The 72,089-nt window shown below is 41.1% G+C and overlaps 1 protein-coding gene and 1 long non-coding RNA gene across 3 annotated transcripts; one reads left to right on the top strand and one right to left on the bottom strand.

Moving 5' to 3' along the window:
• Positions 1-32,936: 32,936 nt before the first annotated feature.
• Positions 32,937-34,425, bottom strand: LOC141594340 (uncharacterized). Its single transcript, XR_012522136.1, has 3 exons — positions 34,184-34,425; positions 33,699-33,768; positions 32,937-33,299 (listed from the first exon to the last, which is right to left on the bottom strand). It is a non-coding gene; the product is annotated as an uncharacterized LOC141594340 (long non-coding RNA).
• Positions 34,426-36,419: 1,994 nt separating this feature from the next.
• On the top strand, positions 36,420-68,018 carry LOC141596819 (BEACH domain-containing protein C2-like). Of its 2 annotated transcripts, XR_012522594.1 has the most exons (33): positions 36,420-36,601; positions 37,310-39,383; positions 40,016-40,803; positions 44,767-45,480; positions 46,584-46,718; positions 47,749-47,853; positions 48,062-48,175; positions 48,754-48,830; positions 50,199-50,280; positions 50,625-50,912; positions 51,554-52,173; positions 53,423-53,507; positions 54,007-54,201; positions 54,512-55,057; positions 55,173-55,316; positions 55,828-56,292; positions 57,456-57,598; positions 57,818-57,887; positions 58,003-58,086; positions 58,231-58,287; positions 58,391-58,459; positions 58,561-58,647; positions 58,723-58,839; positions 59,156-59,305; positions 59,396-59,480; positions 59,572-59,692; positions 59,812-59,908; positions 60,043-60,156; positions 63,826-64,192; positions 64,741-65,525; positions 66,082-66,204; positions 67,309-67,468; positions 67,632-68,018. XR_012522594.1 is itself a non-coding variant. In XM_074417072.1 (32 exons), the coding sequence occupies exons 2-32, from the start codon at positions 37,364-37,366 to the stop codon at positions 67,695-67,697; spliced, it is 8,913 nt and encodes a 2,970-aa protein (XP_074273173.1). In that variant the 5' UTR covers positions 36,420-36,601; positions 37,310-37,363; the 3' UTR covers positions 67,698-68,018. The 2 variants fall into 2 exon arrangements, 1 of the variants encoding a protein (XP_074273173.1); XM_074417072.1 differs by lacking the exon at positions 67,309-67,468.
• Positions 68,019-72,089: the final 4,071 nt, after the last annotated feature.

The raw sequence follows: 72,089 nt of genomic DNA, 5'->3' as shown, positions 1-72,089 counted from the left end.
AGGGAACGGATGAGAGCAACTCAGGATAGGCAAAAGAGTTATGCAGATCTACATCGCCGGGATATAGAGTTTCAGGTTGGGGATAAGGTTCTTCTGAAAGTGTCTCCTATGCGTGGGGTTATGAGATTTGGGAAGAAAGGCAAGCTGAGTCAGAAGTTCATCGGTCCTTATGAGATCTTAGAGCGAGTTGGGGAAGTTGCTTATCGTCTGGCTTTACCTGCTGCGTTAGAGAGAGTGCATAATGTGTTTCATGTATCGCAGTTGCGGAAGTATGTGAGTGACCCGTCACATGTGTTAGAGGCAGAGAGCTTAGAGCTAGATGAGTCTTTATCATATCTTGAGGTACCTAAGCAAATTCTTGACCGGAAGGTTAGGAAGACTAGGAGTGGTGAGACAGTTTTGCTTAAGATCCTTTGGTCTAACCACGAGACTGAGGAAGCTACATGGGAGGCATAGGATATCATGAGAGAGCGCTACCCTTTCCTTTTTGATCAGGTATGTATGGTTACAGGGACGTAACCTTGTTTCTTTTAGAGGGGTAGGAGATGATCGCAAAGAGTTTTTATGAGTTTTATACCCTTTTTATGTTGTGTCGGCATGGTTGTTGTCGTTGAGTCGGGTTGAGTTTGGGTTAGTAACATGTTTTTATGTTGAGTTTTGTTTTTGTTGTTGAGTCGGGAATGCGTAGTGTGTGTCTTTGTTTTGTTGTGGTTTGAACTTCGGGGACGAAGTTCTTTTTACGGAGGGAAAACTGTAATACTACATATTTATGAGTCTTGGGGTACTCTATCGAGTAGGCCTTACTCTGTCGAGTAAGGGCGTGTTGCGGAATAAAATAGTTTCTGACCTGTTGGATACTCGATCGAGTAACGTGGGTACTCGATCGAGTAAGGGGGCACTCGATCGAGTACCTTAGCTACTCGATCGAGTAGCCGGTTTACGGGGGTTGTTTTCTCGGGTTTTGTTAATAATGCTGATGGGGCATATTCTGCACCCGCTGACCAGTCAACATATTGAGCAAGGTCAAAGATATCCACAGCAAGTCAACGGCTTAGACAGCCTAACCGACGCCACCTGTCGGCCTGTCTCTTGTGCCTCGGCGGGGACAACTAGCCCGCCGAGGCACGCATCCGCGAACTCATATCCAAGACCCCTCGGCGGTGAGTCAACAGGGCCCGTCGGCCTGCCATGGGTCCCTCGGCCGAGGGGTAGATCAGTCTTTCCACCTGCTAGCCACTTGGCCACTTGGCCACTACGTGAGAAAAGGTGAAAGTCTATAAATACTCCTCAACTCTCATTGAGGAGGAGATCCACAATTTAACCTAAGAATCACTATTTATCTGGTAATATCTTCCTTATCTCTCTACAATATATACTTGACCAAGTAACAACAGCTTATCTTTCTAAGTTTACTGACTTGAGCGTCGGAGTGAGTTCGCTCGGCCCGAAGCCGAGCCCTCAGTTTGCTCATTGTTTCAGGAGACCGCAAGGAGGAGTCAACCAAAGACGTCATTCTACAAGCACGGGTGGTAACGTATAACTGCTCTGGAATTACACCCGGAACAATTGGCGCCGTCTGTGGGAAAAAAGATACTAGAAGCTAGTCACATTCATTCCCAAACAAAACAAAAACCCACCCAAAAAGCTAAGAAGATGTCAAAACAACAAGAGGTATTCGTAACTGACGAAACCGAGTTCTGCCAAGATAATACCGTATACGATTCGGAGTTGCGCGAGCCCTCCACCGGCCGGGTAATTCAACCGAGTACGGGATGCCAATAATACCAGATACGCCACGTGCTAACAGGTCACCATCATGGGACATGTGGTCGATGCAGCGAAACTAAAGCTACTCCTGGACCTAATTGGTAGTACGTCGGCTCACACTGTCACACCGACAAGAGCGGCGGAACCCGTCCAGGAGACCAGGGCCCAGAATGTGACTTCAAGAGACCTGAATGGAGCACTGGAAGAAGCTGGCCCCGTCAAGACGCCGGAGGAGCCCAAAGTGCTAGTGGTAGACCTAAGTCCTTACCGGACCCGCGGGAGGACGGCGTCGCCACAAAGACCGACGAGGCCTCGCCTCGAGAGAAGTGAGAGAAGTCCGACTCGCCGAGTCGGAGAAGAAGCCCGACTCACCAGAGTCGAAGAAGAAGCCCGACTCACCAGAGTCGGAGAAGAAGCCCTTCCCGCCACGGGGAGAGGAGCCGGACTAGGAATGCGAGGAGCCGATCGCCGCGTGTCGTTCGACACGTGGTCAGACAGCCCCTCAATGCCTACGTCCTTGAAACCGCCGTGCCAACCAAGCTAAAATTACCGGCGTTCACATACAAAGGGGATAGCGACCCCACCGATCATGCCGAGGCCTTTGAGTCGTACATGTCGGTGTGGGAGCAACCCGACGAGGTCTGGTGCCGAGTCTTCCCAAAAACCTTGCATGGGATGGCTCAGAGTTGGTACAAGGGGCTGCCCGACGGCTCGGTATACTGTTACGCCGACCTAAGGGACGCCTTCTTAGCCCAGTACTCTTGCAATAAAAGGAGGGTCGTGGAGACATCGGACCTCCTGACTATCAAGCAGGAGGGAGGCGAGTCTCTCCGAAGCTATGTAAAGAGGTCGACGCCGCAGCAGTCACTCCAAGAGGTAGACGCCACGGCAGTCACCATCAAGATATAGGCACCGTCGCAGTCACCCCAAGAAGTAGACGCTACGGCAGTCACCCCAAGAGGTAGACGCCGCAGCAGTCACTCCAAGAGGTAGACGCCACGGCAGTCACCATCAAGATATAGGCACCGTCGCAGTCACCCCAAGAAGTAGACGTTACGGCAGTCACCCCAAGAGGTGGACGCCGCAGCAGTCACTCCAAGAGGTAGACACCACGGCGATCACTATAAGGAAGCAGATTTCATGACAGTCACTACGGTAGCGGTTGATACTGCGAAAGCGATCAAAGACGCCCTAGGAACGTTAAACACAGTTGAGATACGCATTCTAACTGCCTCGGCCAGGCCGAGGTAGAAACAAAAGAAGCGCTCAATTAATGACGTAAGAAGACAACGCAGACGAAGACAAGAAAAGACCTCGGCCAAGCCGGAGGCAGAATAAGCAAACTCTTATTAAAAATGATCAGGTTACAAAGTGAGGAAAGTACAGACGACGGCCGTCCCCATAAGGATAAGCCAAAACACAACCTACCAAAGTTGTAAAAAATACAAGGAAAAGAAAGGCAAAAGGTTACAGACATATCATTTAAGCGCCAAAAGATGGCAGGGAGGAAAGGCTTAATAATTGGCCCCGAACACTAAAGCTATCCGAGACGCCGGTGAGCTCGGTGACGACCGCCCGTCTCCCTATGCTGTTGCGCTTGCCATCGCGGCGTTAAGCGAGCATCGTCCTTAATGGGCGACCCAGAGGTGTCTCGGCAGTCTCGATTTTTCTCGCGACCACGGCCTCAAAGCGGCCTCGGCTGCCTTCATCCTCTCGGCTTCCTCCTCCTTGGCCGCCCTAGCCTCCTCAAAGAAGGGCCGCCTTCTCCGCGGCCGCCTCTTCCCCCTTCTTCACCCTTACCTCCTCCTTGGCCTTTTCCTTTGCGGCTTCCTCCTTAGCTTCGAGCTTGTCATCGAACAGCTCGTCAAATCATCCCACGGAAAGGAGCCATCAAGAGGGAAGAGCTCCTCAATCACTTCCCTGGCGGCTTCTTCGGCCAGTCCCGTGATTGGGCGCACATGTTAGGGAGAAGAACGGTTTGGAGTCTCTCAATGTCCTCCTCCCTTTGGGCGATGATAGCATCCTTGTTCCGGACCACCTTCCCCGGGCCCGGAACAAGCCCCTAAATCGTTCCTCTGCGTAAGGTAAAGGTCGGCGTGCTTCCGAACGAGGTCACGCATCTCCGCGCCTTAGCGCTTCAGCGCTGCAGCCTCCGCCTTGGCTCTCTCAAGAAGGACTTCCTTCTCGGCGTCCTCCCCGAGTTTTCTCTCAAGACGGACGCCTCTTCACCTCGGCCTTGGCCCTCTTAGCCTCCTTGTTCGCCGCGTCAAGTTCCGGCCTTAGCCGCTCGAGTGGGGGCGCCTTCACCATGGTCCTCTCTTGCTCCATAATGTGGGAGCCGGCTAGCTGAGTCCATTTCGCTAGCCTCTTGCCTATTCTCATCCCCTCTGCCACAAGCTCGGTGGGGGAAACCTTCTGAAGTAGGGGATCGACGGTGACATTTCTATCACCCGCCTTCTCAGGCTGCTTCTCCAATTGCCGCACAGTGAGAACGGCGGCTGCCGACGGTTGATCTACAAAAAAAATCAATTAAAACATCCGTGTCAGTATACATGGACGTATCGGAGACCCTGTCATCAGGAACGCCTAATGAACCGGCTAAGTCTGAGCCACAGGATATATCTGTACCATGCTTGGCCTTCTTGCTCGGAGGACGCATCTCCTCGCCGGCAGCAGTTGCAGCGGTAGCAGTAGGCGATCAAATATCGGCAGCGGTGGGCTCTTTCCTTTTACGGATAAGGGGAGATCCCTCCGCATCGGAGTCCCCCCCATCGGTAATGTCAACGATCTCCACCGTCTCCTTCTGGACTGAAGGGATGGAAGGTGGAACGGATGTCGACGCCGTCGCCGCCGAAGATTTTGTCTTCCGCGTTCGGCGCGGCATGTTACTAGCAACCCTCGCCTGGGCCGCCTCCACATTCAGGCCTTTCAGCTGCTGATCCATCAGATCATTCGGCGACATCCTGCGATCACGGGCCAGAGCCTTAGGGTGCAAATCAGCAACGGTCTTATCCTTGTGCAGCCCCATCCTCCGAAGGATATCCTCAGACAGGTCCGGTCCAAAGTGGTCTGCAAAGGAAGCAAAGCAAGAGTTAAGTAGAAATAAATCGAAATTCAAGAAACAGAAACATTGAGAGCAGAGATGGGCCCCACACCGACCCCACTCACCCTGCGCTAGGGCCGGTATGAGGCCGACATGGCAGAGCGGTTCATCCTGAAGAATGATCTGCGTCGGGGGAATCCATCTTTTCGACACCCCACTCTTGTCCGTCTCAAAGAGCCTCATCGCCAGCTTCTCATCCTCATTGAGAGGGACCTTGCTGGCGTCCATCTTAAGCTTTTTCCGGGTGACCCATCTGTCATGCTCCGCCTCAGTCTCGCACCGCAAATTAACTTGGTGCTGGAAGGACCGGGGCAGCGGATAGTCATCCGGCACCTCAACGTACACCCACCGATCTTTCCAGTCCTTGCAGGAGGAAAGCTTATCAACGGAGATGTAACCCAGCTCTACTTGCACGCTGTACCATCCGACACGACCGGGAAACGACGGCCGAAGGTGGTGAAGCCGACGGAATAAATTAACCGTTGGGACCTCCCCCTTGAAGAGACAGAGCCAGACAAAGCCGACTATGGTCCTAATAGCCAACGGGTGCAGTTGGGCCACGGCGACGTTCATGGCTCTAATGATAGCCATGACGTAATCATTCAGCGGAAATCGGAGCCCGTACTCAAGTCTGCAGGATATATACGCGGGTGCAACCGGTGGAGGACAACAGATGGCCTGGCCCTCCTCGGGATAACAATTTTGTACCCCCGCCAAAGTAGAAATGGCCCTCGAAAAATGTCTCGCCGGAGCAACTGGCGAACTTATGGGTCCAGACACGGTCAAGGCGGACCTTACAGGCCTCGCCGTGATCCATAACGTACTGCCTCCCCTCATCAGGATGAGCCCTTTCAGCATCATCACCGTCGTCATCATCATCATCATCGTCCTCCCAATCCTCCAAAGCTTTTGGATCGACTTCGGGAGATGGAGACCTAGGGCCCCGGACCTTCTCGGGATGGCATCTAAGCATCTCCTCCTCATCAAGACGGCGGGGAACCCCGGCGCACGGTTACTAGGACCGAGCATCGCAGAAGACATGATTCACAACGAAAACTTAATGAAAAAAATTGAAAATTTGATTGTTTACCTTGAAGAAAAATGCTACGCCGGAGTAACAAGTCTGAAAGCTAGAGAGAAGTTTCGTCAAAAAAAGGCTAGAAAGAAGAAAATTTTACAGAAAATGAAATTGGTGGCCAATTTCAGGGACTAACTGCCCTATTTATAGGGAAAAGCCCATGAAGAAGGACAATCGGGTTTTGACCATGAAACGCCATGACCAATCAAGCAAAAGACACGTGTCGGACATGCAACCACGGAATGTCAATCGTTGCAACAGTTGAACGTCAATCAATGCAACAGTGACCAAGCGTCTTCAACACGCCCCTTCAAATCTCTCTGCCTATTCATCTTCCTCAACAAATTCCTAAGTATCCGTTTCTCCACCGGCCATATGATCAACCAAGCCGAAAGCACCGGCCGAGGGGGCAATCGAAACAACCTGGCACTCTCCACCCCGGTCTCGGCCGGCGTCATTGCCTTTTCCACATCGGATGTCCATTACACAACCATGTGGAGGGGGATATGGTACGGCTTAAGCGAGCCACGCCGAGGTAGAAGAAGCGGGGCGGATAATTTTGTCTTGCGCGAGAATATACGCTCAAAGATACATCGGAGCCCATACCACGGCATAGACTACACTTTGGGGGCAAATTGATGGGGCATATTCGCACCCTGACGATCAACATATTGAGCAAGGTCAAAGATATCCACAAAGAAGTCAACGGCTTAGACGGCCTAACCGACGCCACTGCCGGCTGTCTCTTGTGCCTCGGCGGGGACAACTAGCCCGCCGAGGCACGCATCCGCGAACTCATATCCAAGACCCCTCGGCGGTGAGTCAACAGGGCCCGCCGGCCTGCCATGGGTCCCTCGGCCGAGGGGTAGATCAGTCTTTCCACCTGCTAGCCACTTGGCCACTTGGCCACTACGTGACAAAAGGTGAAAGTCTATAAATACTCCTCAACTCTCATTGAGGAGGAGATCCACAATTTAACCTAAGAATCACTATTCATCTGGTAATATCTTCCTTATTTCTCTACAATATATACTTGACCAAGTAACAACAGCTTATCTTTCTAAGTTTACTGACTTGAGCGTCGGAGTGAGTTCGCTCGGCCCGAAGCCGAGCCCTCAGTTTGCTCATTGTTTCAGGAGACCGCAAGGAGGAGTCAACCAAAGACGTCATTCTACAAGCACGGGTGGTAACGTATAACTGCTCTGGAATTACACCCGGAACAAATGCGATTAGAGTATATATTACTTCCGTCATTTTTCCTAAATCACTTTTCAAAACCTAATCACTGTGAGAAGAGAAAGCAAACTACGTTATTAGCTTTAATCGCATTGTTGGCAAATCCCGGAGCTTGAAAGGTCGGATTTCACCTTTCTTTACACCGTTGTGATCCTTGCGTCGAGGGTAAGACCTATATACCGTTTTTATGATGTTTCTTTAAAGTTTGTTAAACCCTAATTTGGGGATTGGGGATTTTTGTTGTTTGTATGCTTGGTAGTGATTATGTGTTTGTATATTAGGAGGAGGATTCGTAGAGGAAGCTTTTGATATCGGTTTGTGAGATCGTCCGATTGTTGTGCTTTCGGGTAGGGTTTCCCTACTCGGTATTACTTACATAATTTGTGGTGATTGTCTTGTAGTTAGTGTGGTTGATTGATTCAGACGGTTGTGATTATACATTGTTGATAGATTCAGACGGTTGTTGATATTGTGATTGTGATTGTTTGTCTATGGTTCTCGAGATGCGTTCTCGGCTGAGTGGAGTCACTTGCGGGAGTAGCTTCACGCCCTAGTTTCGCCCTTCGTGGAACCCGCCACGGAAGGGGATGTGCACATTAATGGGACAGGGTTATCGCTCGGTATGATGAGCGGGGATTTGGTGGGTACGGCTGCGGTCCCCCACTTGGCGGTGGCTGGTCCGGTGGACGGTCGGTGACGGAGATGGAGTGGAGTGGATGATTGTGTATGATTGTATGAGTTTGCATTGTTTATCGTTCATTGGTTATATAATTTATGTAAATAATCGACCCCGATTATTGTTTTAAAACCTGCGGTGATCCATTCGGGGATGGTGAGCAGATATTGAGCAGGTATGAGTTGAGTACTGGGATAGCTGGGATGTGCCACGATATGATGATAGAAGTCTTCCGCTGTAGCTTAGTAGTTTTCACAAACATTTCAGTTAAATCAGTAGACAGTCAGTTTGAGAACATGTATTTGTACTTTTGGTTTTGGTTTCGAGATTGTAACCTTTCACTAAGTATTTCTATTTAAACGTTGTTTCATTATTGTTTATTTGATTATCATTGCCTCGGGTAACCGAGATGGTAACATCCTTATACCTGGGTGGTCCTGGTAAGGCACTTGGAGTATGGGGGTGTTACAACTATATCTCTCAACCTCATGATTCACGTAGCTAACTTATAATTTGAGACAAAATTAGTATTCAATCCTTGATCTCCTTGTGGTTCGACCTCGACTACCCTACTACATTAGTTGAGTTATTTGTTTGATCGGGGGAGTGCGACAAACCCCGCTATCAATAACACAAGAAATAAGGATACCTTAGCGATACAATTGAGCCCACATGCTTTACATATCACACTTTGATCTCATAACCGCGAAAACCAAGCTTGGTAATACTAAGTCCACCATCCTATATCTCAATTATTAAAATTAAAACTCATCCCTCGTATGTCGTGGCCATCAACGCGACCTCTTAACAAGTGTTCCCTTAAAACTTGTAACAATTCCTTATCGAATGCTGGATTACAAAATTTGCAAAAACCTCTAACTCATAACTCGTTCTAGTATTCACTACTACAGATACAGGCTATAACAACGGTAAAAAACCGTTATTATATAAAAAAGCGGACGTTGTTAAAGCGTCCGTTGTTAAAGGTTGTAACAACGGTTGGTTTATCTAAGAAACCCGTTGTGAAAACTATTAACAACGGTTAAAAACCGTTGTCGTTACGAGACATTCGTTGGAAAGTGTGACTAATTTTTGGAGGGAAAGTTATAACAACGGTTACAATAGAAAAACCATTGTTATAACTAAAGACAACGGGTTTTTTTTTAATAACCGTTGTTGATTTAAAAAAATATATATATATATATATATATATATATATATATATATATATATTTATATATATATATATATATATATATATTACTAGGTGCATGCATTATTACTGCCTCTTTATGCTTCCGATGCATAATGCATTATTACTGCCAAATCCCTGCATATGAAAGAACACAATAATATATGGAATGAAAAGGGTTATAAGATTTGGCACAACTTCCTAAACATATTAATTAAAAAACAATTCAAACGACACATTACTAAGTATAAATTCATGCATTAACGGACACTTTTCGTCACAAGCTGAAGACGGGTCAAATGTCGCCATTTTAACGACAAAATGTGACCATTTTAATGACAAATTATTATAGCTTAGGATTTTGTCTTGGTAACTTTTTAGGTAAAATGATTACATGACGGACACTTTTCGTCACAAGCTGAAGACGGGTCAAATGTCGCCATTTTAACGACAAAATGTGACCATTTTAATGACAAATTATTATAGCTTAGGAAATTGTCTTGGTAACTTTTTAGGTAAAATGATTACATTTCCGCCTTAAATGGGTCACATTTTACCCCGTCTTCAGCTTGTGACGAAATGTACCCGTCACAAGCAAGACGCTTTGTATCTCAATAACCAATCCATTATATCACTATCTCCACCCTAAACTCCAAACCCTAAATCCTAATAACTCCAAACTTCCTTCAACAATGAATGATACCGTTCGTAATACATGCATTATGACCGAGTACAACAAGAGTTTCATACGCCGGTTGCTGGAAATCGAGAGGAGGTACAGGAGCTACCTTGAGGACGCTCGGATCGCACTCAAGGACGCCAAAAAAAATGGCTTGTTAGAGCCGTAGATAATGCAGCTATATGACGATATAGCATCTGTGGAACGAAACTCCAAATAGCAAAGGAGGAGAGGATGAATATCATAGAAGAGAATGCATCCCTATATGAATATCTAAGAATTGTATTTTTAGCAATGCATTAAGTTTGTGTATATATATCAATTAATTAAGTTTATGCATTCCTCTCCATCGTCTTCTTTGTTTTATTTTATTTAATTTGTTTTACTAATAAACGCAGAAAAACTAATTAAGCGAATAATAATTAGAGAAAGAACAATGACGGAGAAAAACACATGCAAATAAAAAAATTAGAGAAAGAACAATAATGACGGAGATGACAAAACCTAAAACCATAAAGCGATAGATATTTACCTGATAATTAGAGAAATAAAGAGACGATGACAACAACAGTGACGGAGATGATAAAGCGACGATGAGAAAGAGATGATGAGAAGAGTGTGGTTGTGTGTTTGTGTTTGTGTTTGTGTTTGTGTTTGTGTTTGTGGTTGTAGCTGATCTGTGTTTGTGTGGTATATAATGTGGTATAAGTATTGATAACGGTTATTACATATAAACCTGTTGTCATTAGATAATATATTAACAACGGGTCCTTAGAAAACCGTTGTTAAAAAGTATTAACAACGGGTTTTAATATAACCGTTGTAATTACTTTTCACTAATTTTGCGCCAAATTATTAACAATGGTTATAATGTATTACATAGTAAACTATTGTTATTAGTTGTTATATTAACAACGGTTGTGCAAGTTTGACCCGTTGTTAAAACCAATAACAACGGTTAACAACACATAACCGTTGTAATTAAGTTTAGTAAAATTCGCGCCATCCATTCTACAACGTCTTATGGTGATTTTCGTGAATAAGCGTTGTTAAAGGACCGTTGTGGTTGCCTGGATTTGTAGTAGTGATTCCCTCTCATTTTCCTGTTTCATAAACCTTTGTCACTATTTATTCGATTCATACCATTTCTCATGTCGAATCTCACACCCTCCAAAACTTTTATCAACTTGTCTCATCATTCTCTTTTCACTCTTGATACCTCACTATTCTCTCACCATTCTATAAATCTTAACTCAAACCTATGCTATCCCAAGATACCCGAGTCATACTCAATATGGTCACTCTCACTTGTCCTTTAAATTCCGTTCCCTAACTATGAGTCCGAACAACCGCTAAATATTCAACCTTGGTCGCACTCCAGTCATTATTTATAGGTTGTCTCTCATGATCAACTCACTCAACTCAAAAAATTTCATAGGCTAGCATACCTTCCTAGGTTTCCCAAATTCTTAAACTCGATGATTATATCCCATTTCACACATCTCGTCGAAGACACACACCTAAGGGTTAGGGTGAGAAAATCATTATATTAGGCTCACACACAAACTCTATGTTCGGAGATCCCCATAATCACCGAAGGTACCGTCGGCTCTTGGCGAGCTTCCCTTACTCGGTTACTCCTCGCGTTGCTTGACGACTTCGGCACGCCCCTAAATTCATTTCACATGCGACTTCTGGGTAGGGGTGATGTGAATTGCAACAATCCGGAACGGATACGGAAGAGATAGGAAATCAAATAAGTTCGAATGGGTAAAAAATTTTCCCAACGCTTAAATCAATGACCAACACTTTAAAATGAACTCTTGACATGAACTTGTCATCAAAATGAAGTTTACTCAACCCGAAAAATGGGTTTAAAGAGTTTTCGACATGGCTTCCTTTGTGTTTTAATCAAATCACAACTCGTTTTAATAACACGCTTGAAATACGACGAACTTGGTATAATGATGCAACTTCAAAGCTCAATCCTAACAACTTTACCAACTTTATAAAATGCCCTCTTTATTATGCAATTTTATTCAAACTCGACTCAAATGTGAATTGCTATATTAAAACTTGAACATAACGATCATTTGTCTCAAATTTGTTGAAAATTTCCAATTCGGAATAACTCCAACATAAAATGGTGCATGTCACTATAAACCAAGTACAAGGCATTGAAACCAATTAGGATAAGACCTAACTTGGTAGAAGTCAAAATCCGGGTACGTATACCACCCATTTTAGAAAACTTAAGACGGCTAAATTTTGATTCAATCCATTTATAGCAACTTCCCAATAAAATTATAGGCTTACAATACCATTAAACCAAGTTTAAGATAAAAATCAAAATTGGTTATATTCCTCACTTGGTTCAAAATTTTGCCAAATCGATGAGGAAATCTTTGTTTTCAAAACAATGTACCACACTACCATTGATGATAGTAGTCTTATAAGACGATTAAACCAAGTTTCACTTAAAAAAAATCACAATTTTGGCCATGAGCGCCCCAAAATCCAAATATTAAGATGAACTTTCAAGACCAAATTTCCACATGAAATACAAAGTCTATTACCAACAACAAGGTTAGGTCTTTGTTGATCAATAAACCCAACAACAGACACAAAAATTAAATTATCGACTCAAGAACACGAGGTTTCAAGCCCGTCTATGGTGGACAAAACTGTAATACTACGGTTTTATGAGCCTCTGGGTACTCTATCGAGTAGGCCTTACTCTGTTGAGTAAGGGTGTGTTGCGTTTAAAAATAGTTTCTGACCTGTTGGGTACTCGATCGAGTAACCTTGATACTCGATCGAGTAAGGGGAGACTCGATCGAGTACCTCAGCTACTCGATCGAGTAGCCCGGTTTACGGGTAATGTTTTAACGGGTTTTATTAATAATGCGGGAATGATATATAAGGCTTTTGTCACTTTTTCTCAAAACACTTTTACAATCTAAAAACCTTCAAGAGAAGATTAGAAGTTACGTTGAATCATTCTCGCCGCATTATTAGCAAATCCCGGAACTAGAAGTGTCGGATCCTGTCGTTCTTTATATCTTTGTGATCCTTGCGTCGAGGGTAAGATCTACGTACCGAATTTGTTATATTTACTTAAGTTTCGTTAAACCCTAATTTTGGGATTGGGGGTTTTCTATGTTTATGTTGATGTGGTAGTGATTGTATGATTATGTGTATAGGAGAAGGGTTCGTAGAGGAAAGGTTTTAATACAGTTGTTGAGACCGTCTGATTGTGTTGCTGTTCCAGGTAGGGTTTCCCTACTCAGTATTAGTCCCATAATGCATTGTTGGTGTTTTGTGATTGTTGAATATTGTTGTATTCGTATTGTGACGGTTGTTGGTTTTGATTGCTGCTTAATGGTTGTGATTGTTTGTCTCTGGTTCTCGAGATGCATTCTCGGCTGAGTGGAGTCGCTTGCGGGAGTGGCTTCACGCCCTAGTTTCGCCCTCCGTGGAACCCGCCACGGGAGGGGATGTGCACATTAATGGGACAGGGTTATCGCTCGGTATGATGAGCGGGGCTTAGGTGGGAACGGCTGCGGTCCCCCACTGGCAGGGCTGGTCCAGTGGACAGTCGGTGACGGAGATTGATTGGAGTGGGTGTAATTGTGTGTGTGACCGTTTGAGCTGCTTGTTTACTGTGTTGTTGGTTATATAAATTGTGTGATTAGTACTGACCCCGTTTAATGTTTTAAAAACTGTGGTGATCCATTCGGGGGTGGTGAGCAGTTATTGAGCAGGTATGATATGACGCGTATGGGATAGCTGGGATGAGTCATCACGTGGCAGTTAGAAGTCTTCCGTTGTGTCAGACGATGTTTTTTAGCTTTGATAGTTTTAGCAGTAGACCGTCTGAGAACCTTGTATATCAGTTTCACAGTTATGATTTTGATCATGTAATCACTTTAAGTTATATTGTTATTTAAATTATGTTTCTTCATTGTCTTATGATTATCATTGCCTCGGGGAAACCGAGATGGTAGCACTTCCATGCCTTAAGTGGTCCTGGTAAGGCACTTGGAGTATGGGGGTGTTACAAAAACTCCAACATAAAAAACATTTTTTTTTACCTTTTTTACCACTTTAATGATGCATAAAGTCAATTACCGCCATGAATTGAACAAAATCATGCAATTACTTGTTAAAACTTGAATAAACATGTGTTGATCCAACCAAAATCAAGTCGGGAAAATGAAGAAGTTCAACACGTTTCCATGGTTGAATTTGAGAAGACAGATGAAGAAAAGTGGAGTAGCGAGGTTAATCCAAACAACAATTCATAAAATGAAGCTTTGGAATTAATTAAAGACAAACTGATGGAACTTGCCCACTCGGTCGAGTGACCGGCCCACTCGGTCGAGTACTGCCCTACTCGGTCGAGTGTGGCCTCGTACTCACTCGAGTGATCCTTTACGGCTTTTAATTCTCGATTAAATTGAACTAAGATATTCCTTGCATCACAAAGAAAGGTTCGGGAGTCCATCGAGCCTCGGTGACCCATCTCGAGTTAGCTCATACGGCATCATACTCACCGTCTTCACACATTACCTCCATACTCATAACTATTCTACTAATAATCATCAACATTCATGCCTTAACGATAGCACTAACAAGTTTAAACACGCATATGATTTATCTACATGCCAAGATTCGGGACTAACGTCCCTTATACCGACACACACCAATTGCTTCTAAAACATGTTATACACATTAGCCTACTCATCCATCTTTCACATATTATCATTTACCACACAAACCTCTATATCATGCAAGAAACTCAACAAAATCGTAACACACATATAATCATTCAACATATCACGTCACGTTTCCCGACTCATAACCACCCATGTAGTGACCAACCGAAACAATAGGATCTAGTTTGAGATGAGGGATCCTACTCACCCAAAACTAACCTCCTATTGCACTCAAGTCGGATTCATTTTATTAGACACTCCTAGATTCATTTTGGTTCATTGGTTTAGGTTTCAAAATCGTCGCTCTGATACCACTTTGTAACACCCCAACTATCCGGCCAAGATAATTGGAGCGTTACCATCTCGGTTTCCCGAGGCAGTGAAATCGGAATTACAATCAAGAAACTTTAATAAATAAATAACAAGTTTAGTTATTACAAACGTAAACTAATGAATAAATGAAATACAACTCGTCTATGACTATGTCATCTACCTAGTGACTATGTACACGACTCCAAAGTCCGTAGCGCGGCCCGAATCCCGATCACGTCAACAAGCAAACCTGTACTTAACTTGCTCCCCATATGATCGGAAATATCATATGGATCGACACAGCCCACCCCGGAAATAAGTTACATTTACACAAAAAGACAAACGTCAGTTCAATAAATATAAAGTGCGACACGACATGAGTGTGTGAATATGCAACGAGATTATAATATGAATGACATGCTATAAAACAACCACCACCACGGTACTGGGACACGCCCAGACATACCGGCAACCACACTGGTACCGGGACACGCCCAGACCTACCAACAACCACAAAAGGTACCGGGACACGCCCAGACGTACCGGGTCCGGAAGCCAACCGGATCCCTTGCCAGACGTTGTGTCTCAACCACACGAGTCCCTCCTTAACTCAAGCCATTAATGTGCACATCCCTCTTGGAGTGGGAAGCTCCAAGAGGCGACTCAAGCGTAAGACGGTCTCCTAACCGCCTTACATCTCCATAACAACAAGTAATCCACCATGTCGTCACCAACCTCCAAAACACAAAATAATTATAACAAATGCAAGACGACACTTTATATGCCAAATACCAACTCATCACATCGTCTTAACCATTATTACATTATGATGCACAATAACCATCATGCTTATCCTCTTTATGACATGATTAGTGACTAAACATGTTATAATGAAATTACTCTAATTATATGAGATTATTTACAACATTAACCTCGAAACATGTAACAACCACAATATTGAAACCGAGTAGGATTAACCTACCTCTTAGCATAACCCATAAGCTAGTCGAAATCACCAAGTATCCATCTCATAAAACTGTCTCATCTTACATAAATCACATATTGACTATCATAAATCACCCTATATTATAATACAACACAAAACCCCTTATTATTAACCACTAATTACCCATATATTAACAATAATTGCTAATTAATAAACCCAATTAAAAAACCCCAAAAATTAGGGTTCATAAGACTAGAAAACGGTAGATCTTAACTTACAAATCAAGAGGAAGGAAGGAGGAAGGTGAGCAATCCACTAAACCAAGCTTGAATCCCCTAATATGGTGTTTGTGAGGGTTTTAGAGAGAAGGGAGAGAGTTTGGAGAGATAAGAAAGAAGATAGAAATGATTTTAGGGTTAGGGAAGAAATGGTTTAATCCCGTGTTCGGAACAGCGTCACTCGATCGAGTGGCGAGTCCACTCGGTCGAGTGTCACTCACTCGGTCGAGTGCGATGCAGTTCTCAGCAATGACTAGTTTTCGTAAAACAGTCATATCTCACTCGTTTCTTGGTCATTTAGGGCGTGTGATCTACCGTTGGAATCGTAAGAGAACAAGCTATCACCTCTAATTAGAATCACATAAATATCATGTCTAGATCTCAAGTTATGACGGTTTTAAGATGACTCTTCTATAGACGGACATTATAACAACTCCACTAAGTCTAGTATTGGTTATACTCGGTCCACTCGGTCTACTTAGTCGAGTGAATGCCTTAGAAACTACGAGGTATTACATCGGCCTCTACAAAATCAACCTCTTTAGAATGGTTATCTTTCCTATTTATCATCACTCTTAACCATTAGTGACAACACCTCAACACTACCACTGTTCGTATATCAAACCTCTTACACTCACCTCTAAATATCACGGTTTCTTTCCTATCTTCGGTTAACATCCCAAATAACGAACATAAAATCCAACAAAGTTTACCTGAACATTCATTCCAATTCTATCCTTAATTGTATCGTCACCCAACTCACCACCAAAACCTCATATCGTGCAAATACTTACCAACTTTTTACTTTCTTTACCTCCTCGAAACTCTTGGCTAACATGTTGTCCTGAAACTACTATATAACCATTAACTCACACCCTCTCATGATGATATCGTACATCTCCATAATTCCTTACTTTCACGCTCCTTAACTCCGGTCAACGTTCTCTCAGCTTACTTCCATCCTTCTTTCCCCTTTTTACTCAATAATTTCAATCAATAATTCATCTCCTTCCTCCTTCTACCTAACTCTTTAGTAATCCGGTTACCTTCTCGTTGCTCCACAACTCAAATTCCATTAATTCATATCAATATCTTCTCATTCTTTTTTTATCACTGATCCTCTCTCACCATGCTACTCACTCACACTTGTCACCATTAAGTCCACACCATCAATGAGTACTCATCAATTAATTGCATCTCCACTTTACATCTCTAGAACCAAAATTTCACTTTATACTGTTAACTGCCCAAAGAATTACACACCAGGTTCACCTCTTAATAATCCAAATTCCCAAACTCAGTTATTATCTACAAATCCACGTCGTGGCATAACTCAATCTAAGTTCACTATATACCATTCTTCTCCATCCCTTTACAACAACCTTCCATTACATACATTCTTAACCAACACATTCCTAACCATCTCCCTCCATAAATCCTTACACATCTCAATTTGCCACTATTCGCATCCCTCATCTCAATCCTTTCATTCTCACGTTCCTTACACTTACATCACCCATTGCCCATATACACTTACCTTAAATTACCCAAACTCGCAATTATATCACTCACCACGTCTCACAAAATATCCTCCATGCCTCAATAAAGCTCATAAATCTTCCTTTTCCTTTTTCCACTATGCATCACAACCACATATAACTCATGTCCTCTCCACTAAACTCATACCCATCATAAGGTGCTACTCTTACATTATAAGATTGGGTAACTTACGCATCAGGACCAACACATATGTAAAACAATGCATAAAGGAGCAAAGGAACACCTTTCAATTAAATATGATATGCGATGAGGTAAAAAAATAAGCATATGACCAAAAATAGGAGTTACTAGATCGAGTACATCCTACTCGATGGAGTAGGTGAAGATCAGAAGCACGTACAATAAATTACCAGGGCTACTTGATCGAGTAAGGGGTACTCGATCGAGTACCCTACGCAGTTCTCAGCACTGTCCAATTTTCGTAAAACGGTCATATCTCACTCGTTTCTTGGTCATTTTGGGCGTGCGACCTATCGTTAGAATCATAAGAGAACAAACATCACTTCTAAGTGGAATCACATCAATATCATTTATACATCTCAAGTAATAATAGTTTAAAGACAACTTTTCTATAATCGGACAACATAACTACTTGATTCTTTCTTCCAAACAACTTAAACAACAACAAAATAAAGAAAAATAACTGTCCTTAACCACATGTTGCTATCTACAAAAGCCAAACAACAACATCCATCATGCACATATATTATTTAACTTATCAATCATGTACTACCCACAAGCTTTTATTCTATAACTTTACGTAAAAACAATAACATAATATACAACATCAAATTCCATATTCTCATGTTACAAACATAACAACACGATAAAATCACTTCCATCATACAACATGCTTAACCATAAATCATATTATCATGCAACGATTATTCATCTTTTCCCACTAATTCATCCATCATACCACCTATTCGCCCAACATATTCATCCAACGTATTCATCCAACATATTCATCCAACATATTCATCCAACATATTCATCCAACCTATTCATCCAACATATTCATCCAACATATGCACATGAACAATAGTAAACACATAGCAATCCCATGACACCTCATAGTGACCGGCTCAAAGTTGTAGGACGAGTTTGCGACTTTAGGACGTCTCTCAAGTCTTTGCATTAGCTCCTAGAAACTCCTACCCGGGTTCATTTTAATTTAACTCTCTATGTTCATTGGGCTCATTAGTTACAGGTTCCAAAATTGTCGCTCTGATACCACTTTGTAACACCCCCCATACACCAAGGTGCCTTACCAAGACCACCTAATGCATGAAAGTGCTACTATCTCGGTTACCCGAGCCAATGAATATTAAATAGACCATAAAAGAACGTACTTTAAATAGATAGTTTAAGTGAATACATCAAAACCCAAAAACTGTAAAGTAAGATACATCTGTTCCAAAACCAAAAACCAACGAAGTAACTATAAAGTCTGATAACACAAAGGAAGACTCTAAACGACTCGTGGTGACTCAATCTCAGCTATCCCTCGCACCTCCATATCATACCTGCTCAACAACTACTGACCATCCCCGAATGGATCACCACAGTTTTTAAAACAATTAAACGGGGTCAGTTACTGATTACACAATATAAGATAAAGTAATATCAACAATACACACCATTACCCAACTCCGTCACATCTCCAATCACCTGACTAGCCTGAAGGTCTAGTCCTGCCAGATTACGGCCGCAACCAGTAATCCCCACCGCCAGTGGGGGACCTCAGCCGTTCCCACCTAAGCCCCGCTCATCAATACCAAGCACAAACCCAAGTTCCTTAATGTGCACATCCCCTTTTGCGGCGGGTTCCACAAAGGGCGAATCAAGGGTGCGAAGCCGCTCCCGCAAGTGACTCCACTTAGCCGAGGACGCACCTCCCGAACCACAGACAAACACAACCAACCAACTATACATCAACAATTACCAATTACCAATCCAATATGATATAAATCAACGACATTAACAATCATCTAATACAATGTAACCAATAACTGAGTAGGGAAACCCTACCTGAAAAAGCAATCACCAAGATCGTCACAATCAGCTAATCAGAAACGTTCCTCTACGAAATCACCTCATATCAATCACACAATCATACAATCACCATCTAGTATCAAAATACTCCCAAAACCCCCAAATTACCCAATTAGGGTTTAACCAATATTAACGAAACAACATAAAAATTGTACTAGGATCTTACCCACAATGCGACGGTCTCAACGGTATAAAAACTCTGCGATCCGACGACTCTAGCCCTTAGGATTTGATAGCAATGAGAGAAAGGAATGCTACGTAACTTTTCTCTTGTGTAAAATATTTAGAATGAGTGAAAAAGTAAAAATAACTGGTAAAAATAACTTTATATAACATTCTCACGTTGCTATCAAAACTCGACGAATAACCCATATAAACCGACTTATTCGATCGAGTAAGTGACTTACTCGATCGAGTGGCCCTTACTCAATCGAGTATCCATCAGACAGAACACTGTTTCGCACGCAAAACTCACTTACTCGACAGAGTAAGCCTTACTCGATAGAGTACCCAACAGCACATAAAACCGTAGTATTACAGATGCCAATATTATTAACTTGTTAACATAATTGACTAAACATGGTGACAAATATATGAATGTGACCACTACCTTATTAGAGATATGTACCTATCTTAGTCTGATTATACAATGTCACATATTAACATATTTAATAAACATGGTGAGTTATATGTGATTGTTGAAAATGTGATCACCTTATCAAAGATGTGTACTTATATTTCAGGAACGTACAAATATTATTAACTTGTTAACATAATTGACTAAACATAGTGATATATATGTGAATGTGACCACTTTATCAGAGATATGTACATATCTTTGTCTGACTATACAATTGTCACCATAATGACATACTTGCATAAACATGGTCACATATTTGTTTGTGTTCAAAATATTATTACCTGAATTTGAATACAAAGGAGAATGTGTCACAATATTACCATCTTAGTGTGTAAGAATATAAGCTAACATGGTTACATTTTGACATATTGTCTTATGTCACCACATTCTTGCATAAATGTTGCCACTTATTTGTTGACACTTTTATGACCAATTAAGCATTGTTATTATGGTTACATTTCAACCTAAGATGATATTATTTTACTAAGGTGGTAACATTTATGGCACACTTTCTATAAAGTGACAACATATACTTACTAAGATGGTAACAATTTTAACACAAACTCGCATGTTAGCATGTTCATTCATATATGTTATTATTATAAGATTCATTTAAACCAAAGTAAACTTATTGTAGATGGTTACACTTATTGACTTAGATAATAACATTTTACACAAAACCCCTTGTCACCATCTCAATGCATATATGTGTTCATTATAAGTCTCTATTCAAATTTAATCACATTTTCTTTGTACAGTTAGACTTTAATGGTATAACTAAGATGGCAATATTCTACCTATTAACTGTGATGGGGCATATTCTGCACCCGCTGACCGAGTCAACATATTGAGCAAGATCAAAGCCAAAAGACAGGAAGTCAACGTATTAGACAGCATAACCGACGCAGCCTGTCGGCCTGTCACTTGGGTCTTGGCTGGGCAACTAGCCAGCCGGGAGGCATATCCGCGTACTCATATCCAAGACCCCTCGGCATGGAGTCAACTCGGCCAGCCGGCCTGCCATGGGTCCCTCGACCGAGGGTAGAACAGTCTTTCCACCTGCTCTGCCACTTGGCCACTTGGCCACTACGTGACAAAAGGTTAAAGTCTATAAATACTCCACTTCTCTCATTGAGAAAAGGATCCGAAAATAATCCAATAATCCACAATTCACCCTAATACTCACTATAAATCTGGTATAAACACCCTTATCTCTCTACAATATACTTTGCCAAGTAACACACAACTTAATCTCTTTAAGTTTACTGACTTGAGCGTCGGAGTGAGTACGCTCGGTACCAAGCCGAGCCCTCAGTTTGTTCATTGTTTCAGAAGAGGCCGAAAGGAAGAGTCAAGCAAAGACGTCATTCATCAAGCTTACGTGGTCACAAACACTGCTCCGGAATTACACCCGGAACAATTGGCGCCGCCTGTGGGGAAAGATACTAAAAGCTAGTCACCTCCCTTAGAAAAAAAAAAACACAAAACAAAACCCACCCAGCAAGCTAAGAAAATGTCAAAACAGCCAGAATTTGTGAGTGTAGAAACCGAACTCTACCAGGATGACACATTCTCTAATTCTAAGATCAGGCAGTCCCCCACCGGCCGAGTGATTGAGCCAGTGAAGTACGGGATGCCAAGTGAGCGGAAACTCACGCATTTGCCGGGCCAGTCACTATCATGGGACATGTGGTCGATGCGGCCAAATCGAAGCTATTCCTGGACACGATGGGTAGTACGCCGATCACCCCCGCCGCAACGACGGTGGCGGCAAAGACACCCACAGGTGACCAGGGCCCATAAAGTGACCCCGAACAACTTGTCCGGAGCGATACAAGGAGCCATGCATACTAGGACGCCGGCGGAGCCCGTCGCCGGTGGCGGACAAAGTCCTTCCCCACTCGCGGGAGGACAGGCGTCGCGCGGCAACAACGAGGCCACCCCGAAGAAATGAAGAAAGAAGTCCGACTCTCCAAAGTCGGACAACAAGAAGCCCTTCCCGCCACGGGGAGAGAAGCCGGACTAGGGCTGCGAGAAGCCGATCGCCACGTGTCATTAGACACGTGGTCAGACAGCCCCTCAACGCCTATGTCCTCGAAGTCTCTGTGCCGACCAAACTGAAGCTTCCGTCCCTATCATACAAAGGGGACAGTGACCCAACCGACCATGCCGAGGTTTTCGAGTCTTACATGTCGGTATGGGAGCAGCCTGATGAGGTATGGTGCCGAGTCTTCCCAACAACCCTGCATGGGATGGCCCAGAGTTGGTACAAGGGGTTGCCTAATGGTTCGGTATACTGCTACGCCGACCTAAGGGATAACTTCATAGCCCAGTACGCTTGCAACAAGAGGAGGGCCGTGGAAACATCGGATCTCCTCACTATCCAACAGGGGGAGGACGAGTCTCTACGAAGCTATGTGAAGAGGTTCGACGCAAAAGCTCAGCAGATCCGTGAGTCGAACACCGAATCGGCGGCCTTCGACCGATGAAAGGCCTCTCGAAAGGCGAGCTCAAAAATGAGCGATCAAGTGCGAGGTCCTCGACCGGACTCCGAGAAAGATGGCCGACCGAGCTGTAAAGGTGGAGGACTACCACAAGACCGGGTAGGCCCACGGTGGTGGGCACCCGAGAAAGGAGGAGCCGGACAACGTTGATGAAGGTCGCCGTGACATGAATCGGTCACGGCCGGAGAGATTTAATAGGAAACAGAACTCGGCGGGCGCCGGGGGAGTTCGGGACCATACACCCGAAGCGGCACGGTCGGTCTCACCCCCTGGTCAAATCTCGGCCGAGGTCTTCGCCCGAGCAAGAATGAAGGGCGAAATGAGCAAGACCCCCAAGACGAGGGCGGAAGGCGACGCAAGCCAATTTTGCGATTACCACGGCCAGCCCGGCCATAAGACCGACAACGTCGGCATCCAAGAACGCCATTGAGGAGTGATCCGAAGGGGGCCCTCGGCAAGTATGTAGTGGGGCCCCGGAAACGAGCTCCGACGGGCGAATAGAAATCGAGTATTCAGGAAGATGGGAGTGATCCAGGTTGTTATCGGAGGAAACGAGAACGGAGGGTCAGCTAATGGGCACAAACGGCACCTAAATGAGCTTTATCAAGCCATCAACTTTGTGCCCACCACAACGATCCCCGCTTCCACCGTCCCCGATATAACCATCGGAAAGAAAGACTACGAAGGAGTCGTAGCCCCGCACAGCGACCCACTGGTAGTCCACCTGGACATAGCCAACCACTTGGTTAAGAGGTGCCTAATTGATACAGACGCCTACACGAACATCATGTTCAGGGAATGCTTCCTCAATCTCGGTCTAAAGATTGAGGACCCGAGCCCCCGCACCAACCCACTATCTGACTTCTGCGGGGGGCCTGGTACCTCTGGGGTCAATCAAATTGCCGGTGATGTTTGGCCAAGCAGATGCGGCCAAAAATGTTTGGTCTGAGTTCGTGGTTATTGATGGTTCGTCCGCCTACAATGTCCTAATAGGCCGGGTCACTTTGAGCGAGGCCGATCAGAATGTCCATCCGGGCCCGACATTGATGTATGTCTCGGACCGGGGGGAGGCACAAAAGCTTGTCTCAAAGGACGAGAGAGACGAAATTGTCAATGTCCAAATATCTGCTAGAGGGTGTAACATGCAATCCCTCAAAGTGGCGAAGAAATCAGAGAAGGGGAAGAGCCAATCCTTACGACAGGAGAGTGATCCGATGAGCACCAACAACGTCAGCATGGTCGAGGGAGCCGAGATCGAGCAAGTGGAAATTGACCCAGGACGCACCGTAACTGTCGGTGTCGGCACGGAGCCAAAATCGAGCCGATCTCCTAGAAGCTGGCCGAGGAAGAACAAAGACGTCTTCGCGTACTCGGCCGCCGAGATGCCAGGCGTGAGCCGAGAGGTGATCGTTCACAAGCTGAACGTGCTCTCCACCGCTCGCCCTGTCGTCAGCGAAGATGAGGAACTCCTCGGCCGAGAAAGATGAGGCCATCAAGGCCGAGGTAGACAAATTGTTAGAGGCAGGCTTTATCATGCCTTGTACTTACCCTGAGTGGCTAGCAAATGTTGTAATGGTGAAGAAGTCATCAGGGGGGTGGAGGATGTGTGTTGATTTTACAAATCTTAATAAAGCATGCCCTAAATATTGCTATCCCTTGCCTCGAATAGATAGCTTAATTGACGCAACGGCAGGCTACACTATGCTAAGCCTGCTAGACGCCTTCTCAGGGTACCATCAGGTATTCATGGCCGAAGAAGACATGCCTAAGTGCGCATTCATCACCATACACGGCACATACATGTATAAAATGATGCCGTTCGGTTTGAAAAACGCTGGCGCAACTTACACTAGGCTGGTGGACAAAGTGTTTCAAGATCAAAAGGGCGAAACATCGAGGCTTACGTCGACGATGCTATTGTAAAAAGCAAGTCTGGCAGCGAGCACTTAGCCGACTTGAGCGAAACATTTTGTTCACTAAGGAAATACAAGATGAAACTTAACCCAATGAAATGCAACTTCGGTGTCCGGGCAGGTAAGTTCCTCGGCGTGCTTGTCAGCGCCAGGGGAATTGATGCCAATCCAGAGAAAGTCCAAGCAATACTGGACCTACCGGAGCCGAGGAATCGAAAAGAGGTTATGATGTTGACCGGGAGAATGGCGGCTCTCGCCCGTTTCATCTCTCGGTCAGCCGACAAGAGCACCCCATTCTTCAAAGTGTTGAAGGGGAATAAAGACTTCAGCTAGGGGGAGGAACAAAGCACAGCTTTCAGGCAACTGAAAGCTCATCTTCTAACTCTCCCGACCGTCCTGGCCGATCTTTGGGGAGACGCTATATCTATACATAGCGATTACCTCGGCCACGGTCGTCGTAATCGTCGAGAGAAGAAGACAAGCAAAGAACACCCAATCTACTTTATCAGCCATACATGCTGGTCGCCGAAAGAAATTACCCACCGATCGAAAAAGCGGCCTTTCTTTGTCGTCGTTGCCGCAAGGAAAGCGAAACCTTACTTCGACGCACATCCCGTGACGGTCCTAACCGACCAGCCATTGGAGAAAGCATTGGAAAAATTCGAAAAATCCGGCAGGCTCATCAAATGGGCAGTAGAGCTATCCGGCTTTGGCATTCAATACAAGCCGAGGCCCTCGATAAAGGGGCAGGCACTTGCAGACTTCCTGGCCGAGTGCACATATCAAGAAGAACCAAATCCCGGAGTGTGGGAAGTATACACCGACGGGTCCTCCACGGCGAACAGCTCAGGAGCCGGCATCCTTATCATCAGCCCAAACGGGGACGAGTTTGAGTACGCCTTAAAGTTTACCTTCTTGGCCTCAAACAACGAATCCGAATGCGAGGCGGTGATAACTGGAGTCGAGCTAGCTAGAGCTGCCGGGGCGGAGCATGTTGTGGTGAAAACAGATTCACTCTTAGTCACTAATCAAATCAGAGGAGAGTATGAGACTCGAGACGATGGGATGGAAAGATACCTGGAAAGGGTAAAAGCTGACACCGCTAAATTGAAATCTTTCGAAATCCAATGCATCCCCAGGTCTGAGAACAACCGAGCCGACGCTCTCTCAAAACTTGCCAGTTCAACCATCAAGAATGTCACCAACGAACCGTCTTTGGTGGATATTAGGAATGCTAAAAGCATCACTGAGACCGTCGGCATGGTGGGCGACATAGAAGCCGAGACGACGTGGATGACTCCGATAATGAAACAAACTAACAAAAGAGTTACCGGAGGACCGCAGTCTCTCCCAGAAGATAAGAAGGATCGCCGCACGGTACTTGGTGTTCGAAGGAGAACTATACAGAAGGTCCGTGATAAGACCACTTTTGAAATGTGTCGGCCCGGCCGCGGAGCTCATCTTGACAAAGATTCACGAAGGCATCTGTGGACATCACATGGGGGCAAGAACGCTAGCCCACAAAGCTCTCCGAGCTGGCTACTTCTGGCCTACCATGCTTGAGGATTCCAGAGCTAAGACCAAGAAGTGCAAGAATTGTCAGATGCATACTCCGGTGATACACGCACCTTCCCGAGACCTGCAACCGGTACTTAGTCCCCTGCCATTTGCACAATGGGGGATGGATTTACTAGGACCCTTTCCGACGGCCTCCGGAGGAAGGAAGTACCTGATCGTCGCCGTTGACTACTTCACCAAATGGGTCGAGGCTGTCGCGGTACCTGCCAAGACCACGGCGGCCGTAAGAAAGGTAATCTGGGAGAACATCATAACTCGTTTTGGGTTACCCCAAGTCATGGTATTTGACCACGGCCGAGAGTTTTGGAGTGACATGGTGATGAATTGGCTAGAAGAGCTCGGTATCAAGTTTGCATACTCCTCCGTCTGCCACCCTCAGAGCAACGGGCAGGCGGAAGCAGCTAATAAAACAATCCTAAACGGGCTGAAAAAGAAGGTTGAAGATCTAAAGGGAAGGTGGGCTGATGAACTACCCGCCGTCCTGTGGTCCCTTAGAACCACGGAGAAAGAAGCAACGGGGTACAGTCCATTCCACCTAGTTTATGGGTCAAGCCGTCCCCGCTAATTGAAGCAGCGGTGCCGACATTCAGAACGCAAACCTTTAACCCAGTCAAAAATGAGGAAGGCCTGAAAGCCTCCCTAGACCTGGTCGAAGAAAGCCGAGACACGGCACGGCTTAACTTGGCAGTATATCAAAACCGAATGAGAAGAGCATACAACCGTAGGGTCCACAAAAGAGACTTAAGAGTAGGAGATCTAGTCCTAAGAAAGTCAGCCGCGACCAACAAAGCAAACATCCATGGTAAAATGACGGCCAACTGGGAAGGACCCTACAAAGTGGTTGAAGAAATGAGGCCGGGGACATACCGGCTGACAGACATGGAGGGAGTGCCTCTAATGAGCCACTGGAACACAGACAACCTAAGGAAATATTTCATATAGCGGCGGAGGTGTCCGAGACCGTTGTGGACACCCCAACGCATGATTACACCTTATGAAGAATAATCCAAGTTTTCCATCAAAATACTTGTCCCCTCCACAGTCATGCCAGAATAGACGCCGCGGCCAAAGCCGGGCAGTCACTACCGAAGTATAAAAGCGTATAAGCACTATTGAGACGCAAATCTGACTACCCCGGCCAATCCGGGAGTGGCAGAGGAAGCGATCAATATGTCTATAAATACGGAAAGCAGTCGAAACGTAAACTCGGTTGCCTCGACCAAAGCCGGGAGTGACGAGGGAAACGCGATTTGCCAACAGCAGTTGATACTCGCGAAAGCGACCAACATGCTTAGGAACGTATAAGTACGGTTGAGAAACGCAAATCGGACGCCTCGGCCAGACCGAGAGTGAAAGAGGAAGCGATCAACACGTCTCTGATACGACGCCTGCCGAGCCGTAACCTCGATTGCCTCGGCCAGACCGAGAGTGACGGGGACACAACGACCGATACGCTAACATGTTCACAACGGCGGTTGGGAAGCGCAAATCTGACGCCTCGGCCAGACCGAGAGTGAAGGAGGAAGCGACCGACATGCCAACATGTTTAAAAACGTTAAGTACAGTTGAGATACGCATTCTAACCGCTCGGCCAAGCCAAGGTAAAAAAAAAAAAAAAAAAAAAAGCGCTCAATTAATAACGAAAGAAGACAACTGAATGAAGGATTGTGATCAAAGCCTCGGCCAAGCCGAGGCAAAATAAACAAACTCTTATTAAAAATGTTCACAGGTAATACAAGAAAGAAGTCGACGGCCGTCCCCATAGGGATAGCCTAAACACTACCTACCAAAGTTCAACAAAAAAAAAAAAGGTACAAAGAAAAGGTTACAGACATAAGAATTGAAAGCGCCAAAAAGATGGCAGGGAGGAAAGGCTCAATAGTTGGCCCCGAACAGCCTGAAATCGTCAAGGACTGGGTGAATCCGTGTGACGACCGCCGTCTCCCTATGCCTCGTTTACGCTCGCCATCGCAGCAGAGCAAACATCACCATCGATGGGCGACCCGAAGCCGACTTGGCGCCTTCACCCTGCCTTTGCCCTCTCGCCTTCCTCCCCGGCCGCCTTCACCTTTTCAAAGATGGGCCGCCTTCTCCTGACCTCCTCGGCGGCCTTCGCAGCCTTTGCCTTCTTCGCGACCTTTGCCTCGCAGCGGCCGCCTTCTCATCAAGAAGCCGGTCAAAATCCCGCCACGGGAAGGGTCTTTAGGAAAGAGCTCTCTGATTACTTCCCTGGTGGCTTCTTCGGCCTGGTCCCGGTACTGGGCACACATGTTAGGGATGATGACAGTTTGGAGCGTCTCAATGTCCTTCTCCCTCTGGGCGAGGATAGCCCTTGTGTTCCTGTGTCCCTTCGCCTGAGCCGAATACGGAGACTTCCATTCTTCCTCTTACCAACCGCGGCGTCGTAACCACCCGAAGCTTGTCCCGCTCCTCCCGCAGCCTTAGCAAAGATCACCAAGACAGCCTCAACCTTGGCCCTCTCGGCTAGACCGCCTTCTCAAGATCCTCCCTGAGCTTTCGCTCAGCGAGGAAATCATTTTCGGCGGCCTGGAGGTCCTTCTTCGCCTTCTCGGCCTCTTGCTTAGAGGCATCAAGCTCGAGCCTAAGCCGTTCAAGCACAGGGGCAGCTTCAGCCATGGTCTTTTCTTGCTCCATAATGTGAGCGCCGACTAGTTCAGTCCACTTCGCCAAAGATCTTGGATGCCTTATGCCTTCCGCCCTAATTTGGGGGGGAAGGCTTCGGGGATGAGGAGTCGACAAAGTGGCATTTTTATCGCCCGTATGCACGGGCCGCTTCTCCAATTGTCGTTCGATGAGAGGGACAATCGCGTGGTTGATCTACAAAAATTCGGACAAAGCATCCATGTCAACATTCATTGATATGTCAGAAAACCTGTCATCAGGAATGCCTAATGAACCCATGCTAAATCGAGCCATAGGTTAGATCCGTACAGCCTTGGCCTTCTTGGTTGGAGGACCCTTTTCTTTACCGGCCTCAGAATAATGCAAGGCAAAGAGCAGACGCTGTCTCTTTTCTCTTATTTGAAAGAGGAGGACCCTCAAAGAACGGTGACCTCCTCTTCAACATCGACGACCACCACCACCTGCTCCTTTTGGACCACAGGGATCGAAGATTGAGTGGGGTTGACACGTTGCCGCCTTGAGACGTTGTCTTTGATCTCCGGCGCGGCAAGACGTTATCGACAATCCGCGCTACCGAGCGTCGTCACATCTGGGCGCCTTCAATCGCTGCTCCATAAGTTCGTTTGGGGCGGTCGGCGATCACGTGTCCGGGCCTTAGGATGCGCTCAACAACTCTCCGTTCTCGTCAAGTCCCAACCTGCGGAGAACGGAGACAGATCCGATTCGGGCCAAATCGGCCTCGCAAAAGAAACAAAGCGGGAGTTAAACAAAGGAAATAAACCAAGATTCAAAATACGAAACATAAAAAGCAAAGATGGGCCTCACACCGACCCCACTCACCCTGCTCGAGGGCAGATGAGGCCGACGTGGCAGAAAGCGGCTCATCCCGAAGAACGATCGCGTCGGGGCATCCATCCCTTTGGCGTCCCATCCTTCTCGGCCTCAAACAGCCTCATTGCCCGCTTTTCGTCCTCGTTAAGATAGACCTTCGAGGCGTCCATCTTAAGCTTATTCCGGGAGACGTATCTATCATGCTCCCCTTTACTCTCGCACCGCAAATTGACGCGGTCCTGGAAGGACCGGGCAGCGGATAGTCCTCCGAACCTCAACATATACCCACCGCCCCTCCGGGTCCTTGCAAGACGTCGGCTTGGAAACGGTGACGGCCTTGGCTCGGTTTGTATGTTGTACCACCCTTGGCCGCCTAGGGTAGTTTGTTTAAGATGGTGGAGCCGGCGGAAGAGGTTCACCGTTGGGGCCTCCCCTTTGAAAAGACACAACCATACAAAACCAACAATCGTCCTGATGGCCAACGGATGCAGTTGGGCCACGGCGACATTCATCGCTTTAATAATAAGAACGTATTCATTCGGAGGAAACCGGAGCCCATACTCCAGGTGTCTGATGTATACGCCGATACAGCCCGCGGGAGGGCAACAGACGGCCTGACCCTCCTCAGGGATAACAATTCTATATCCCCTACCGAAGGAGTAATGGTGTTCAAAAAGTTCAGAACCGGAACAACTGGCGAACTTGTTCGTCCGAGCACGATCGGGGAGATCGATCGGCGGTATCACCGTGCCCGAAATAAGCGGCCTCCTTACGACAGAAGGGGTCGCCTCATCATCATCATCATCATCATCATCCTCATCATCATCATCATCCTCGAAACCCTCCAAAAATTTTGGATCAATCTCAGGAGAAAGCGGCTTGGGACCCCCAAACCCTATCGGGGGTGACAACCGTGCCTCCTCTTCATCAGACGCGGTGGTTCGCCCCTTTGCTGAATACGGGTCCAAAGATCGCGAGAAGACATGACAACAAATACTTAACAAATAAAAGTTGAAAAAAATTTGTTTGTTTACCTTGGAAAAGTGTTACGCCGAGTAACGCTTTGAAGACTAGAGAGGAGTTTCGTCGAAGAAAGCTAGAGAGAAGAATTTTTTTTTTTTTTGAGAAAATGATTTTTTGGTGGCCAAAATCAGGGGCTAATTGCTCTATTTATAGAGCAAAGCCCATGAAACGGACCAATCAGGGCAAAGCCCATGAAGCGTCAACCAATCAACACCGAGCCACGTGTCAAGCATGCAGCCACAGAATGCCAATCGACGTATCTTCTTCAACACGCTCCTTGACAGAATGCCAATCGACGTATCTTCTTCAACACACTCCTTGACAGAATGCCAATCGACGTATCTTCTTCAACACGCTCCTTGGTATCTACTTGCCAAACGGCCCGCTGTTCAACCAAGCTTGTCAGCACCGGCCGGGGACAATCAAAAGCACACGGCACTCTCAACCTCGGTCTCAGCCAGCGCCATTTTCTTTTCCACATTTTATGTCCATTACACATCCATGTGGAGGGGGGATATGATACGGCCTGAGCAAGACCAAGCCAAGGAAGAAGAAGTCGGGGAAGAAATTCAACTTGCGCAGAATACGCTCAACACTCATCGAAGGTCCATACCACGGCATAGACTACGCTGGGGGCAAATTGATGGGGCATATTCTGCACCCGCTGACCGAGTCAACATATTGAGCTAGGTCAAAGCCAAAAGACAGGAAGTCAACGTATTAGACAGCATAACCGACGCAGCCTGTCGGCCTGTCACTTGGGTCTCGGCTGGGCAACTAGCCAGCCGGGAGGCATATCTGCGTACTCATATCCAAGACCCCTCGGCATGGAGTCAACTCGGCCAGCCGGCCTGCCATGGGTCCCTCGGCCGAGGGTAGAACAGTCTTTCCACCTGCTCTGCCACTTGGCCACTTGGCCACTACGTGACAAAAGGTTAAAGTCTATAAATACTCCACTTCTCTCATTGAGAAAAGGATCCGAAAATAATCCAATAATCCACAATTCACCCTAATACTCACTATAAATCTGGTATAAACTCCCTTATCTCTCTACAATATACTTTGCCAAGTAACACACAACTTAATCTCTTTAAGTTTACTGACTTGAGCGTCGGAGTGAGTACGCTCGGTACCAAGCCGACCCCTCAGTTTGTTCATTGTTTCAGGAGAGGCCGAAAGGAAGAGTCAAGCAAAGACGTCATTCATCAAGCTTACGTGGTCATAAACACTGCTCCGGAATTACACCCAGAACAAACTGGTTACATTAAATGTTAATGTGTAAACATCTGAAGTTTATATGCTGATAATGTGTCCAGATTTACCAGCAACAAGACATCGGTTATGTTGGTGGCACATATATGGCCCTTAATATGGACGAAAATCAACCAACCATAGAGCTGCGAGCGCCTGCTATTATTGACCCTAAACGTTGTACGATAATGGGCGTAATCAACTTAAAAAAAAGGAACTTAGGAAAGAAGAAGGCTAGGAAAGGGACTGAGATGCGGGCAGCTAATACTTCCGAGTACAATGTTCTCCCCTGTCTGATATTAAAGGCGCAGAAGGGCATTAGGGTATATGATAACAATCCGACCACATTTTGGGGAAAACGTTTTAGGAAGTACATGTTGTATAGTGCTGTAAGGTTGTTATAACATTGTCAGCGTACGTTTTGTAATCAACAAGTGCTCAAATTGTTACCATTTCACTCTTGTATATCACAAGTTTAACTAACTATGTTACCATTTTACTCCAGTATGTCACCACTTTAGCTAAGTATGTTATCATTTCGGAAACTATTTCAAACTACCAGTGGAATTTAAATGGTAACACTATATCTCCATGGTGACATTAGAAATTGAAGAAAACGAAGTATGTAGTATTTTACTACTGAAGTGGTCACATATTAGTCTCTTATGTTAACATTATGTTATGTTACCATTTAAATAAAATCTGTTACCAACTAATTATAATTCTATATACATTCTCAAATGGTAACAATGTACTCTCTTATGGTAACATTAGAAATTAAACGAACAAATTTTTGTAGTATTTTAGAACTGAAGGTAATATACTACTATAGTCTCTTATATTGTACTCTCTTATAGTCACATACTACTCTTTGAAGTATTTTCTAATTTCAATGGTCACATATTCGACAAAAACTAAGACATTTTTAGACGTTTATGATGACATAGTTAAAATTATTAAGAAAAAATGCGCACATTTAAATAAATAATGATAACATTTTATAATTATTAAGGTGGTCACAAAACAAACATTATCTTAGATGTCTGACATCACGATGGACTCAAATTATGTTCCAAAATAACATATCCCAAACAAACCACCAAGTACTAAATATAAGTTTTATTACAAACTGACAGTTAAACAGATAATAGTCCATGAATGGCCTATGCCCCCTTCATTTTTTTTCTTGGCAACACCCTTTAGAGGACCTCCAATTTCTTTGTTGTTTGCATCTCCAACTGCTTCGAGGTTTGTCCAACGTTGGGCTTTGTTTTGTCCATTTTTAGGTGTTGCGGTTGCATACGAATTTCTGCGATCTGAGTATGAAATCTTACCATTACTTTACATTAAAAGTGCCCTTCAAACAAAATATATGGCAATACATTCTGACTAATATATGGTAACATTTAAAACATGGTATCATGTTAGGATTCGTTTTAAACCCTAATAAACATTTATATAATGAGCAACATACTTAAACATAGGTACAATTTTCAGTTAAATTGGTCACATTTTCAACACACGCATATGTCACCATGTTTAGTCATTTATGTTAACGTGTTAAGATTTATTTTAAACCCAAACAAACATAAATATAAATAGCAACACACTCAAACGTAGGTACATTTTCAACAAATGTGGTCACATTATCAACACTAAGGTGGTTACATTTTTCTCAGATTATGACAAAAATATATTCCAAATTAGAGTCATACCTCTTCTGCGCATATCCGTCTCTTGCTCTTCTTTTTTTGTGCCAGCAACTGATGACGGGGTTAAGCGCTACTACATGACAAGAAAAATACATTAGTAGTACACCAAAAAAAATGTTTTACTAACCAAAAAAAAATTGCTAAGATTTTTTACAAATAAAACTCAGATCTTGAAATTAAGAATTTTTTCCAGATAAAACAAAAAATTTGTACTCCAAAAAAATTAATAATTAAACCAATGTGATTTTTTTTTTTACAAATGATACCATGAACTAAGATTATAACTCCAAATCTCTCTGATTTGGATAAAATCCTCATTTTTTTATCAACAACCCTAGATTTACAAATCAAAACACAAGATTCAAATTTTTTTTAACATAAATCAAACAAAACTTTAATAAAATTATCAACTTTAAGTAAAAAATGACATAGATATTTAAACTTTTTGCACAATTAAAAAAAATCCAACACAATAATCAACTTTTTACCTTCGATTGGTTTTTCCAAGCTTCTTTGGATGTGTTTTTTTAGCATTTTTTTTACCCATTGTCTTGAGGAAGGTAGGAGATGAAGATTATGATGGAAATGTTACCACTTTTTTTTGATGAAGATCTTGATGGAGATGAAGATGATGTTTATACAAAGGAGAATTAATTTGAATTTTGAAAATTGTACGAGAGAGGAGATGATGGTGATTACCGAGCAAAAGAGAAAAATGAGGACTTTGGTTGTTGGGAAAGTTCCATCTTTTCTTTTTTATTATTTTTTTATTATATATTGTCAAATCAACTTTAGACTAATTAATATAAAAATGGGTCAACTTTACCCATATTAACCAATATGGTATGGAACCGACCCGTCTCTCCCTTGTGACGGATAGTGCATGTCACAAGGGAGACTAATTGCATTCTAAGTTAGCTACCTTTTTTTTTTTTTTTACTATGCAAAGGCTTTTTGTAGACATGATATTATATCGAAATGTAATACTCAACAAGAGTGGTTCTAGAGATAACTTGAAAAGATTGACCCATTTGAATAATTTCAAGTTGCTTTCTTCCCTAATTTCCTATATAAGGCGATCTTATACAAAAATTTGTGCAAAATTACTTACCATTTTACTATAATACTCTTACAAAAGAAGTTACGATAATGACCATTTTTTTTGGGGAATGTACCACTTTAATTTTAATTTTACTTGAAGTCATTCTACAAAAGACTAAATAAGTTCATACAACCCTCAAAGCCTGAAAGACGTGAACCAAGTTGATTGGACTATGTTCTCATAGAATCAAATCACTAAAAAATATTACAAGATAAACATTGAAGATCCCGTGAATTTCACGGGACACAAAACTAATTATTTCATTAATTAATTGGATTTTACAAACACATACATGGTCTCAATTAAATTATGATTGATTGTCGAGTAAATTTGATAGAATTGAGAAGTTATAATCTTAAATTTTGAGAGAATTCACCTTCTGTTTGTTTTTAGTGAAGGGTACATAAATGGAAAGTTTTACGAAAAAAGACTGTATTATGACTAATGAACGATAGCAAATGGTTCGTATAACGAGTCACAACGACAAGGACAAATGACTCGCACAACGAGTCACAATGAGAAAGACAAATGACTCGCACAATGAGTCACAATGACAAAGACAATTTGGTTCGCACAATAAGTCACAATGACTAATGAACGATGACAAATGGTCGCCAACGAGTTAGAATGACTAATGAACAATGACAAATAATTCGTGTAACGAGTTATAATGACAAGGACAAATAGTTCACAAAACAAATCACAATACGTATTGCAAAGTGAAATGGAGGTCAAAAAATTAAGGAAATGAGCGCGAGCAAAGCAAGTCACAATACATCTTAATTTTTGGAATGAATTTTCATATTTGTTTACTGGTAATACCAAAATGGTAGTTTTTGCTGGTAGTCGTTGTTTGGTGAAGGCTGAGAATTTGAGGGTGATGGATGAATGGAGAAATTTATCTCATTTGTGATTAGGCTTTTATGAAATTGTTACATTATATTCCGTAAAATAAAGTTACGTTGTTTACTTTTGCAATACGTATTGTGACTTGTTTTGTGAACTATTTGTTCTTGCCATTATAACTCGTTACACGAATTATTTGTCATCGTTCATTAGTCATTCTAACTCGTTGGCGACCACAATAAGTAGATTATACATATGATGTATTACATCAGATGATATAAAACTAACAAAATTACAATATAATTCAAAAACATTACATACAAGCTCAGAAAATATTGAGTTTTGACGTCAAAAAACCAATTCATGGATTATACAACCAGTTGTATATGTTGTACGGTGTAGAATCCGAGCTTTGTGATAAAGTATCCGAGCTTTATATTAAATAATATGAGCTTTATTAGAAAGTATTGAACTCATCCATTTACACATTAAAAACATGAACTTTGAATTAGCTCAAAAAAAATACATATAAGCTCGAATTCTTATACTTGGTTGTACAATGCTTATGGTACAACTGGATGTATAATCCTATTTGTGTCAAAAAACTAACATATAACTTTTAAACTTTATAAAGATCGAAAAAAATACACAAAAACTCAAATATATATAAAGTCTCATATAATACATGCGATGTATAATACGTTTTCTCGTCCAGTTTTCATTTTTATGTTTGCTCCATTAGACCATTAAATTTAGTTCACATTATTAAATTAAATAAAATCACAAGAACAATAGTATAACAAAACAAAACATAACATAACATTGGATCAAATTTTTGACCTCCATTTTCTTCCCTTCGTCATTTCGCTTTGCTCGCGCTCATTTCCTCATCCTCCGATCTCCGTCGATTTTCCGATTTCTCCGATTTCTTTTTTACATTGCCGGATCAATCTCAACGGTAACATTTCTCCAATCTTAATCAATTTTTTTGTCTTTTTTTGATTTTTTTTAATGCACTTCAATTTGATCTGTAGAATTAATCTCACATTGACTAGGTTTAGATGATGAATGAGTTTCCGTGTGATTTTATCTAAGTAGATCGTGTTGCATTATTTTAATTAGTCTACATTTACATGTTTCAGGTACGAATTTGTTAATTTTAATTTTTTTGACGTATTTTATAGCTTTAAATTGAGTATTTATCGACTAATTAGGTTATCCGCACTACTGATATGTTGACTTACTTGGTTGGAGCTAACTCGTGTTTTTTCGGATTCGTTGCATTGATAATGGTGATTTTATGGTAAGTATAGAAGGAGCAAGTTGAAATTTAGATTGTAGGTAATTAATGTACTTCTATATTAGGACTAGTAGGATTTTAGTCGTTTAGCTTATCGACGTGATGACTGGAAGATTTGGAGGATAGTTTATATTTTAAAAAGTAAGATGAATATGGAGTGTTTTCATTTCGGTGTAAAATGAGGCACAAGAGCTGATAAAATATTTGGGAAGGGGATTCGAACTTTGTCCATACTATACGTCAGTCTTAACCACTAGACTCTAGGCTAAGACGTATTTGTTAAGGAAGACGAGTATTGTGAGGTTGTTTAGAGGGATTTTTATTGTTCTTTAGTAAGTTGTTGACATAGTCTAATGAATTTTTCAGGTAGTTGCTTTTGAAAAATTAGCATGAGGGTTTACTAGGTCAAAAGAAAGTGATATGACGGAGGAAGAGGAAGTCAAACATGTTGATATTTTGGGGGATGACTTACACTTTGATGGAAAAGGAGGTGTTGGAATTGAAAAAGAAGAAGAAGAAGAAGTAGGACAAAAACCATCATCACCGACTCTTGAAAGTCGTGATATTAGCATGGATGGTTCAGGTGATGTTGTGGGTAGCTCTGTCGTGGATGTTGCTGATGAGGAGCAGTTTGAGCAGGTATCTCTGAAGGATCAAGGGAAAACCAATGATGGCCTTCATGACAGGGAGGGCTCAAGTGCGTCACTGGTGCCTGACAATGACGAAAGTCCAACTGGTGCAGCGAAGGAAAACATTGAATTTTCAGGTGGGAAACTTGTAGATAGGGTAGATTCTTCCCAGACTGAAGAAATGAGAGACGAGCCCGGTAGCTTGAGTGCTGGTGATACGAGGAATTCTTCTTTATCTACCGGTCTTGATGTGTACAATAATTCAGGGTACTCTCCTATGGAATCTCCACAAAAGTTCAAGCCTAAATCTGTAATGCCTAGTGTGTCTCCTGAGCTCTTGCACTTAATTGATTCTGCTATTATGGGGAAACCGGAGAGTTTGGATAAACTTAAAAATATAGTGAGTGGTGTTGATGCCTTTGGTTATGATGAAGACAATGACACCATGGCCTTGTTGGTGGTAGACTCTCTTCTAGCTACAATGGGCGGTGTTGAAAGTTTTGAAGATGACGAGGATAACAACCCACCTAGTGTTATGTTGAACTCTAGGGCTGCAATTGTTTCAGGCGAGTTAATTCCGTGGCTGCCTTGTGATGGTGATGGCATGGGTCTAATGTCCTCAAGAACGCGTATGGTTAGAGGATTGCTTACTATTTTACGCGCTTGCACAAGAAATAGAGCAATGTGCTCAACTGCTGGTTTATTAGGTGTTCTCCTTAGATCAGCTGAGAGAATTTTCATGCCAAATGCTGATTCAGCTGATCAGCTACATTGGGATGGCAGCCCTTTATGCTACTGTATTCAATACTTGGCCGGGCATTCTCTTAGTGTCATTGATTTGCATAGGTGGTTTGAGGTTATCTCAAAGACACTTACTACTGCGTGGGCCCCGCGTTTAATGCTTGCACTTGAGAAGGCTGTGGGTGGAAAGGAATGCCGAGGTCCTGCTTGCACATTTGAGTTTGACGGTGAGAGCTCCGGTTTACTTGGACCGGGTGACAGTCGTTGGCCATTTGCCAATGGGTATGCATTTGCCACATGGATCTATATAGAGTCGTTCGCGGACACAGTAAACACTGCAACAGCCGCTGCCGCAATTGCGGCCGCCGCGGCTGCAACAGCTGGCAAATCATCTCCAATGTCTGCTGCAGCTGCTGCAAGTGCACTTGCTGGTGAAGGCACGGCCCACATGCCACGGCTTTTTAGTTTCTTATCTGCAGATAATCAGGGTTTGGAGGCTTATTTCCATGCTCAGTTTCTGGTGGTTGAATGTGGGACTGGCAAGGGAAAGAAGGCTTCATTGCATTTCACCCATGCATTTAAACCGCAGTGCTGGTATTTCATAGGTTTAGAGCATACTAGCAGACAGGGATTACTTGGCAAGGCAGAGAGCGAGCTGAGACTATATATTGATGGATCGTTGTATGAGTCCCGTCCTTTTGAGTTTCCTCGGATATCCAAGCCTCTTGCATTTTGTTGTGTGGGGACAAATCCTCCTCCGACAATGGCTGGTTTACAACGTCGTCGTCGTCAATGTCCCCTTTTTGCTGAAATGGGACCTGTTTATATTTTCAAGGAACCAATTGGCTCTGATAAGATGACTCGTTTGGCTGCTAGAGGAGGTGATGTGCTTCCTTCTTTTGGGAGTGGGGTTGGACTTCCTTGGTTGGCAACAAGTGATTATGTTCAAAAAATAGCCGAAGAAAGTTCGATACTAGATGCTGAGCTGGCTGGATCTATACACCTTCTGTATCACCCAAGGTTGCTTAATGGGCGTTATTGTCCAGATGCTTCTCCAAGTGGTGCTGCAGGTAAGCTTACATTTCACACTCCCTCAATCCCAAAATTATTTATTTACCATATGTCAAAAAAGTCGGTTTATAATGCGTAAATTTTTTAATTAAGCATTAATTCTGTAATATGAGCAGAAAACATTGAAGCTTTCTTCAAGTTATTGATCTTTCTGGGAAGCACAAAAGTAGCCCATGTGGCTAGTATCTACTGGATGAAGAGGGTGGGGGTGGGGGTATTATACATTTATAATACTTGCATCAGTTCCATCTTCAAAGATTAAAATTTTGATGATTAACTTGGGGTTTTCCCTTAACAGTCTTCTTCAATTGTCGTTATTGCACTGCTTAGATTGTTGTTATTATTTGCACTTCTCTTGGGGTCATTCTTTTGCAGGAGCTTCATTTAGTTTTAGCCATGTACCAGCTCTCGATTCAATGAACATTTTTACCTTTGCTTGATCAAGGGGCTTTGTGAAATTGATTAATCCTCAACCCAGGAAATCAGCTTTCATTTTCTGGTCTCATTTTGGGAGAGCCTTCTTGTGTATTTCTTTTTCATGCAAAACTCAATGAATTGGGTGTAGATTTCCAGTGTGATTTTTCCAGTGTTGTGAATTTATAGTGCTCTGCAAATATTGCGTGTTTGTCAGGTGTCATTCGAAGACCAGCTGAAGTTCTCGGGCAAGTACATGTTGCTTCAAGGATGAGGCCTGTGGAGGCTTTATGGGCATTGGCTTATGGGGGTCCAATGTCTTTACTTACATTAACGGTAACACATGTAAAAAAAGACAGTTTGGAGCCTGAACCAGGGAACCTTAGTGTATCGCTAGCCACAGCTGCGGTTGCTGCTCCAATATTTAGAATTATTGCCATGGCTATGCAGCACCCTGGAAACAATGAAGAGATATGTCGTGCCAGAGGTCCTGAAGTATTGTCTAGGATCTTGAACTATCTCTTACAGTCCTTGTCTTCCTCTGATGTAAGACACCGTGATGGTGTGGGAGATGAAGAACTTGTTGCAGCTATTGTCTCGCTGTGCCACGCCCAGAAACACAATCACGCACTCAAAGTCCAGCTTTTTAGTACACTTCTACTGGATCTTAAGATATGGAGCTTGTGCAACTATGGACTGCAGAAGAAACTCTTGTCATCTTTAGCCGATATGGTTTTTACTGAATCTTCTGTTATGCGGGATGCAAATGCTATTCAGATGCTTCTTGATGGCTGCAGAAGATGTTACTGGACGGTTCGAGAGAGGGATTCAGTCAAAACTTTTTCTGTAAATGAGGATACACGTCCTGTTGGTGAAGTGAATGCCTTGATTGATGAACTTCTTGTGGTAATTGAACTCCTAATGGTAGCTGCACCACCTTCACTGGCGGCAGATGATATGCGTTGTTTGCTTAGCTTCTTGGTAGACTCCCCGCAACCTAATCAGGTAATCTTAGAATACTTTATTATTATGGCCAATATGGTTAGTTGATTGAAATCTGGAATACTTATATGGTTATATCTGTGATTGGGTTTCGTCCTGTATAACATTGTATTAATATTGGTCTAGCCTTGATCACAGAATCAGTAGCAGCTTGATTTCAGTTGGTGTTATAAATGCAGCCTTAACTACACGGCTACACCACCTCAAAATGCGGTCACAGAAAGTTAAAAACATTTATAAATCATTCGTGATGTCGTGTTGCGGCTCCGATGTAATCATGCTGCATACATATAAAATTCGAGGAGTTATAGTCCGTGTTCTCGTCTCACAAATTGTTGAGTGGCTGACACTTTCTTGTGTCCTATTGATTACCAATGATATAGACTATTTTTCCCATAATCCATTATATAAGAGCTTTAATATGTCCATCTTCTTTCATAAATCAGTAAAGGGTTTAAATTGGGAAACATAAGCATCAATTACAAGGACCTATTTGAGAAAGTATTTCCTTTCTAAATGCAAAACAAATGTTCTAAATAACTATTATTTCTAGGTTCAAGTTCTTATTAGCTATTTACAAAATAATAAGGGATTTAAAGTTCATATGTTAGTCTTATATCACTGATTCAATTATTTGCTGGCATATGGCTCCCTTGTGAAACACCCTTGTCAGTTATCACAGTTCAGCCCTTGTTTACCCCCTCTCCTTTTCTATTTGTTTTAGAATGGAGTGATCTCACATACGTAGACCTGTTAAACAGACAGTGCGGGTCGAGGTTTGAGTTATATGTTTTGGGTTAGAATACAGGTCAGGTTTAACACTGACCAGGTCAATACAGGCCCAGATTGGTCATGCTAGAAATCTAGAGCACGGGTAAAAAAATATTTTCTGAAGCTTTTTTTTTTTTCCAATTTTTAATACGTTGTATGAAATTATGAGCATGTTTGGCCTCAATTCTCAAAAATGGGTATTTGTTTTTCAAGCTTAATTTTTTAAAAGTAAAAGCACTCCCATCAAGCTATGGCCGCGACACTCCAACTGTCCAACCAAGCTAATACCACCACACCCACTGGTCTACACACCATCACCTGTTCTCCACCACCACATCCACCTCCCAGCCTTAGACTTACCACCCACCACTCATCACCAACCTCGACTTACGATGGAGTCGACCACCCCTTGCCACACCCTGACCTAGGAATTTCGATCACACCCTTGACCCACCAGCGGCAGCATCAAGGCGTTTGGGTGGCAAGTTGTTGGAATGGTTGATGTATTGTACGATGTGGTGGATCTAAAGTACGATGGATTGTGAATGTTGTGAGGGATTGGGGTTTGGCATGCGGGGTTGTCGGCGTCGAGTGGTGGTGTGGAGCTGCCACCGACAACCAGCTCTTCTAGTGGTTAGTGGTGTAGGCGAGGATGGTGGTGTTATGGTGTCGGCGATAACTGATTCTTCTAGTGGTGGGTCGGGTGGGCATGTGGTGGTGGTTGGGGGTACCAATGTGGGACTGAGTACAGAATTGTTGGGTGGCTGGTTTGGGAGGAGGGGGCTGGGGTGGGGTTTGATAAGATGAGGGTAAAATTGGATTTATGATTATTTAATAATATTTTGCCTTAATGTTTGTGCCAATAACATGAATAAAAACCTAAATATATCTATCATATATCTGTGTGGCTTATGATCCTATATTCAAATATTTACTAATATTGAATAATTTTTTTTAATTATACTACCTCCAATCCACACCAAACTACCCATTTTCCTTTTTGGGCAAATCAACACCAAACTATCCATTCCTTTTTTTAGTAAAAGAAGCTCTCACATGCAATATTCTATTATTATATTTTTCTCTTTCATACTTATTCAACTACAAACACTACAGTTTTTCTTAACCTTTGTGCATAAAGTGGATGGGTAGTTTGGAGTGGATTGGAGATAGTATCTGTTTTATATGATTTTAAGAGCAACCCATCTTTAGTTGATGGTTTTCTGTATTATACGTAGTATGATTAGAAACACATGTCTAGTAAATTTATCTAATTTACGGGGTCAAGTCGCGGGTTGGGAGTTTTTCTCTTTAAATTTGGGAGTCATTTTTGGCTAAAAAAGGGTTAGGTCGTTCATGAGCTGGATCACAAATTGACAAGTGTACATGTATCACTTGCTATTTTCGAAAGAATCATACAAAAATGGAGTCAAACTGTCATCCATACGGGTTGGAAAAATAGAGCACATTGACATCTTATATTGTAAGTGCTTCTTATGTTGTGAAGACATGAAGTAGTAGTTGGTTGATGCATCTCTCGATGCAATTTTTAGTATTGGTCTCCAGAAAAGAATTTAGTATTGTTTGATTGTTTCCAACACAATGATCAGGCGGCACACATTTGACCCCTACCCCACTACAGGTGACTGCCTAAGATGATGGGATAATGTTGTTTAAATATTATAAAACAGTGACAACAATCCTCATTAAGGACTTGCCCAAAATTGGAGGGAAAGGGAGGGGGGAGGAGGGAAGGGAAAGGGAAGGAAGGGAGAGGGAGAGAGAATGGGGAGAGGAGTTTTCCCTCCAAATCTTTCCTTTGTTGGAGGGGAATTAATTTGCTTCGGAGGAGGGAAATGGGGGGATCCATTTTATTCCGTCACCTCCACTTTGCAATCCAAACAAAGGATATTGCGTCCCTCCAACTCCGTCCTCCTTTCTCTTCAAATCCACCTATCCGTACAAGGCCTAAAAGTGATTGAACGTGGTTTGTTTAGGCTAGTTTTTATTCCGACCTTTTGAATTCTCATTTATTATATTGTGCCCTTTTCCAATGAAAATTAGAAACTGAGAACTGAAGCAATGATATAGACATGTGACTTATACGGGGATGAGTTTATAGCAGGTGATTATCAACCAAAGGTTGTTTTTAGCTTTACTAGGCCATTTAAGCATTTGGTTTGCCGGATCTTGGAATCAGATACGGGCTTGCAATGATGCAGATGGCCAGACACGTAACTTGAGTTTGGTTTTGGCTGTGTTGGATTTGGAACCCCTTTAATCCCCTTGGTAGTTTCTGTTTGGAAGGCTGATGAAGAAGAGTGGAAGAAAATAGTCATTCACCGTCTTTGATCTTTTCCTTTACAAGTCCCACTTTGGGGCTTGTTCATCTCATCTTGTCTCCAGTGCCAGACATGCACTATAGGTTTTTTTTTTTCCACTTTTTTTGTTTGGGTATTTTAATCTCTCTTGTTTTGATTGGTCGTCATCGATCTGGAAGCCAAACAAAACAGAGGTATTTAGTTGAGCCAATAACTCATTCCAAAAGTAAATCCAACCCAATAAAGATACCAACTATACCAAATCCCAAAGTCACGTGGTTTTAACCAGATCATACTACTGTTCTTTTGACATGTAAGATATAGTACGTTATTAATTAATGGACACCAGCGGGGTGACAGCCATGAACAAAAGATATCATAGATGTGGTGGCGTGGCGGCCATCTACAAAGAGACTCAACGGGGGTGACGGCGATATACAGAAAGGCACTCTAAATTTGATGCCTATATACACAATGAGAGATGAGTAATTACGCTCTCAAACTATCACACAATGAGAGGATAGTCCACACTACTATTTGCAGCAAAGTCACCTTACATAATCTCTAACTTGACTACCCTAGTTATGATTCTATATTCATCATTCATGCTAATGCATTTATTCATTGTGAATGATCTGTTGCTTTATTTTCTACTGTTAGCTCAGTCATGGCATCGACTTCTTCACATATATTGATCTGAATGAGTTTGATTGTTGATTTGTAACTGACTTTGATTTTTGAAGTGAATCAATTTAGTCACATACTGACACACCCTGATAACTAATCAAAATGAGTTTGATTGTTGGTTTGTGGTTGACATTTTCTTGAAGGTGAAACTTTTTAGTCCATATATAACTGTTGTGATTTTGTCCAGGTTGCAAGAGTTTTGCACCTAATCTATAGGTTGGTGGTTCAACCAAATGCATCAAGAGCTCAGAATTTCGCCGAGGCATTTATCTCAAGTGGTGGGATAGAGACAGTACTTGTTCTTTTGCAACGTGAAGCAAAGGCTGGTGATCAGGATTTTTTTGACTCCTCTGTTGAAAACAACAATAAGGATTTGGCTGAGGACCGTGGAGGATCAGAAAGTTGCGATGATAATAGACTTGAATCTTTAGAAGTAAAGAAACCTACATCTGAAAGCAGTTTGGACTCTGAACGCCTTGGTATTTCAAAGACGGTTGATCTTGATCTTTTAGATGATGATGGTGAATTCAGTGATACAGGAATGCCTATAGAGAGAATGACATCTGTCACAGAGAACTTATTTGTGACAAATGTCGGTGGAATAAATTTATCCATTAGCGCTGATAGTGCCAGAAACAATGTGTACAATTTCGATAGAAGTGATGGTATTGTGGTCGGAATTATCAAACTTTTGGGTACTCTAGTTGCTTCTGGACAACTGAAACTTAAGTCAAACAGCCCATTACCAGATGTTACAAGCAGTGCTGGAACACCTGATTCGGGTGGCTCTATGTTTGATGATAAAGTGTCTCTTATACTTTTTGCTTTGCAGAAAGCTTTTCAGGCAGCTCCTAGAAGGCTCATGACTACCAATGTGTATACAGCTTTATTTGCAGCCTCGGTATGTGTTTACTTTAGTTGGTTGATTCTGGACTCTGGAGTTTGTATTTGTATATATTGCTTAATCTGTTGTTTGTTTACTTGCCTAAACATTATATGCATGTCTGGTCTGTACATTTTAAGTTCCATCATCCGACCTTTCTTCTTTCTGTTTTCAATGCACTTTTTTCTGTATGGTATGCGTGGGATGGCCGTTAGCCTTTCCATTCTAGTCTCGATGACCATGTCAGGGAAAAAAATGATAGGCGGTTGAGGGCTAGAGGCCGCAAGGAATCCCCATACTGTGTTATCCACTTCATTTAAATAAGGGGTTAAGGCGTTTAGGTATCACTCAGAATTGAACTTGTGGTGAGCTAACTCAGGCCTCAAGCAATCTAAATTTGAGCTGATTCGTCTTTTTACTGGCTAATAAACACCTTTTGCATCTACGTAAACCGTAAACATGTTTTAGCCATATTTGCCTTTCCTGTGATATCAGCCTAAAACCTAATTTTTCTTCTCCCATCCCCTCTCTATTGACGGAGTATTGATGTCAGAAAGTGAAAGTAGAGTTGATGGTATGGGTGGGCATTTAGAACACCCATTTGTCTCTCCACTGCGCGTAACTCAAATTACTGCCTCTCTGGTGTTTGTTATTTGCTATATCGGTTAATCCCAACAAGTAGTTAGGGTGAGGAAAACACTCAAATTTGTTTTTCAGTGTAGACGGAATCATGTAAGTTTCTAAACTATGTCCTCGTGACATACTCATTAAGTTTGAGGTGGTAGTTTCTGTAATGAGGCAGTTATAGATGTAAAGTTCTCTCTTATTCGCTTATTTAGATTGCTGTTTGAATAATTGAAGCGGGTTCATGGCAGATTTACTAAATCTTTCGTTACCCATGAAAGCAGTTGTTCTACACTCCTGCTGGCTGACTTAGTGGGTGGTTACGCGTGAGGGAGAAGGGGATGCTCTCGCATGACAGCACTTTTTTCCCTTTCAATGCAATTTGTGTTTAAAAGGTGGTGGTGATAGCCGCCATCTACTCGTTATCATGTTTCTATTACCTTTATTGCAAAAATCTGTTGAGTGAGTACTTGACATTTTGTTCTTTATTATTTTAGATAAATGCTACATCGACTGAAGATGGATTGAACTTGTATGATTCTGGACATCAATTTGAACATATCGAGCTTCTGCTGATACTGTTAAGGTCGCTCCCCTATGCGTCTGCAGTGTTGCAGAGTCGGGTGCTACAGGTCTGACCTTTCTCTCTCCCACAGCAGCGTATCTTATGTTTATAAGCCTTTGGCTTCTCATAATTTCGAAAATATCAGAGATACATTGGCAGACGAGGAGACTTCAATTGAAAAAGGGCATAGTTTCTCTATATAAGGAGAAATTGAACACCCTAGAAATCTAGAATCCACGATAGAGTTTGCCCAACTAGAGGCTAGATAAATCGCCCTCCTGCAGATAAACTCCAAGGAAGCAAATACTGAAACAGTTTGAGAAGTCCACTGCAACCAAACTTCAAAATTATAGCAAGTAGCCAAGTTCTGGACATCCTCAATTCAACACTTACTGTTAATCTAAGAAGAGTCATCAATGGCTTTTAAATCCAATACACTAGTATTTTTAATATTTACAATGTCATGAGTAATTGAAATTGTCAATGTTTGAGAGATGATTTATTAGACTTTTGGTGGAATATGTCTTGTTAACGTGAAGTATTGAAGTTCAGATCGGAGTTATTAGCTGTTAGCTTCAGAAACTTGGGATGTACCCCCCCACCATCTCTCCTCACTTTTATCCCTCCTTTGTCTCCCACCTATAGGTTCATTTTCTCCTTCACTTCAAGCAAGATTTAAAAAAAAAAATAGTGCTAGTGCTTGATACAATTTCACCTTGTATTTCTAGAAAAGTTTATATTCTGTGCTATCTTAATTAAAATTTACTTTCAGGCATAGTTGAAGGCATTTTATAGTACCACCATTTTGTTACTCTTTTATTTACAGATATGTGTGACTTAGAAATCTCTTGTAGCTAATACTGTTACATGTAAATATCAGTGCTCATTTCTGTCGACGAACTTATGTGAATCAGTTCTCTGTATTATATTAGAGAAAGACTACACTTTTTTTTTTTTTTTTATATTTGAAAATTTCTGTTAGTGTGAAGATTGCCATCAGCTTATTAGCTAATGGGCTATGTTCTCTTTTAGTAGTAAATTCTAAACCGCTATTTTTTTTGGTAGTAGTTTCTAAACTACTGTCTACTTGATTTCAGGATCTTCTGTTTTTGGCTTGCAGTCATCCAACAAACAGGAGTTCCCTTATACAGATGGAGGAGTGGCCTGAGTGGCTTTTGGAGGTTCTTATTTCAAATTATGAGGTAGTCCATCTCCAAACGCATAACATTTGCTTTTTATGCAGTAGTTTATAATAGATGGTCTGACTAAAAGCTGACTCATTTTAACGGGCGAGATATCTTTCTTCATCCATCTTGCAATGCTCATTCAATTAGTTTGTTTCTGGCCCTTTGTGCATTGGTTAATTAGTTTTTATTTCATATTGATATTTTTATTCTCTTGGCGGACCAGAGAGGGCCGGCAAAAGGTTTGAATATGTCCAGCTTGGGAGATGTTGAAGACCTTATACATAATTTCTTGATCATCATGTTAGAGCATTCAATGCGACAAAAGGATGGATGGAAGGTGGGTACATTTACATAATTACTCTTCTTTTGTGTATCTAGCTTACACATACCTGCAATGAAAACTCTACAATGGCGACCAGTGGATTATGGCTACAAAAGTAGAAATTAGAGCATTTGAAAGATTAGAAAGATCTTTATTACGGAGCTTCTATTAAGTTGTCCTCGAAAAGTTTGATAAATAAATTATCAAAACACCTAATAATCTACATTAAAAAATATATGATTGTCAGACCTTTATTGTTATTGTCACAATATGCAATATGTAGCCTGCTATAAGCGATGGACATTGGCAAAACATCTGCCAGCAATAGTTCTCATTTTACCCTGGCTGGGAGAAGAATTTAGTGGCTAGTTGCGTCTATGTTGCTGAGGTTCATCAATGTTTTGATATTGTCTTTTTAATCTTTCTATCAAACAATACTAATTTACCTTCGCGCTTTTGTTCTTGACTCCATGAAAGCAATTTTTTTTAGGAAACTCCTTTCATTGCGATAGTCTGTGTTCTCTCAGTTTCAGTCTGGTATTTTTTCATTTTTAATTCTTGTGTCCTGAGTTTGTTATTATGTTCGAGTACAGGATATAGAGGCTACAATTCACTGTGCAGAGTGGTTAACTATGGTGGGTGGATCTAGCACTGGGGAGCAACGCATTAGGTACCACCTTGTCATCCGATATTGGCTTCAATTGTCAGCGTCTATATGGAAATGACTAATTATTGCTGTCTTACTGCGGGGAGAAAATCTTATATAATCTTATGGTCTTCTATTCTGTCACTGGCTAATTCAAAGGTGATCATGTTCTTTGATACTAGGGAAAATTTTAGATCATCACATTAGAAAAGTGTTAAATGTTTTTTTGCTCTTGCACTTGGTGTATCGCATAAACTTAGACCATTGCAAAGCTATGAATAACAAAGAAAGGGATTTATCATTCTTTTTGATGTGTATGATGGGGTGGGCATGCACGTCAAGCTGGAGGGAGACTTCGTACTAGGTGCATTAGAGTCAGAGAGGTAGATGCAGCATATTACTATACTGGATGGTTGAACTACGTTGGATTTTGATGGCTAATACGCTTGATATCTTGTCTGGTTTGGACGATAAATAGATGATAGATAGACCAGAGATTGAGTCAATTTCATAAGCCTGAAGGAAGTTCTATTCCAGAACCAATTGGCAATTTGAGACTATGAGTAACTCCTTGGTTTTTTAAATTATTAATTCTTGCTTCTTTTATCAATGTGGAAGGCAACTGGAGGACTGATGAGTAACTCCATGGTGTTTTAAAGTATCAATTATTTCCTCTTTTATCAATTTCAAACATGTGGGCAAAAATATCATAATAGGAGGTATTTTAACTAGATATGACAGATTTGCTGTGTGACTATCAGTCTACCGAGTAACTTTGTAGTTGTAATTTTCCAGTGAACCATAAATACAGGACAATGCTCTTTATAGCTTATATGTATTGCTAACACTTCTTTTGATCGGAAAAAGCTATCTGTTGGATGTACAGAAAACCTATGATTATTTGGAACAGTGATTTCCTTTGACTGAGGGAATTAGGCAAACAATGTACTCCCTCCGTACCAGACCAATGGTAACACTTACCTAATACGGCCGTACCACACCAATGGTAACATTCCTTATTTGGCCCACAACATTACCAAATTATCCTTATATCCATTTGATATTTACATAAAATGCCACTACATACCCCACCTATCAACTCACAATTAAACCCACAATTACATACCCCACCTATTTTCTTCCCTCTTTACCCCTTCTTTTACCCTCTTTTCTTAAAAACCCCATTTTTTACCACGTTAACATTTGTATGGTACGGAGGGAGTAAAAGATATTGTCTGGCAAATCTGTTGTGGTGTTTTTTGGTTTTAATACTAGAGATAAATGTCGACAGCTTGAGAAATAAATATCATTGTGAATAGTTATCGTATTCTGATTTATTTTGACCTTTTATCGCATATTATGCTAACTGATTATTTTATGTCTGCATGGAAGACGAGAAGAATCATTACCGATATTCAAGAGAAGGCTTCTGGGGAGTTTACTAGACTTCTCAGCCAGGGAACTTCAGGTTCAGGTAAAATGCTATTATGAACTTCTCTTCTGTGTAGAAAATATTGCATGGAGTCAAAAATCTTTTTCTTCTTAGGGAACCTACTGGTGATTATTTCTTTGTGGTCACTGTTCTTAGCTTAAGGAGAGAATTATGGTTATTTCTGATATCTATATTGACCTTTTGTCATATAAGCATGATTTTGTTAGCTAACTTTAGAACTAATAGTGATGGTTGGAACTTGAAACTATATAGTAAATCTCTAGGACCTCATGAAAGGCAGTGAAAACAGGGAGATATTACAGAATTATGAAACTGCCATTACTGTCCTATGTTTAATTCTACTGACTTTCATATATGTTGAGCAGACTGAAGTAATTGCTGCTGCAGCAGCAGGTGTTGCAGCAGAGTGTTCGTCACCAACGAATGCCAAGGCAGAAGCTGAGAATGCTGCTCAACTTTCTGTGGCATTGGTAGAGAATGCCATTGTGATTCTGATGCTAGTTGAGGATCACTTACGTTTGCAGAGCAAACTGTTTTGTGTTCAAAGGACTGTTAATGGCTCTATACCATCTACTAGCAGCTCAAATTCTGTAACTATGGGCGCTGGAGAACTGAAGGATGCTTTGGGTGACCACAAGTCACTCCCTCTTGATGTATGTGCCTGTCATGTTTAATGTTTCTCGTAAAATTAATTGATTTGTGACTTTGATATGCATTTAAGGGAGATACACTTATGGTTCAAAATCGCGGTATCGGTCGCGATCACGGACACGGTTACGGTGTCGCGGCTCCGTCCTTTACTCGGCCATTGTGCTCCGACTCACGGTTGTCGCGGTGATATTTATTTTACAAGCTTTGTAGATATTATATCATCCATTGGCTATTTCATAATTCATATAAAGTTAAGATTAAGATTAATTCTATTTAGAGTAATTAATTTGACCAATGCTATACGATTTTTAAGAGTTTTTCATTACAAAATTTGGCCGGTACAAGTTACAAGTTATAGCTCGTTAATCTCGGGTTCATCGTGGGCCATATCTGGTCGATTTGGCTGATCACGTTATAAATCGGTTGCCTCGGCCAATATTTTCCTATTTTTAATTTACCAGATACATCTCGGAATCTCAGGATATCTCGTATTAGCCGCTTCCAATACTGATACATCTCGGGAGATACGATGCGATACGTCTCGGCCGAGATTTTAAACCGTGGATACACGCTTGTGTCAGTGTTATGCTTAATTATTCTCGAATATTCTAGAATTGTTACTTACAATTTGTAGCCAAACCAGGTCCTTGCTTCAATGGCTGATGAAAATGGTCAAATATCCGCGGCAGTTATGGAGAGACTGACAGCGGCAGCTGCAGCTGAACCATATGAATCAGTCTCTTGTGCCTTTGCATCATATGGAAGCTGTGCAAAAGATTTGTCCGAGGGATGGAAATATAGGAGCCGGATGTGGTATGGTGTTGGCGTTCCTTCCAAAACATCTGCGTTTGGTGGTGGTGGCAGTGGTTGGGAATCTTGGCACTCTGTTTTAGAGACAGATGAAAGTGGGAGTTGGGTTGAGCTCCCTTTGTTAAAAAAATCTATGACCATGTTGCAAGCATTGTTGTTAGATGAATCTGGACTAGGTGGCGGACTTGGAATTGGCGGAGGCTCTGGCACAGGAATGGGAGGTATGGCAGCTCTTTATCAATTGCTGGATAGTGATCAACCATTCTTATGTATGCTTCGAATGGTGCTCGTATCAATGAGAGAAGAAGACAGTGGCGATGAAAGTGCGCTCATGAGGAATTCAACTTTTGATGATGCATCTTATGATGGATTACATAGACAATCAGTCAACATGGCTACTGATAACTATGGCAGAGTGTCCACCAGAAAACCTAGATCAGCATTGCTGTGGAGGTAAATGAATATTACAAGACTATTTTTTATATCTTATGACTCTGTAATCTTCTGCAGGACATGGCTGGCAATTTAGTACTCTGCTTTTTATTTTTCCCTCACAAGTCATAATTGTATGTAATGTTAGACTACACTGGGCTCCTCTGCCTAGATGTGAAGCTTTGAAGGGAAAAAAAGGGAATTAAAGGTGTTGGTGTTGAGAGTCGAGCCCATTCCTGCTTACTACTAAGGCATTTGAAAACAGATAATTTGACAGTTCAGAAGGGGATTCTCCTATGTCATATCAGATTGTTGTTTGTGGTCAGACCTGTTGGGTTTTATGATATATTTTGCAGTGTTTTTAAGATGATAGTTTGAGTTGTCAAAATTTGTAACATCTCATTTTTAAAAGAGGATGGCACTTATTCTTTCTTGGGGAAGTCTTGCGGTTAATATAGAAAACCCCACTGATCTGACCATAACCCTATAGGCAAACCGCCTAAAGTTTTGTCTGATTCCACAGACATGTAGTTTCTAGGGCTTGTTCTGCGCCCTCACTTGTGTAGTATTATGTGCGTATTAATTTATGTGTGATTCAGCTCATTTGATGCATTTTGGGGGAAGAGATGTTTTTGGATCTTGCATAAGTGATCATTTTCTCGTAGTTTCCGATTGGATTTTGTAATACATGTGCCGTCATGGATATTCATTTGGTATCTATGATCTCATTTGTGTCACCAAATTCCCGGGTACAGTTATCTACAATGAGTACAATCTGAGTTGCTCCAGTTCTTTCCAAAAAATTATTATTTCACCTAGAAGTCAAAAGAAAGTGTTTGTGCAAAGAGTGTAAACAGAGGTCTACCTTGAATTGAAATTGGTTTTTAACGCAAATGTTTTGTTAATTTACGTTCATGATCTGTTTACTTTATAACAAATTTCTTGTTTATAAATTTGTACAAGAGATATTGTATATGTGCCTTCTGTTTTGCTGGTTAACAAAGTATACAATTCCTCTCAAAAATTCCCTTCTTATACAGCACTAATTGCTTTGGACGATATTATCATTTTTCATGTGTTGATCAGCATTTAGTTTTAATGATCAAAGATAAGAGACTTTTTTTTAATGATTTGAGGCCGGATTCTGCTGATTAGATTGAATTCATGTGTGCTACTCATGATGATAAAATTGTTTAATTTGTGCTTGTTTTGTTCCCTTTACCTATCTTTCTATTATTGATAGCTGAACTCTTGCTAATGTTTTGTTCAGTGTGCTCTCACCTGTTCTAAACATGCCCATCTCCGAATCCAAACGACAGAGAGTACTTGTTGCGTCATGTGTACTTTATTCTGAGGTTAGTTTCGTCAGTGTTGGCTATTTTAAGTTCAAGTTGCTGAGCTCAACTGTACGATTTTTTGTCTGTTTCTTTAACCTCTTATCCTTGGTTCCTATACACGTTAAGGAGGGTAGGGAAGATGAGGGGGAATGGGTCAATGTCATTTTTCTTCCAAATCTTTCTCCTGTTGAAAGAGTTTCAATTTTACCTTGTACAGTTGTAGGTAGTAAAGTTGATCTCTTCATTCCCCTCATACCCAATCAACTGAGCAGATAATGGAATTTATCCACTCTCTAACCCTCCATATTCCTCCATCTAAGAAAAGGGTTATAGTAAACTTCCTTTTTGTATGAGTATATGTAGACATTCGCTGCTGCGTACTTTGATTTTTGCTCTCTGCAGTTTTAGGTGTGATATGCTACTTTCCATTTCACTTTAGATTATTGACTATGATTAATGGTCTCCAGGAGTTTCCAATAATTTATAATTTTATTAAGGATCTTGACGATTGATCCAGGTGTGGCATGCAGTTGGCAAAGAGAGGATTCCTCTTCGCAAACAATATCTAGAGGCTATTATGCCCCCATTTGTAGCTGTTTTACGAAGATGGCGGCCACTTTTAGCTGGAATTCACGAACTTGCAACTGCTGATGGTTTTAATCCTCTGGTTGTTGATGACCGGGCTTTAGCTGCGGACGTTCTACCTGTGGAGGTGAATGACGTCTTTTAGTGTCATATAAAGTCAATGACTCAAATCGTTTAATACTCCGTATGAAATACTGCTGAAATCTCGATTCCTTTTTGCTGAACATAACTCCTGGCATTAACTATTAAGAGTATCACTGAGCTTGTACTTTACTGCTTTATACTCGCTCTATTCCCAGTCCATCACCACCACCACCTCTGCCATCTCACCAACAGGTGTCCTTATCAGGATTTAGGTTTATTTAGGATGTGTCTAAACTCAAATGTCTCTATGTTGGTGTGATGCGCTCATCAGACAATCTATGTTGCTGTTTTAGGGTGCTCTTGCCATGGTATCTCCAGCCTGGGCCGCTGCTTTTGCGTCCCCACCTGCTGCAATGGCATTGGCAATGATTGCTGCTGGTGCATCTGGGGGCGATGCCCCAACACGTGCATCAACAACTCATCTTAAACGGGACATGTCATTGCTTGAGCGTAAGGCAGCTAAGCTTCAGACATTTTCAAGTTTCCAGAAAGCGTCACAGGTCCGTAATTCATCTCTTGGTACACCAAAGGACAAGGCATCTGCAAAAGCGGCTGCCTTAGCTGCAGCCCGTGACCTGGAACGTAATGCAAAAATTGGTTCAGGGAGAGGCCTAAGTGCTGTAGCAATGGCCACTTCGGCACAGCGAAGAAATGCAAGTGACATGGAACGTGTCAAGAGGTGGACTCTCTCCGAGGCCATGGCAACAGCATGGATGGAGTGCTTGCAGCCAGTTGGTACTAGGTCTGTCTACGGCAAAGACTTCAATGCTCTATCCTACAAATTCATTGCGGTCCTTGTCGCAACTCTTGCCTTGGCGCGGAACATTCAGCGATCAGAGGTTTGTGTTGAGTGTTATCATTAGCAATTACTGTGATTGGCAGTATTATGATTTATGAATATGGAAAATTATGATCTTGTATGTTATTTAATGTATTGTTGTTATTCTTCTGTAGATTGACAGGCGTTCCCAAGTTGATATGTTATCACGCCATCGCCTGGCATCAGGGACTCGTGCTTGGAGAAAACTCATTCACTATTTATTAGAGACAAATTGTCTTTTCGGGCCATTCAGTGACGCCTTATGCAACCCTGAACATGTATGTATCGTGCATTGATTTTTTAAGATGACATTGTTATCTTTATGTGATTTTTGTACGGAAGACAGTGCTAGTTGTATCTATCCAAGGTTAGTTCATGTTCGACTGCTATCAAATTCTGATATTCGGTTCTTTCCATACCCCGCCTGGGCCTCGGTTGTAAAAAGAACGCCCTCAAATTTCGATCCAAAGTTTCTCAAATGACAACTTATTGTTGTTTAGAAATTTCTAGTTTTTGGGGTTTCAAATGAAAAAAAAACCTCTGCTTCCTGAAGATTGCAGCAGCTTCGTCCCAAAATAGTATGGAGGTTGGTCAATATGAACCAAAGTTAGGAAACAAGGGAATTGATTGAGTAAACTATCAAACTAGGCAACGCATCTGAAAGAAAATTGAAATAGAAGTTCTTTATCACAGTCAAGTGTTTTTTTTTGTTTGTTTTTGCAAGTAGCAGTCTAGTGTTTTGAAAGGCAAGTTAGGCAACACATCTGCTCAAATTGATCTTTCTTTCAGGTGTTCTGGAAGCTAGATGTCATGGAAACCTCTTCAAGAATGAGAAGGTGCTTGAGGAAGAATTATAGAGGTTCTGCCCATGTTGGTGCCGCGGCTAATTATGAAGATGATAGAGCCGGTACACATGATGATCAGAAAGGTGTAAATGCAACAAATGCTTCTGTCGTAGCAGAGGCAATATCTGTGGAGGTAATAAATGAAGACGATGTTAACAATAGGGCGAGCAGTGATTTTGGTGGAGAGCCGAATGAGGACTATTACCCAATGCAATCCAATGGTGCAGAGTCTTCAATACAGGTGTCAGCAGAATTTATTGATCCGCGAACTAGTAGTGGGCAAGAAATAGCTGAAGATCCTTCTGCAGTTGCACCTGGATATGTTCCTAGTGAGCGCGATGAGAGAATTTTGATTGAAATTCCATGTTCCATGGTGAAGCCTCTGAGGGTTGCTCATGGGACTTTTCAAGTAAGTGTTGCATGTCCTATGCTGGCTAATATTACTATTATTTTCTGAATTGCAATGTACCTATTCTAATTTTACTGAATAAATATCCGTGGAAGGGGAGATTTTCAGAAACTGAGTCAAACTTGCATCAAATCTGTAACTGTGATATGCAAATGTCATAGACGCGCAACAGATATTAGAACACTTGGGAATTACATTGTTGATAATCACCACACATAGTTGTTGCAAATATAGTAAACGACTCCAGCTTAGCTCCTCATGGAAGGTGGTCCCTTCAGGAGTGCCTCATCTATATTTCAGCTCTCTAGATTAAATCTGTAGGGAAGTCCATCATATAATATGATGTATTTTATATCCATCCTGACTCTTCTCCTATCACGATTCATGAATCAAGCCTTTTCTGATATGAGTACTTTAGATTTAGCACAACTGTGCAAGCGACATTTGGAGACAGCCCCATAAGGGTTACTTCTTTCGAAGATGAACTTCTCCACGGATATGAAGATTTAGTTGATCAAAAGAAATCGTGCCAAGAGAAGATGCTTTTTGTTTACCTTAAAAAATGACTCGTGTATTGGAAGGTTTCTAAAGCTTTTACCCTTCAGACTGTGGGTGTTATCCCTGTTGGAACGAGTGTAGACTAAAGACATAGTGACATACAATCTTCTTTTCCCTGAGAATTTCTGCTTTCCGTACGGAGGTCAGAGAGAATACAAGGATTAGGGATGAAGCGGTGAAATCCTGTATACATCAAGATTTCATTTTGCCTGCCTCGGCTATATAGATTCCAATTTCTTTTGATTCGTTGTTCATGAATCATGAGCCAGATTCACGAGGCATATTATGTTTCAAGCGGCTGCACTAGTGAGCTCTTCTGATAATCTTCAAAGCCATCTGTACTCAGAAAGCGCCCCATTTATTTGTGTTATCTATTGGAGTTCTGCGTAAGGCACATCCAAAGAATAATTTAGTTTTTTGAGGGGACAGCTACAGAGGTTAAGTCTACAGATTTGCATTTCAACGGAAAGGCGTATCCTGAATAGTTTTTTTTTTTTTTTTTTTTTTTTTTTTTTTTTTTTTTTGATTCAGTTGTTAATTGTTTTCTAATTTGTTTTTGACTCACATTGCAACTTTTAATGACATATCATGTTTGCCATGATCAGATAACAACAAAAAAGATCAACTTCATAGCTGAGAACGAAGTTAGTTCTTCAGGAAATGAGTTGGATCATGGTCCTGAAAGCGAAGATCAGGAAAAGAATCGTAGCTGGTTAATATCTTCACTTCATCAAATTTATAGTAGAAGGTAAGATAAAGATAATATGGAATGTCAGTTTATTTAACTTCTATTGCCCATGTCAAATCTTTGGTAATTTGTTCAATACCAAGAAGGTAAAAATGTACCTTGAAGCATTTCCATAGTTTGTCTTTGTGGAGCACAGTTTTACTTCAAGCTCTATAATCTTATACAGTGAGTCTGTGATATACTTGTCTGATTTTGTTTTTATTGAATTGCTATTTGCAGGTATCTTTTGAGAAGAAGTGCACTGGAGCTGTTTATGCTTGATCGTTCCAATTACTTTTTTGATTTTGGGGTATTGATTTTACTTTCTGTTCCTACTTTTATTATTGTATTTATCCAACCAGCTTTCACTCCAGTAATTCATTTTGGGTTGTTACTGTTCTTTGTTATTGATGTTCAAAATGTAGACCAGCGAAGGTAGAAAAAATGCATATCGTGCTATTGTTCATGCACATCCTCCTCATTTGAACAACATATATCTGGCAACTCAGGTTTGTCTTAGTGCTACTTAATTTATCAATTTTAACTCCGAGGCGTGGACAAATTTTGTAGATTTGTAGCTCTTTATTTCTGTTTCATAGCTCTTTGTTTCTGTTTCACTTTAATTTTTTTTATTTTATGTCTATACTTCGTAGAGACCTGATCAACTTCTTAAAAGAACTCAACTTATGGAGCGTTGGGCTCGGTGGGAGGTATCAGAAACATCTCTGCTCTATTGGTATTCAGTATTAACAAATTTTGTTTCAACTATTTGTGAAATTGATCTAGTTCCGGCATCCTGACTTTTTTTTCCAGATCAGCAACTTCGAATACCTAATGCAGCTCAACACACTGGCTGGGCGAAGCTATAACGATATCACCCAGGTATCTTCTGTTTCTACAATATTTGTCAGAAGCTTCTTTGATAATGATTATGACACTCCATAGCTGCTAATATCTCGCCTCTTCACTTGTGCCTGATGCAGTATCCAGTATTTCCTTGGATTCTGGCTGACTATTCTTCAAAGAATCTGGATCTTTCAAATCCTTCTTCCTATCGAGACCTATCAAAGGTAGAATAGCTCCTTTGAGCTTTGCTATACGGTAATTTGAACACCGGTTGGCTAACCAATTGGTTTTGTTGACAGCCTGTTGGTGCCTTAAATTCAGAACGGCTGAAAAAATTCCAGGAGCGATATTCTAGCTTTGATGATCCAGTTATCCCAAAGTTCCATTATGGCTCCCATTATTCAAGTGCTGGAACTGTATGTTTCTTCTTTCATTTATCCTTGTGATATTGCTATTAACGCATTGTAATTTTGTGATAAAGTATATTCATGATGCATTTGGTTTTCTGACCTTAATGAAAAGTGAGTGAACATATAATGATCTGTGTGCAAATGGTTGAGTGCGCATTTGAACCTGATGAGATCAAAGGACTTATAAAAGAAGGGCTTTACTTTCTATAGTGTTGGAGTATATATTCCAGTGTCTCGCCTTTTCTGCCCTGTAGGGCGTAACTAATTGTAAATGATTCCATGTTTTTGTACCCTAAGCTTCATAGGCGTTCTCTCTTCACAGGTGCTGTATTACCTAGTACGGTTGGAGCCTTTCACCACTCATTCTATTCAGCTTCAAGGTGGAAAGTTCGACCATGCAGACAGGATGTTTCTCGATATTGCTACTACTTGGGATGGAGTTCTTGAGGACATGAGCGATGTGAAGGAATTGGTATAGTTTTTTTCTGTAGGTCACTTAAGAAGTTCATTGTCGATAATATATGTAGTTGACAAATTTTGATACTTTGGGCTAATTTCCTAGGTCCCGGAACTGTTTTACCTCCCTGAGGTAGTAACAAATGAGAACGCTATAGATTTTGGTACTACACAACTTGGGGAAAAACTTGGTATGTTATCAATATACAGTTTCTCGATTATATTCAGCCATTTAGGGCATTAATGTATGTGTAATGCCGTGTTTCCTTCGTCACCAACCAGATTCAGTCAAGCTCCCTCCTTGGGCTGGAAATCCTGTTGAATTTATCCATAAACATAGAATGGCTCTTGAGAGTGAGCATGTTTCTGCTCATTTGCATGAGTGGATTGATCTTATATTTGGGTAAGCTCTATCATAAGTTAGTCTATCTTTATATATCTAAAATTTGAGTATTTTCTTCTTAACAAAACTGGTTAAGTGGGCTATTATTGACTCGAAAATATGACATGCTTGACATATAGGTACAAGCAAAGGGGAAAAGAAGCAATAGCGGCCAATAATGTATTCTTTTACATTACATATGAAGGAACGGTTGATATTGACAAGATCTCAGACCCCGTAAGTGAGCCTTATGTGTCCATGCTATTTTCTCTATGATGTTTGCATGTCCAGTTTATATTTATGATAGTAAATGAGAGTGAAATAATGCTGCTGCATAATAATTCCCACAAATTCTTTTTGATTGTATGAAGGTACAACAACGTGCTACTCAAGATCAAATAGCTTATTTTGGGCAAACTCCATCTCAGCTTTTGACCGTTCCTCATATGAAAAGAATGCCACTGCCTGAAGTTCTCCAATTACAGGTAGGATTTTCATTTTAAATTTATCATTTCATATCTGCTAGAAATGACTTGTCACTCTTGTGTGGTTTTATTAACTGTGAAAGTTATGTTCATTTGAGGTTTTACCTTAATCCTCTCCTCGCTCCTTATGGTCGAACCTCTCACCATTCACCACATTACCAAAGAGTTGTGAGACATCATGATTTGTAGAAATTATCCTCGTGTTTTTGCTCTTTAAAGGGCGTTTGGACATTTGGTTGGGGGATTACATAAAGGGAATTAATTTCCCCCTTTCCTTCCTTGGTGTTTGGTTGCTACCGTTTTCCTTGCCCTTTATCCATTATTCAGATTAGTATTACACCATATTCCCCACATCGCACCCCATACGTTTCCCAAACCCTTACCCTATTATCTGAATCACCACTACTTCAACCACCAATACCCACCATGGTTTAAAATCGTGGTATCGATCGCGGCCGCGGTAGTGCTCTGTGTCTCGGTTATCGCGATGATATTTGTTTTACAAGCTTTTGTAGATATTTTATCATCTATTGGCTATTTCCCATAAAGTTAAGATTAATTCTATTTAGAATAATTAATTTGACCGATGTTGTACAATACTTTTAGAGTTTTTCATTACAAAATCCGGCTGGTACAAGTGTAACTCATTCTCTCGGGTTCATTGCGAGTCGTATCAGGCCGAGTTGGCCGAGACACGTTATAATTCGGTCATCTCGGCCGATATTTTCCTATTTTAAATTTACCTTATACATCTCGGGATATCGGCCGTTTCTGATAACGATACATCTCAGATGATACAATGCATCTTGGCCGAGATTTTAAACCATGAAACCCACCATCAATACCCATAACCAACCCTGTCAAACTCCCACCCCTTCCATCTGCCACCTCCTCGTTGGTTGTTGGGTTTGTGTATCATTCCCTTACATGTATAAACCAAAAAGATAAGGGAATCAAGGGTCATTCTTTTCCTTTCCCCAGGTATACCTTTCTTGATTCTTTTCCCTTGGCCCTTTGTGAACCAAACACCCCCCTTAGTTTGCTTTGTTTGGCTCTTCTATTTTCATTGTAAAAAGAAAAATGCTTAGGTGCAGGTTGTGCAGCTTTATCCATCTCCGTTCAGGTATCCCTGCTGCCAGGTTATAGTTGAAAATGTTGGCTCAAAGATCATAAGATTATTCCCACTTAGGTACCTCAAGGTCTAAGCTTGTTCCACTTGGGTGCCATGAGATTTCAAAGCTCCACTTTGGTGACCTGAGCTTTAGGGGATATCTCGCTTTTGTCACCTGAAAATTTTTCATTATTGTGACTCTTTATAAATTAGTGCAATTTCATGTTAATTAATAATGTTTTTTTTTAAAACTTTTTGACATAATAGAGTGAATATAATCGTTAGAATGGATATCCCAATGAAATTTTGCAAACTATTACTCACTTTGTTTTCTATTTTCTTCCCACTTTCCTTTTTGTGATTTTATTTTCTAACTTCTTATTCTTTCCTTTTCTTGCAACTATTTTGATAGCTTTTTACCAATTTGTCCTCATACCCACACTTAACTTTACAGATTTACCCTTATATTAAAAATTAAAACCTAAAGTCTCAACCTATATTCTCATCCAAGTCGATAACCGCAGTACCACTCCATCCAATACCCAACGGCAACCCCACCACCAAAAAACCCACGAGGCCACGATCCCTTCTTTTATATCTCTCCTCTCCTCGTCGTTGTTACACAGCTGGGATCTGGTGGTATTTGTTGGTAGTGCGGTGGTTTTTTGGGGCGGTGAAGGAAGTTTCATGGGCGGTGGGGCCGAGTGGATTTGTTTGGTTGGATAGGTCAAGTCTGGTGGTGTGGTGCTTTTAGAATGTTGTCGATAGGGTGGTGGTGGTTATGTTGGTTTGATGGGTTGGGGTGTGGTTGGCGTTTGGAGGGCTGTGATTGGAAAATCTGAGAGAAGGTGATGCAATTCTGGATGTGAAAGAGCTAGAACCAGAGTCGAACTCGCGGTGTCTTCAACAGACACCCAAATCGAGGCATATGAGTCCTAATCATAATCATACCAGGAGGACGGGTGGAATAATCGGGTTCGACTAGGATACAAGTTAGTTATTAGTTATCTGTTAGTTTTTATTTAAATACAATAAAAACGATTCCGATCGTTCATAGGATTGTATTAGGCGTGTGATGTTGTTAGAATAGGAGTTTTATTTCAATTAGAATTAGTCATTATTATTAGTATAAATAGCATGCATTGTATTAGGAATTAATCATTTATTTCAGAAAATCCATCAAGTTTGATCACCAAATTCAAGGTTTGAACGATTAATTTTCAAATCTCGTTTCGAATAAAGATATGCATCTTTATTCCAAACATCCATTGACTCGAATCCACTCGTTCCTTCGTGAATCTAGGTGCGAGCTCAACTCTCAACCCGAACAACGTTTGTTGTTTATTATTGCTTTCGTATTCAGATCATTAGTGGTGTGGTATCAGTTCTTGATTTCCATCTAAGTCAAGACCATCCGAAGCGCATCAAAGCCAAGATGTTAGTTGAGTTTCTGATTGTGATTGGTTTTCAAGTGTTAAACTCGAGCGAGCTGGGTAGTTCGAGGGTTAATCGGTTTTGATTACTCATCTCAAGAGCACGGTTGAAAAAAAAAAGTTCACTGAAAAAAAAAAAGAGAAGAGAAGATATGTCGGAAGTGTTCTCGTTTGAAAGCACCAACGAGGAGAATGTTTCGTTTGATCCGACATTCTCTCCTATTTTCGACCATTATAATGATGAGGAAACGTGTGATACAATACCTATAAATTTTTATAAGGCCACTTTTCAAGAGGAGTAGTATCACACGTCCCTTAAAAAGGAGGAGGGAATGATACGATTCTGGATGGGAAAGAGCTAGAACCAGAGTCGAACTCGCGGGGTCCTCAACAGACATCCAAATCGAGGCATAGGAGTTCTAATCATACCAGGAGGACGGGTGGAATAATTGTGTTCGACTAGGATAGAAGTTAGTTATTAGTTATCTATTAGAACTTATTTAAATAAAATAAAAACGATTCCGACATTCCGTGTGTTAGGCGTGTGATGTTGTTAGAATAGGAGTTTTATTTCAATTAGAATTAGTCATTTTTAATTAGTATAAATAGCATGCATTGTATAGGTAATTAATCATTCCGTGTGTTAATTTTCTTCGAATAAAGATTGGCGTCTTTATTCCAAACATCCATTGACTCGAATCTAGGCGGATTTAGTCAAATATCCATCGAGAAAGAACCATGTTCCTCCAACAACGTTTGTTGTTTATTATCGCTTCCGTACTCTGGTCAGAAGGTGCTGTGAGATTGTCAGGTGGGTATGGTTAGTATGTGAAGGGAAAACATGGTATTTTATTCGCTTATAAATAAATGTTACCAAAATGGGAAATAGCTAACGACACCATAGTGGAATTAATCCAAATCTCGGGCCAACAAAGTGGAACTAATCCAAGATGTTATTGCCCCCCACAATCTAATTAATGTATCAAACGAATATTTGATTCTATAGATCATCAACTTGGCATGAAATCAAGTTGCTTTGTGTTCCTTCAGATAAATATAGTCTGTAGAATCTTGTATCCTCATCAGTTTGGTATTTGATATCAATTTGTTTGTCATTGTGACCAGACTATTTTTCGGAACCCAAAAGAACTCAAACCATATACGGTTCCTATGCCTGAACGCTGCAATCTTCCTGCATCTGCAATGCTTGCATCCACGGATTCTATCATCGTCGTGGATATACATGCTCCAGCTGCACATGTGGCACAGCACAAATGGCAACCTAATACCCCTGATAAGGGCGCACCTTTCCTTTTCCAACATGGGAAGGCCACTCTGAGCTCGTCTGGTGGAGCATTGATGCGTATGTTCAAAGGGCCGACTGGTGCTATCTCAGATGATTCACAATTTCCTCAAGCATTGGCATTTCCTGTTTCAGGAATCAGAAGTTCAGCTATTGTTGCTATTACTAGCGACAAAGACATTATAACGGGTATGCATTTTGCTATTTGATTCTCATGTATTTGTGTCACGGGTCTCTGTTCACGCGTTGTTGAAGTTATTTATAACCAATTGGTTTACTACTTAAAGTCAACGGAACATATTAATTTAGAATGTATTGATTGTGACACCCACAATGGTTGAGCATATATCTATTATGTAACGAGATCTCATTAGTTTAGAGGATTGGTTGGAGTGTTGGAACATACCAGAAATTTGTATGTGGAATTGGTGTTAATTTTCATTGGTGAAGATAGTACAATATTTGAGCTGAGTTGCAGGATCTAAGCTCTAACTGTACAGAGTTGAACAAGTACTATAATAAACAGTTCTGAGTCAGCAATTGGGCTAATTAAGTTCTTTTCTTTTCCTCCCTTTAAGGGGACGGGTAGACAAAGACTGTAATGGAAGTTATGCCAACCAAATGTGAAAAATAGTCTCAGTTCTCTGCCACTGTTGTATGAAAACTGGCTTTTGAAAACAGTATTTGTCATATCCACGCCTTATGAATAAATATTTGTTATTTGATTACTCATCCAGGTGGCCATGTTGACAGTAGTATCAGAATCATATCAGCTGATGGAGCTAGGACCCTTGAGATAGCCACGGGCCATTGTGCTCCTGTCACGTGCTTGTCTCTTTCATCCGATAGTAATTATCTTGTGACCGGATCTCGAGATACTACCGTGCTACTCTGGAGGATACATCGTACTGTCACATCCTCTACTAGTGCTTCAGAACTGTCCATGGGTTCAGGTACTCCGACGTCAACCAGTAGTAATGCTTTGGCAAGTATCTTAGCTGACAAGAGCAGGAAGCGACGTATTGAAGGACCCATACAAGTCATGCGTGGACACTTGAGAGAAGTCCTTTGTTGCTGTGTTAGTTCAGATCTAGGAGTTGTTGTTTCTTGCTCTCAGTCACCCGACATTCTATTGCATTCTATTAGAAGGGGTCGCTTACTTAGAAGGCTAGTTGGTGTGGAGGCCCATGCTTTATGTCTTTCATCTGATGGCATCATAATGGCATGGAATCAGTCAAGCCATACTCTTAATACCTTTACTCTTAATGGCATTTCTGTAGCTAAGGTCCAGATTCCTTTATCGGGAACCATAGGATGCATGGAAGTGTCGTCTGATGGACAGACTGCTTTGCTTGGAGTAAACTCCTGCCCGGCCAAGGAAGTATCGCTTGACAACAGTAGGTCTTGGCAAGCAAAGCAACAAGTTACTGAACTTATCCCTTCGCGTTTGGATGTGGAACAGTACAGCAGATTGAATGTATCATCTCCTTCAATTTGTTTTATTGATCTATATACTTTAAAGGTGCCCTGAATTCTCTTGATCTATTACACACTTTTCTTTCGTCTTTTCTGATCATATATGAACTTATGTTATTCAGACTCATTTGGAATTATCCAACATAGATGCACGTCTCAGTGTCAGATCCGGCTATTTAATGAAAAAATCATGTTTTTGATATAAAGCGACGTGTCAAGTGTCATACCCATGTCGGAGTATTGAGTGTTGGATGTGGGTGTGCGATGTAATATGAAGAGTTAGATAACATAATATACTCCCTCTAGTTGAGTCCAATCTTCTCATTTACTTTGTATGGTCTCACGATGATGAGACGTTGGCCATAATTTCGATTACTTTTTTTTTTTACCCGAAAAACTTTTTTCAAATATTGTTTTGACAACATATGTAAATTTATTAGTGTTCTATTTTAAGTTTTAATATTTTTGTAGATCCTTACAGTTAAACTTTTAAAACTGGGTTGGGCTTGAGGGAGTAGCATTCGGACATGCATCACGCAGGCTGAACTACATATGGGAATACATTTTTAAAGTACGCCCCTTCTGATAAGACATTTTTTCAGGTGTTACATTCAATGAAGCTTCAAGCTGGGCAGGATATCACAGCAATAGCTTTGAATAAGGACAACACAAATCTTCTGGTGTCTACTGTGGATAAGCAGTTGATAATTTTCACGGACCCTGCTGTAAGTTGGTTTTTTTTACCTTTATTCCCTTTGTACTGATGCTCTTCAATGTTATTTCTCTCCTGTTTGTTGGCATTGTTGTTTGGTTAACCTTCTCAGACACTTTCAGTTACACAATGCACCTTCTTAACAATCATATCCAGTCCCTCTTTGATAGGTTTTTTTTCTTATTAGTGACTAGAATCCCGATATACAGGAGTAATGTCCTTTACTTTTCTGGAACCTTCTTCTTTCACCCTCATAACAATGAACTTCATCTGAAGTAATGAATTCCACTTGTGTCTGTCGCAAACTCCCAGCCAATAGTTAGTTTCTGTTTTAGGCATTATTGCCCACTTGTGTCCATCAACTTTGCATTTTTGCCAACTTGGTCGTGCTTACGCTAAAAAACCCGATCAGAAAGTAAACATTATCTATCTAACAGTGACAGAGGGGGTATATATTGCGCTTTGGCAAACAAAAAGTTTATACTACCACGCGTTATTATGTGAATTTGTGCAAGGAGGCAGTTTGTAAGAAGGTAACAGTAGTACATATCACATCTGTCGGATTACTCAAAATATATTGATATTTACTTTGATGGATAGGTATAGGCCATAGATAGTCTCTAGACTGTTTGTTGTATTGTTTGTGCATGTCGCATGATCTATTCTGATGAAAAGGACTATTGTTCAAAGTAATTTGACTTTTCTGTGAAACTTTCCCAAGCACAATGCCTTTCAAAAACTTTTTTTTCATTGTTATGTCGTTCTAAAGGATGATTCATGTCAGCCGACCCCAAATCATTTTGGGATTAAGGCTTTGATGTTGTTGTTGTTGTTGTTGTTGTTCTAATTACAACTTGCTGGAGCTCTATTGCGTCGTCCCTAATCTTGCTCAGATGTACCCTGTTGGTATTGACCGATGAAGTGTTTACCTGGCATGCATTTAGGTTGTATCACGGTTATATGATACTCCCTCCTTTCCTAATTTATTGTTAAATTTTTTTACTTCGAAAGTCAAACGATGTCAATTGTGACATTTATTTCCTGAATGCAAGTCATATCTGATTTATGAATACTACGGAGTACTATTTTCATACGGAGTCTTACGTAATTTTTTTAGGTTACAAATATTGTACAGCTTGAGGAACTGTCGGTCTAAGTCGTTATTGTTTGACCACCAAAGTCATATAGGGACGACGCAATAGATCTCCAGAGAAACTTAGGACGTATTTATAAAGGCACAAAGGCGATTCATTCCTGAATTCATATATAAGATAAAAGTAAGTGAAAAAAAAAACAAAATAGACTAATAATAGGTTGTTTAGTACTCTTTTTAGTGTAAGACTTTAATTTGGGAATTGGGATGGAGTAATTACTAGTATAATAATATTCATAGACTTTCAAACCCTAACTCATAACTTAAATTTTGCTGGTTACTTGCAGTTGAGTTTGAAAGTGGTAGATCAAATGCTCAAGCTCGGATGGGAAGGTGAGGGACTGATGAAGTGAAGATCTAGAAACAAGGTAATATGATTGTCAAACACTCACACATATAGTTTCGTCAACATGACTATCACAAGATCATATGAGACCGTCTCACTGTGGGAGGGTCCTGGTAATTAAATGATGAATATTAAATATTCATAGGGCAATGTGTATTATTCATACAACAAACTTTGATGTACAACACTGAATACACAAAACGAACCAAAATTAGCTAGGATACAGGGAATAGGTTAAAATTTTGACTCGAGTTTGTTGTAAATTCTTGCTTTCACGTAGATTAGGCTGTATTTCTCATTTGTTCAATGTTTATTTATGATTCAAGTATTGATGAGTTTTGGTGCTTATACTTTTCGGTTAGGCTTATTTCCAAGGGGAAAATGCCTTCTTCCTATGATCCTGTAATTTTTGAAGTGCAAATGTGCAATGTATAACGATACAAAATGTTTCCATCTATTTTGTGGTTATGACTTATGTCAAATGTTGGCTGATTTAATGTACGGAGTACTAGTTTTGAATCTCAAAAGTTTACCTTTATTTTTGCTATAGCAATCAATGGGCACAGATTTTAAAACATACTTTATATAGCAATAACAATCTTCGCCTGGATGGTGAGCTAGTTTCCGTAGATGCTATCTTGTGTCATAATCCAACCGCATTATATACGTGCACCCGTATTGTATACGAAGAAGTAGAAAAGGATTCTTCCAAGTTCCAACTCATCTGGGCTGATGATCTGATATTGGGATGGGTTAATTTGGTTCGGATTAGCAGGGGCGGAGCCGGGATTTTGAGTTTGGGGTAGCAAAATTTTTTTAGCATATAATCGTCAAAAAAATGAAAATTGCGAAAACTAAATTACATACCTACGATTAACATCGTCAACTTAATGGATGATACATAACAACTCATTATTTTAATTAGATGGAGAATATATATATATACTAGTTTGCTAAAAATTTGAGCAACAATGTTGATTTCCAGCTTTAAGCAAAAACTCGGAGGTTAATCAACTTATTTTCATTTTGTATTTAAGCAAGCTTGCTTATAAAAATATCAGCGAGTTTTGTTTGTGATTGTTACAAGCTTGTGACGTCTGACAACCTCCTTTTATTTTAAACATTATTTCAATCGGATCTGAATCGTTACCAGCTTGAAACCGTCACAAGTAAGAATTTGTGTCTAAATATAAATCTGATTAACAAAAGTCAACAAAGATGCGACTATTGTAATTATTTGGACTCAATTTCGATAAGTGTAGCATGCAATTATTTAGTGCAACCATGCTGAAGCAAAAAAAGTAGAAAATTACATCGAAGAGGATTTGAACCCTAGTTTCATGATCATCTACTACTTTTACCACCGCACCACAAGCAATATTGTTAATATTTCATGCACCTAGTTTTATTTAACCTTTACTAGGCGTAGCAGAAATTGTTCTTTTTCACCATTTTTTTTAGGGTTTAGGGTAGCAAGTGCTACCCCATGCTACTTCATTAGCTACGCCACTGCAGATTAGTTGGGGTACGTATGTCATGTATATGGATTAGATTGAGTCTGGTCATGTTAGGGTTTCGACCTTATTTCAGATGTTAGTTGTCGGGTCAGGTTAAGCCATTTCTAATCGGATCATTTTGCGTATGGGAACTTAGGACATTTTCGACTCAGTGCTTAAAATGGGATTTCCTTCGTATTTTTGACCAAAATGGTGTTTGTAAAATTACCTCTTTATAGTGAGGTGATTACTGCGGTTAATTGTTTATTTAAACGTATATTAACTGATCGCAAAGAGGAAGGGGCACACCATGATCTATAATTTGAAAATAACCAATTTTTGACGATGCTAGTTTGATTTGCTCAACCAAGTCAGCCTCGGGAAGCTGCATACTGATAATCGGTATGGGATTATCATTATAGACTTTTGTGAACATAGTCCTCAGGGGTGACTGACTCTAAAACGGACGAGAGACATGGGGTAAATTGTCAGCTAACCATTTTATGTCAAGTTTTTTTCCGTCAAATTCCTTTGCCCATTTCATTTTATCAGATTCGTCGGATGATTCACCACTAAAAAAATTGTTGTTTCTACCGGATAATTCACCAACAAAGAAATGGTTGTATCTATTGACAACCATTATAGATATAGTTTATGGATATTTTTTTAAGATTAGCTTGTGATGGTTGTGTTGTTGGTTTTTTTAAGATTTTAAAGTGTAGTAGAAGCTGATAAAAACCCATCCCCCACTCTTTTATTTATACAATCCAAGGAGTAGTACTGAGGATTTCGTAGTAGGGACAAATGATGGAATGGGATGCTCTTATGTGATTGGCTATTGTTATACCTTTTGTCTCACAACATCCAGATAATGTTACTTTTGCTATTGAAAATGTATACTATATTTTATGTATTTCCAACAAAACAAATTATCATTTGCATTTTGTAATACCGCCACCAACAAATGGTTTTCTTAAGACAGGCCTTAAAGTAAAGTAGATTAAATAGAACACCACTTATTTAGATAAGACAATTATTTTACTAATATTTAAGAGCATTTTTTTTGTCTTATCCTAGACGGGTACCCGTCTTAAAAGGAGGAATTTGTGTATTTCTCAAAAAAGAGTTCTAGTTGGAGCAAATTTCCGTACAGCATATGCTAGGCGCTCTTATGTCTTGATCACGTGTTATTCTGAGATTTGTTAGCACGTCACCATGAATAGAAATTCCGTTTTAGAAAAAAATCGAGTATTTCATTTTCTAAAATGATCGTAGATTGCATGTATATTTTATTTTGCTCTTATATGGTTCAAATTGTTAAGATTGAAGGTCATGTTCCTCAAAATTGGACCAATAATATTTTAAGAGATACTTTTTATGTTTTCTAATGTAAATAATTTCATATTATAAAAGAAACAAAAAGTATTAGTAAATGTTGTATTATTAGTTAGCTATTATAAATGCTTTTTGAAAAAAAAAAGTAAACTTTTTTCCCACAATTTTTTTTTTTTTTTTTTTTTGGTCAAACGAAGCGCGCACAAAGTCGCAACACAATACAAGGGAGGGGGGATTCGAACCTGAGACCTATTGTCCACAATACCTCCGTCTTAACCACTAGACTAAGACATCTCCGGTACTTTTTTCCCACAATAAAGTGTCATAAATTACATATTTTTCCTAATTATTAGTGCTTTAGGAAATAAAAATACCATGTAATACATGGAAAAATGTAAAATGACATATTAAAAAAAATTAATTTTTTCTAAAACGACTTATATTATTAAATGAGGGAGTATTAAAATATTATTGTTAATCTTGCAAAAGTAGCAAACTTAAACAAAGCTGAAAGTAAATTATAAAAATAAACAAGTATAAATGATAACGATAAGGAACAAAGTTGACCCGATGGACTTCCTGCTTTGTTTTTCCAAAAATATTGGCATATTGTTGGACACTCAGTTACAAAAGCCGTGCTAGCCTTCTTTTATTTGGGAAAAATTATTAAAGAAATCAATAACACTTTTTCTAGCTTTAATTCCTACAATAGATAACCCGTTGGCCGCAAACAATTTTAGACCTATTAGTCTTTATTTTGCCATCTATAAAATAATTGCAAAAATTTTAGCTAATCGTCTTAAAACTATTTGGTCCGGACCAGAAGAATCATATGTTATTTGGTCCGGTCCGGTCTGGCACATGCGTTTTTTCTGGTCCAGACCAGATCGAACCAATATTAATATGCTCTATCCCCGGTCCACCTTTTAACCCTGATTTTGTCTTCGGTCCGACCCGGTCATCCCGGACCAATACACACCCCTAAATGTGTGCCCAACTCCACAAAGCTAACAAAAAGCAAACTATCTTCAAAAACAACACCACTTTTTCCTGGTCTACTTCATCGTTTGTTCCTAAAGAATAATCACACAAGACAAATTCCAAGATCGCTATTGCCTGCTTATTATAGGGGTAATGAAGAATCAAATTCTGATATAAAGTTTCAATAGGGGGTCCGTATTCTAAAAATAGCAAGTCTGAATTTCACTATGTATCATATTGGGACTTGGGTTTGTAAGTTAAACTTCTCCAGCACTCCCATCTGGTATGTTCGTGATGACAAACTACGTGTCGTTCGTCGGCGTAGTGGTCATTCTGGTGGTACTTGTGGGAAAGGGAAAAGAGGAAGGAGGAAATGGAGATAGAACAAGGTTATAAACACAGCATGACAACAATCACTAAGGAGGGTAATTAGTCAATTTCCTACTTAATTAGAGCAATGTAATGGAATTGTAGGGATTTTTGGTATGAGCCACTCACACAATAATAAAGAAAATAAGAATCGGGAAAATAACAAGGACACAATATTTACGAGGTTCACCAACTTGGCTACATCCTCACCATAGACG

The sequence above is a fragment of the Silene latifolia genome, chromosome 8 (genome assembly GCF_048544455.1).
Source record: "Silene latifolia isolate original U9 population chromosome 8, ASM4854445v1, whole genome shotgun sequence".
NCBI lineage: Eukaryota > Viridiplantae > Streptophyta > Magnoliopsida > Caryophyllales > Caryophyllaceae > Silene > Silene latifolia.
This window is presented reverse-complemented; position numbering and strand designations above follow the sequence as displayed.

Coding starts and splice junctions, on each gene's coding strand:
- LOC141596819 (XM_074417072.1), top strand. CDS start 37,364: ATGACGGAGGAAGAGGAAGTCAAACATGTTGATATTTTGGGGGATGAC. Junction 48,831..50,198: donor ACTGGGGAGCAACGCATTAG/GTACCACCTTGT, acceptor TCTGCATGGAAG/ACGAGAAGAATCATTACCGA. Junction 55,058..55,172: donor GGAACATTCAGCGATCAGAG/GTTTGTGTTGAG, acceptor ATTCTTCTGTAG/ATTGACAGGCGTTCCCAAGT.